This window comes from Schistocerca cancellata, unplaced genomic scaffold (assembly GCF_023864275.1).
Source record: "Schistocerca cancellata isolate TAMUIC-IGC-003103 unplaced genomic scaffold, iqSchCanc2.1 HiC_scaffold_1148, whole genome shotgun sequence".
NCBI classification, from domain to species: Eukaryota; Metazoa; Arthropoda; class Insecta; order Orthoptera; family Acrididae; genus Schistocerca; species Schistocerca cancellata.
Window position 1 is genome coordinate 5643765 of NW_026047147.1, and position 72089 is coordinate 5715853.

General features: G+C 42.1%; 1 protein-coding gene across 1 annotated transcript; it reads left to right on the forward strand.

The window, feature by feature from the left end:
• Positions 1 to 22253: 22253 nt before the first annotated feature.
• Positions 22254 to 59890, forward strand: LOC126159821 (poly [ADP-ribose] polymerase tankyrase-1-like). The gene is made up of 3 exons (XM_049916626.1): positions 22254 to 22827; positions 43993 to 44142; positions 59008 to 59890. The coding sequence occupies exons 1-3, from the start codon at positions 22418 to 22420 to the stop codon at positions 59492 to 59494; spliced, it is 1047 nt and encodes a 348-aa protein (XP_049772583.1). The 5' UTR covers positions 22254 to 22417; the 3' UTR covers positions 59495 to 59890.
• Positions 59891 to 72089: the final 12199 nt, after the last annotated feature.

Sequence of the window (72089 nt, forward strand, 5' to 3'; positions counted from 1 at the left end):
CGGCGAAATTCTGAAATTGTTAAAAATGTAGTGGAATTCAACTTTCTTTGGTGAAATGTAAAACCCTCGTAAATTTTCACTGCCAAGTACAAAACATGTAATATATGAACGGGAATGCAGGTACTTTCTCCATGATGACAGACATTAGAAGTGAAAGACTTACTAAGCTACTCGCAGAAACGTTAAGTGACTTGTTGAAAGCATGACTATACATCCAAAAAAAGAACCGTAATTGATCATTATTATATTTCGTACACAATTACGGAGGAACATTTCCGTAAGTTTGAAAAACGTATCAATTATTATCTGAGAACTGAAGGTGATCAAAATATTGCTGCATCAACAATTTCATACATTTCACTGTGATTTTCATAAACATTGAAACGTTTCACACACACAATGCTAAAAAAAAAAAAAAAAAAAAAAAAACCCTCGTAAATTAACTCGTTACGCCTTAGTCAGTTCAGATTCCATATAAAGTGGAAAATTCCCTGTTCCCTGTCGGATCAAACTACAATTACTATATTAACAGCAACTATTTCAATGAAGCACGATATTCAGGTCCAACACCGGACATTGTCGTCCTAGCTGTCGCTGATCGTTAAATGCCCCAGCTGGAAAGATATGGAATATATTTGTTTATAGCTTAAATTATTTATTTAGCATGTATATCGTCAGCAATTATGTAGACTATGTTATCAATTACATTTGAAACTGTAGTGGAATTTGGATGTGCTCATAACGGAATTAACTTATTTTAGGCTGGCAACATTGAACGGAGCCAATCCAGTGTGTTCTGTAGCTTCCCCTTGGGCAGTCACAATTAGAGTGACGAAGTTTCGGGCGTAGTGTGTTAAGCCAGCTTAAACTGTGCGTGCGTGTGTTTAGTTGTTAAAAGAGTCGCGTTTGTAAAAAAAAAAAAAGACTATGAAACGGACGAGAGAGAAATCCCATCTGTTTTTTTTTTTATAAAAAAGAGACACAGAAATCTGATACACTTGTTTCGAAAGAGAGTGGCATGTCACCGCATGATGCGGGATCTCAGCATGAAGAAGTGGGACCATCCAGAGAAACTGAGGATGAACCAAAGAAGGGTGAGTCTCCTATTTACTATTATAAAAAGGGTTATATGAGTTTGAGCCGCAGTTTTGCAAAAATTAAGAAGAATCTTCTAGTTTAACATTTAATTACAAATGAACAAATGGGCCTATCGCAAAATACGTTATACCAATTTTTTCAAGTTTAATTCTGCGTTAGGCTATTATATGAGAGAATTTAGTTATAATGTTTAATAACTATTTTCTACTTATATTTATAGTAACAATTGCCTGGATTATGGGCGTTTTCCCTAGGAACTACTCACTTCAAAACTCTTGAAACGTGTTAGTCTCATCTTAATGAAATTTCATGCGGTTACAGGCACATGTATTGGCAGAGTAAATCTCAACTTAAGGAATTATTCAATCACTTATTGAAAGTTTCTTATAATTTTTCTAAGGTAAGTTGTCCATGGACAATATAAACATAGAAAGCGTGTGATTGTTTTGGAACTCTCTTTTTGTGGTACCTAATCTTCAAACTACGATCGCTGAGACTGTGCAGTGTGATATAATTTTATGAAGTTTAATAATGAATAGTAGTTGCAACTTTGTCCATGTTGAAGTAGTTTCTTTGCCAGCAAAAATGGTGGACTGTTCATTGGCTGAAAAGTAAATGTGACAAACAGTGGCGGATAAAAAAATTTTGCACCCCTGGTGGTGCAACTAGATTGTGAAGAAATTATTAGTAAGTTAGTAGCAAGACGTAAAAGGCTGAATATAATACTTTAAATTAAAGTAATTAATGTTTATTTTTAAAGTAACTTACTACCTGAAGTTGCAGCAAAATGCCAAAGTGTCACAATTTAAATACAAAGACTAATATAATAATATTATTGGTTAATATAAATGATTAATAATGATATTCAAAAATATATAATTACCTCCAACGTTAGCTTACAATTAGTTGCTTTTTCATAAATAAATACCTCAACAGCTACAATATATATGTTTTATTTAAAGACGCTTGCATCAATTAATGTTTCTCTACAGTTATACCCACATGTAATATGGATGCTAACATATTTATGGGTTTTTAAATTGCTGCTTGATTGACTATTGGCGTTAATAGTAAAATATTTTTATGTGGTGGGGCGAAGACAGGTTTACCTTCCAAAATGATAGTGTTACGACCCCCCCCCCCCCCTCCCCACCCATGCAAAAGCTGTAGGTACGTTCCTGTCTCAGTACATTGTGAGGTGCACCAGGAACAGGGAGCTCGCTACTTGAAATTTACTGAAAGTCCAATGTGACCCACGATTGCAGATAAGGGCTTCTTTTAGTCAGTGTATATTGGATTATTTTGTGGGTTTGAGGCACTTTGTTCCCAGAATGCAGCAGAGTCTCACCGAAAAAGAAATCTGTGAACTGTTATTAGACGAAAAATATTCAGATACAGAATCTTCAAGCGATTTTGAACCTTGAGATTAAGAGAACATAAGTGACGATGACGTAAGTGGCGATGAAAATACACAGCAAGAAATTGCTTCTCATTCAAGTAATTCATAGTCTGCTGATTCAGTAGAGAGTGTTAGTCGGCTCTCAAGTAGTAAAAGTGGTCTACCCATCCACCAGCTAGGTCCAGAGCAGAGGCCACATCATCATCACTCACCTGCCTGGTCTCATCGATACAGTTCCTGAAAAACGCATCATGTCACCAATTCAATCACGGCAGTTGCTGATATCAGATGAAATGATCGCACATATTTGCACTCACACTAATCAGAAAATAACAGAATATTCAGAAAAGTATTAAACTAATGCTGCTTCCACTAACCATGTGAGTGTTATGGAAATGAAAGCGTTCTTTGGGTTGTTACTGTTATCAGGTGTATTGAAATCTGGCCATGAAGACATACAGGGTTTATGGGCAACTGCTAGAATAAGCCGAGATATATTCAGAATAACGATGTCAATGAAGCGATTTATGTTCCTGTTATCTGCTTTGAGATTTCAATATATGAATTCTAGGGAAGGAAGAAGAACTAATGAAAGCGCTACTCTCACTCCGAAATATTTAGAAATTTCATTCAGAACTGTCAAAAAAAAAAATAGCTGCTCAGAGTATTTGACAGTTGATGAACTGTTTTGCTCTTTTAGAGGGAAATGTTTTTTCAGGGTTTATATGAGCTCGAAGTCTGCTAAATATGGCATCAAGCTAAATATGGCATCAAGATTAAGTGCCTTTGCGATGCTAAAACATATTGTTTATACAATGCTTTTATCTATGTGGTTCACGAAAAAGAGGAAAATATTATTTATGTGGTCATAAAACTGACAGCAAACAATCACAAAACTGTGACACATGTTTTAAATTCATCTGTAAATGGCATGCAGGAAAAGAAGTGTTGTGTACCAAATGTCATTCTTCGTTCATGTACTGATATAGATAACATTTGGACAGTTCCATGTTTCGTTTCCATTATATTTGTTTCTGACTGATGGCATGTAGAGTCGTTATTTATGTTAAGGGTATGTTATGAGAAACCCCATAGTGTATCTAGGTTTTTTGACATAAGCCTTTTTTGTTATCATATAGCATTCCAAAGTAACATACTAAAAATCTCATAAAACATGAAACATAGGTCTTAAAGCTAGACAAATAATACAATGTAAAATTTTTACTCAATAAAAGTTTATTTATATTTGAAATAAAATTTATTTTAATACAATCATTATGAATTTTCATATGAATTATATCTTATATGAGGATTATGTTGAATTTTTATTTAAGGGTCCATTTGGACCCACGATTATAGTTATGTTCGATAAAATATCGCTTCCAAGGGTTAACATCCATGCATTCTAATAATCAAAATCCGAACATTCGATTCACGCCAAACCTCTATAATGAGGTATTGGTTTCGATGGTCGACATATGCTTATCAGTCCCTAACAAACTCTTGGGAATGGCTGCCGCAAATCGAGCCTCAAACAACGGTTTCGTTCACAATAATATGACGTTGACTAATTAGCACATTTGTTGAAACGAATGTTCTGGGATTGGTTCCAGAGCAACGTATAGGCTATGACACAACCATGCATACAATTACAAGTCAATGTCATTGATAGTATATCCTACATGCCCCAGGAGGCAAAATCAGAACGTTGCCATTTCATTTATTTTGAAAAACATATGGACGGAATAAAGTCGTGCCCTTGCAGCTGCGTCATCTGGAACTGCAGCAACTCCTTTCGATAGTGGCCAAACATCACATTTAGCAACAAAACTACTGTCGACTGTTCAGTCACTGTGATATCTTGTAAGGGATCTGTGATCCCACGAACATTGATGCTAGTATCCGACGCCCAGGTTGATAGTAGAGAGGAGTCGATTGTCAAGCGCTGCAGGAGGCAGTGAGACTAGTGTCGAGTGTGGAGTAGTACTGGAGAATATCGAGTGAGAAGTGGTGCTGGAAAGATAGACAAGAATGGTGGTCGAGTAAAATTCACCGGAGTATGACGAGTGAGCACATCCCCCTGATCGTTGTGGGGTTGACCCTCACTAACACCGGTTCGCGAGTGATATGGAACAGAAAGTGACAAGTGCCGAATTACGTGTTTCGCGTCAACCACGTTGGCCAGCAACAACCATGGATTGCACTGAGGATTGTTGTGAATGTTAACGATCAGCATTGCGTGTGACAAAGTACTGAAAATTAACAACCAATAAAAAGATATAACTGTGATTAGACGTGTAAGGCGAAGGTAGCAACTGCCTCAGCATTTGTGTGTTAGTAGGAAATATATATATCAGTTTGTACATCGCAACCTTTGTGGTCCTTAATAATAGACAAACTTTCTATCATTTCCACTATTCAATCTCAGAACAGCCGCACTCGGTTGAAATACCCCCGAAACCAACAGAAAACCGGTAGCCGTTCTTCCATTAAGCACACGGTCATATAATTGTAATAATTAACTGTTTGGCGGCTTTGGTAAATTACACAAAATCCAATAAGGAATTTTAATCGGGGGTGTTTCATCTTGGCTCCCGTGAAAAGGACAGTTGCAATCTTCGGATCCGAACAATGATTTATTAAGCACCATTTTTGGTTTCAGTGGAAAGACATTTGCAATTATTGGACGATTTTAGTGCAAGAATAATTCGGTATTGTCGTTACCGTGACAACAATTATAGTATTCCAACTAGAAACAGTGTAATGTAACGTATTTATGGTGAAATTAGAAATCGCGGGAACGAAGCACATTATTTAGACAATACAGTGCAAAAGTGACTGAGAAACAGTAAACAGTTTATTTTTACGAGTTGAAGTGAGAAGTGTTAATTAATAATGTATTGAAGTATGGACACAAAAACCTGCGTGAATTACTATAAAATTTATACTCTAAGAAATGGCGCGTTTGTGCATAATAGCGAGTGAACCAGCCAAAATTCCTTTACAAAAGTACCAGGAACATGTATTCAAGTGACTTTATATCCGAAATTGTTTTTTGATCGGGGTAAATCGCTCAATTTGATGTGGACCCATAAACTGTTACCGCATTCGCGAGTGTTGTTTTTGGCGTAATTGTTGGATGACGTCACCCCGAGTGGGAGCGGCTAACGAAAGCATCTGAAGCAGTGAAGAGATTCCACACGCCTCAACATCAAGGATTTAGACAGCGGAGATGTACCACACTGACCAGTGACTATAGCGGAGCCAAGTGGCTGAAGTAGAAACAACGACGACGTGGAGTTCGACATCTAGTGGCGTACCCCGGAAGTATACGACGCCTGCGCCACCTACCCGCCGATGAACGAAATACGTGACAACAGCTCCATCCCATCGCCAACCACCGAACTACGAGACTGCGTCAGCGCGATTCGCCGCGAGCTTCGCTTTGCACACGGCACCACACCAGCTACAGCGACGCTTCGCCTGACAGCCGCCGCTCCAGAGGAGCCAACGCCAACACGACTAGTAGCGCGACTTCAAACGTCAAGACATCGCGACTTCGACGAGCGTCGAGGGGTGAGTGAGGACGAGATGCTGGCGCGAGACTAATTAATATTGCACTATCTTCAGAGCGCAGAAGGAACTTCAAATTAAATTTGACAATTGCAGAAATTATAAGAACAATATTTTTTAACATTTTTTGCAAATTTTCACTGAAGCCTGGTATGCTAATATGCGCTTGTGTTCATACTGTACAGCGCAGAATTGTGCCTCATTTGCATTATTTATTGTAAACTACGTATTTATATGTCTTCTAAGTTGTGTGTTTGTTACTTCGAGATTTTGTGTATAAATGCAGTCATTGATGTTTGATGTGGATAGGCTTCTGTAATTTATGGTGTTCAATGGAGAGGTCAATTTTGTCAGTCTGCGTTAACCTAATACATTGAAGGATTATTTCGTTATTAGCTCATTAGTAAGTGTTTGGGTTACTTGGAGGTTATTTTAATTTTATTTTATTTCTCTTTCTTGTCTGTGTATAGTGAATAGTTAGAATGGATCCTGAATTGAAGGAAAAGGTTGTGGAGGCGGTAGTTAGAAAAATGGAGATAGGGCAGGAGGACAAGGATGAGTCAGGAATTGGTAGCAGTGGAATGTCAATGGACAGCCCATTGGGTCATTCAACTGGTTACCCTGAGACATCGGTAAAAACAATTAGAAAGGAACTGAGTCTTGAGGATGGACTATCGCAGTAAGTAATACTTAAGATGCTCCAAGGAATCGACAAGCATATGAGAGAGATGCTCTAACAAATCAACAAGCGAATAGAAGGGATGTCCAAAGGAAGTGAAGAAACCAACAAATGTATTGAAGAAATGTCCAAAGGAAATGAAGAAATTAAGAAAGAGAACAAAGAAATCAAGAAAAGTATAGCAGAGATGTCCCAAGAAAACCAGGAAAACTTAAGGAAGCGACTGCAGCAATTCCAGGAACAGATGACGATAACTCTTCAGGAGAGAGATGACAAGCTACAGGTGAAGGTAGATCAACTCCGAGAAGAGATGAACGATATGAGAGAAGAGATAATCGGAAAAGCTGAGGGAAATGTGAAGGATGTCGAAACTGAATTGGAAGGGAGAATGCGAGAAATGGAAGCATACCAGAACCAATGGATTGAAGATGTGATACAAATTCAACAGCAGTGCCAAGTGAATATTGGTAAATTGGGAAATTGGCAAGTGAAATTGGAGGAGGCTGTGGAGCATGTAGTCACAAATGAGATCAAACAGCTGCAGGAGGGAGTCCAACAGCTAGAAACTAAACCCGAAGAGATTGATGGGAAGATAAATAGTGTCACCTAAACAGTAGGAGAGGGCAACTTCGTTACATTGGTAAATGCTGATAATAGGTATACCCAGTCCAACATGGGGCAAAAATATAAACCCAAAGGGGCATTACATCCAATGATATTTACTAAGTGGTTACGAGGAGTTTTCCCAGCACACTTACGAGATTCAGATAAAATTCAGTTCGCAATAGGCCTGGGGAGTTAGGAAGAAAGAAGAAGCTACCAGCTACAGTCAATTTCAGGAAGAATTTTTAAAGAAATACTGGTCCAAAAGTCACCAATGTGCGACACTTGAAGATTTACTGCATTGCAAGTCCCTTAATATTTGGAGAAGTACCTTGAGAGAATTTGCTGAGCATCTATGGGAGTTGAATGAAACATTGGAGCAGCCATTGAATGATGACATAATGATATCAGCAATTAAAAGGAGGTTAAGTCGTAGGATGCAAGAAAACTTATCTGGAAGCCTGATTAAAGATAAAGATACTTTAATGGAAGTATTGGAGCAATTAGAAACTATTCGTGCACAGGAAAACAATCAGATATGTGATCAGAACCAAGGTGGAAATAATTACCATCAAAATCAACTTAATGGCCCACCGAATTACAGAGGTAGAGGTGGAGGTAATGGACATACGAACCATGGCAATGGTCGACAGTTTTACCACAATCATGGGAGAGATGATGATGATAATGACAGGAATTATGAGAGGGAAGAAGATAGACGAAGGGATCATGACGTACGAATTGAAGAAAGTTAGGTGTAGGGAACCAGCAACTCTTTTGCTGGTATACCAAGTGGCGATTGGTACACTCCCAGCCGGGTGAGACTACATTTCTCATTTCAAGTTTCACTTCTCTACCATCTTTCTCTATCGCTAGATTAAGAAAGTTAAAGTATAGTACTTAGAATAGGCAGTGGTCATCCAAATAATACAGTCAGCAACCATATAGCAAATTTATAGTTCACTCATATATGGACAAGTAGTTAAGGTGTAGGGAGCCAGCAACTCCTTTGCCGGTGTAACAAGTGGCGACTGGTACACTCCCAGCTGGGTGAGACTTTATTTCTCATTTCAAGTTTCACTTCTCTACCATCTTTCTCTATCCTTAGGTTAAGAAAGTTAGTGTGTAATAGTTGGGATTGGTAGTGGTCATCCAAGTAATTCAGTCAGGAACCATGTAGCAGATTTATAGTTGACTTAAAATAAGGATAAGTAGTTACTGTTGATGTAGAATATGAGATGTCAAAGAATCAATAAGTAAAAAATCAACTTAGTGTCAGTACATTGCAAAATTATTAGTTCCAGAAGTAATAAAATGAGAACTAGATCAGAAAGCTAATGTTTTTAAAATGTGGTGGGAAGCTAATTGGTCAAACAAGAGTTTGTGTAATCTTACAGAGTTGTTTTATGCGGCATGAAAAGGTCAAGCAATTGTAAGAGAATTGAAGTAATGAATCAGCTTGTAAGTAGATGAACATATAAAGAAACAAATACATGAGGAGATAGTTGTTCGAATAAATGATGTGAAATATTATGTACAGAGAGACTAAGGAGTCTGGAGTAGTATTTTTATGCAGTTATTGCAGCGAATATGGAGGATTGATGCAGGTCGAAGATATATATTTGTTTGCAGTTGAAGTTGCTGTGAATTTGAGGGAGTTATGTGTAATGAAGTGTATTGAGTATGAGATGTTTGAAGTATTGAAGTATATGGAGGATTGATGTAGGTTGAAGATATATATTTATTTGCAGTTGAAGTTGTTATTAAGTTGAGGGAGTTATGTGTAATGAAGTGCCGACACAGTGTTATTTAGAATGGGCCGAATAGGGCACGCGTCAACTCACGCCGTCCTGCGTTAAGTCTGAAACAGGATACTTCATAAATGCTATAAAGAAAAGAACGGAGCGTCTCATATACTTAACTTTAATCCATCCTTTTGGTATACATCGTTTATGGTGAATACAAGTAAGACTCTCTCCAGATATGGTTAACTGCGCCTTGCTAGGTCGTAGCTATGGACTTAGCTGAAGGCTACTCTAACTGTCTCTCAGCAAATGAGAGGAAGGCTTCGTACATCTAGTCGCTAGCAATGTCGTCCGTATAACTGGGGCGAGTGCTAGTCCGTCTTTCTAGACCTGCCATGTGGTGGCGCTAGGTCTGCAAGTACTGACAGTGGCGACACGCGGGTCCGACACGTACTAATGGACCGCGGCCGATTTAAGCTACCACCTAGCAAGTGTGGTGTCTGGCGGTGACACCACAGAAGTGTATTGAGTATGAGATGTTTGAAGTATTGAAGTATGTCATTTAGCACATGAGCAACATCAGTTTGCAAGTTACTTGTAGGTATACATGTTGATCTAAAGTGTGCTGATAAAACAGAAAGTGTAACTCATGAGCGATGATTAATTCATGTATCCAATTAGCTATCAGAGTCAGTTATGGTTGTGCTTAGGTCAAGCTTTAGAAGCAGAATTCTGGCACTGTGTAATGAATAATAAATATCCATATAGCAGATTTGAATTAATGTCAATATAGTAGGAAATATTGTACCTTTCATGTAAGCTTTAGTGATAACAATTCACATATGGCAGTAATGAAATGATCTGTAATTAAAAATGTTTCATTGGGTGACCACATTAGTTATGGCGATGCAAATAGTTATGTAAGACATATTTAGTGGTATAATGGAGCATTTAATATTATTGAATCTGTAGTGGTATGAGGAATTGTAAAATAATTCCATACATCAAGGTGAAAATGCTATATTTTGTTTTGATATTCAATTTTGTTGTGTTAAAGACTCAAATGAATAAGTTGTGAATTTCTTCCCTAAGTTTGATATGTGTTGCCCAAGTGAGTTATAAGTTAGAGTGATAGTAGTATGGACGGCAGGAACCCCACTAAAAAGAACGGCATACCAAAGGGGTACCTGGCATTCAACCAGTTTGTTTTCTTGTCTTTGCTGTAGCTAGTTATAAGAGATTAGCCAGTAACAAATATGTAGTTAATGGCCCAGACAAACCTTTGAAAATGAAGATTTTTGGTAACTGAATGTAAGACAAAGTTTTCTAAAAATATTTACCATGCTATGTTAATTAAGATATATTGATGTTGTATAATGTTTCTGTAGGGGCAGTTTGCTACCGGAGTCAATAGGGTATTAATTGTGATATGATGTAATTTTCAGTGTTTGAACCACAACTTAAATGTTCCTCATTTTCATTTATATGCTATGTGATAATTTTTCCTATTATTCTTTTTCCCCTGTGGCTACAAAGAAAGTTTTTAGGGCGCGGAAGCAAGGGATCCGTGATCCCACGAACATTGATGCTAGTATCCGACGCCCAGGTTGATAGTAGACAGGAGTCGATTGTCAAGCGCGGCAGTAGGCAGTGAGACTAGTGTCGAGTGCGGAGTAGTACTGGAGAATATCGAGTTAGGAGTGGTGCTGAAAAGAAGAGCAAGAATGGTGGTCGAGTAAAATTCACCAGAATATGACGAGTGAGCACGTCCCCCTGATCGTCGTGGGGTTGACCCTCACTAATACCGATTTGCGAGTGATATGAAACAGAAAGTGACAAGTGCCGAATTATGTGTTTCGCGTCAACTGCGTCGGCCAGCAACAACCATGGATTGCACTGAGGATTGTTGTGAATCTTAACCATCAGCATTGCGTGTGACGAAGTACTGAAAATCAACAACCAATAAAAAGATGTAACTGTGATTAGACGTGTAAGGCGAAGGTAGCAACTGCCTCAGCATTTGTGTGTTAGTACGAAATATATATATCAGTTTGTACATCACAACCTTTGTGGTCCTTAATAATAGACAAACTTTCTATCATTTCCACTATTCAATCTCAGAAGAGCTGCACTCAGTTGAAATAACCCCGAAACCAACAGAAAAACCAATAGCCTTTCTTCCATTAAGCACACAGTCATATAATCGTAATAATTAACTGTTTGGCGGCTTCGGTAAATTACACAAAATCCAATAAGGAATTTTAATCATGGGTGTTTCAATCTCCATTGAGGAGGGGTTTAGGTTAGTGGAGGCAGGCCAAGTGTACAATCCTACACCATATGGTGGGTATTGTGGGTCCAGCCATCTTGATTGACATCACGGTCGCCATCTTGGATGACGTCACGGTGGCGATCTCTGGTGGCGACGATATGAACTAAGTCAGTTGGAGTCCAGACTCAGTGGCACATGCACTTGTTTGAAACTGGTTAAATAATAAAGACAAGTACATTTTTCCCACCATTTTAATAGATGTCACGCATTATCTTATTGGAATTTGAGCTCCCCGCCATTTCATGGGGGAGGGGTGGTTGGGTAAGTGGAGGTAGCCCAATTGAACTTCTTCCCGCCAAAATCCGCCATCTTGGATAATGTCATCATGGCGCTCTCAGGTGGCAACGATATCATCTATACCAGTTGTGCTCTAGAGCTCGTGGCACAACACACATGCTTGAAAGTGGTTAAATAATAAAGAGAAGTTCCTTTTTCCCGCCATTTTTCCTGGTAGACGCATTATCCTGCTGGTATTTGAATTTCGTGCCATTTTTTTTTTCTGGAGGGTTAGGTTAGTGGTGGTAGCCAAATTGACCTATCTTCCTGCCAAACTTCAAACTTCCCGCCAAAATCCGCCATCTTGGATGATGTCATGCGCTGTTGCCAAGTCTACAGGCCGCCATCTTGGATGACGTCATGGCCGCCATCCTCAATACATCTGGCACAATGGAAAGTGTGGCCACAGCAGCCTTGGTTCTCTACTGCCCTGATACATTTGGACACGACTCTCGACAGGTGACACGTACATAAGCTTCCTGTCTGATCACCTGCATCCATTCATGTCCATTGTACATTCCAACGGATTTGGGCAATTCCAGAAGGACAATACGACTCCCCATGTGTCCAGAATTGCTACAGAGTGGCAGAATTGCTACAGAGTGACTCCAGGAACACTCTTCTGAGTTTAAACACTTCCACTGGTCACCACACTCCCCAGAAATGAACATTATTGAGCATAAGTGAGATCCTTGCAACGTGCTGCTCAGAAGAAATCTCCACCCCTTCGTACTCCTGCGGATTTATGCACAGCCCTGCAGGATTCATAGTGTCAGTTCCCTCCAGCACTACTTCAGACAGTAGTCGTGTCCACGCCACGTCGTGTTGCGGCACTTCTGCATGCTCACGGGGCCCTACACGAAATTTCTTTGTTTCTTCAGTGTATATAACATTCAAATGCTTACTGTGGGTAATTAGTTATACTTGCAGATCGTTAACCTTCCTACATGTAGACATACATGGTGTAATGGGTATAACTGGAGATATTTCTACAGGTGACTGAGAACAGTGTACTAAACAATATTATATCAGTACTTGCACTATTTGCAGACTAATAATTATGGCTGTTAGTGGTCGTACGTTTTAGATGGGTTATTACTTGCAAGTACACATGGCACAAGCAAGCCACTGAAAGTGTACTTTTCTATGGGCAGCAGATCAGGTATTGAAGGGTGGATGCGTAGAGGCAAAATGAAAGTCTATAGTGACAGGCGTAGTCCATTTTTTCGTACAATTATGACGGTGAAGTACACAAGATATATAAAAAAGCACTGAAAGAAGTGTATATGGTTGCAAAAACCTTAAGTGCCTATACAATTTAAGTTAATCTTATTAAACTTTATTTTGTGTCTCAAATATGTTTAATTTTTGTGTCAGAAAAATCTGATAAAAAAACAGATGTAATATGCATACAGGAGAGACGTCTTTCGTTATTCAGGAATGAGACCAGATATTATAGATAAACCGTAGTGTATTAACAAAATGCACACAACAGTATAATGTTCACGGACGAAAGAAAAACACTGGAGCAATCGCCTGTTCCCTGTTGACCACACAGGGGCAGAAACGAAAGTAGGAGAAGTATTGTGAAAGCATCATGGAGTTTTTGAGCATCGAGGAACAGGGTGTGTAGTCTCCAGACGGACTTGCATTTAGAGCAAAACATCTTTCCAACCCTGATTCCTTGGCCACCAAGTTGTCTTGGCGCGGAATACGACGACCACGGTGAGGTACAGCTATCTGTCCTCAGCAGGGAGCAGCCTCAACGACAACATTTAATGCGTAAGCACTGTAAGTTGTGTATGGATATATGTACAAAGAGACATAACCAACGAAATGTTTGACAGAACACAAAATATAAACGTTTTCCTTGTGGTTACAAGTGTGTGAAAGGAAAAGCCAACAGCCAATGCACAAAAGATGTGTATGTGAGTATGCAGTGATTCTGTATACCTGCTTCAATATTGCCTATATGTGAAAGGGAATTCCATGGTGTAAGCTGTTCTGAATCAGGAGCTTAAATGTTCAAACGCCACCTCTATTAACCCTTTAGCGACAGGTAGACGTCCAAGCTATCCCTTTCCATGATGTTAGACCTGGCGCACGGCTCAGCTCCAGAAACAGGTGTTCCTCCTGCGGCAGTGCGTGTCTGCGGCCAATCACGCACTGAAGACAGTTGACAGTGATCAAGGACAGCGACAGGTCATACATAAAGCACGCCAGGGGCGAGACGCTATCAATACCTCCACTGCACGATTAACAACTGTGAAGTCATTGATGACAGTGCCACTAAAGCAGAGTTATTAAACACGTTTTCCGAAACTAATTCACCAAAGAAGACGAAGTAAATATTTCTGAATTCCGATAAAGAACAACTGACTAGATGAGAAACATAGAAGTAGAGACATCCACGGTGTAGGAAAGCAGGTTAAATCACTTAATAAAGGCAAGGCTTCCGGTCCAGATTGTACCCCACTCAAGTTCCCTTCCGATTATGCTGATCCTATAGCTCCATATTTAGGAATTATATACAACCGCCTGCTCACAGAAAGTTCCGTACCTAAATACTGGAAAGTTGCTCAAGTCTTACCAATACCCAAGAAGGAAAGTAGGAGTAATCCACTGAATTACAGGCCCACACCACTAACGTCGATTTGCAGTAGGGTTTTGGAACATATACTGTGTTCGAACATTATGAATTACCTCGAAGAAAACGATTTATTGACACATAGACATCACGGATGCAAAGCACATCGTTGTTGTGAAACACAACTACCTCTTTATACTCATGAAGTAATGAGTGCTCTCGACCGGGGATGTGAAACTGATTCCATATTTTTAGATTTCCAGAAGACTTTCGACACCGTTCCTGACATGCGTCTTTTAACCAAACTGCATGAATATGGAAAATCGCCTCAGTTGTGCGACTGGCTTCGCGATTTCCTCTCAGTAAGATCACAGTCCGTAGTAATATACGGAAGGTCATCGAGTGAAACAGAAGCAATATCCTGCGTTCCCCAAGGAAGTGTTATGGGCCACCTGTTGTGTCCGAGCGGGGTAGCCGCGCGATCTTGGGCGTCTTGTCACGCTCCGTGTGACTCCCCCCGTCGGAGGTTCGAGTCCTCCAACGGGCATGGGTCCGTGTGTCGTCCTTAGTGTAAGTTACTTTATGTTAGATTAAATAGCGTGTAAGCTTAGGGACGGATGACCTCAGCAGTTTGGTCCCATAAGACCTTATCACAAATTTCCTAATTTTTCCCTCCGTTGTTCCTGAACAATATTAACGACATACGAGACAACCTGAGTGGCCCTCTCAGATTGTTTGCAAATGATGCTGTTATTTACCGTCTTGTTAAGTCATCAGATGACCAAAACGAACAGCAAAATGATTTAGATAAGATATCTGTATGGTGCGAAAAGTGGCAATTGAAGCTGAATAAAGAAAAGAGTGAAGTTATTCACATGAGTGCTAAAAGAAATCCAAAGAAATTTTGATTACGCGATAAGTCACACTTAATATTAAGGCTGTAAATCCAACTAAATACTTGGGGATTACAATTACAAATAACCTAAATTGGAACGATCACATAGATAATTTTTTGCTTAGAGCAAACCAAAGACTGCAGTTCATTGGCAGTTCGCTTAAAAGCTGCAACAGATTTACTAAAGAGACTGCTTACACCAGGCTTGTCCGTCCTATTCTGGAGTATTGCTGTGCGGTGTGCGATCCCCATCGGGAGGGACTGATGGACGACATAACAGTACTGCGCTCCTTTTTCACTCATAATTGACTCTTGTCTTCCAAAGCTGAAAAAAATGTATTTGCCCAAGGTGAAAGACGTAAGAGCAATACACTGGCGTATGTTTACGATTATTTGGTTTATTAAGGAAAGGCAAGCCTACGTTTCTAGCATTTGTAGACTTAGAGAAAGCTTCTGACAGTGTTGACTGGAATACTCTCTTTCAAATTCTGAAGGTGACAGGAGTCAAATACAACAAGTGAATGGCTATTTACAATTTGTACGGAAACCAGATGGCAGTTATAACAGCCGAGGGGCATGAAAGGAAAACAGTGGTCGATAATGGAGTGAGACATGGTTGTAGCCCATCCCCAACGTCATTCAGTCTATGTACTGAGCAAGCAGCTAAGAAAACAAAAGAAAAGTTCAGAGTAGGAATTTAAATCCGAAGAAGAAATAAAAGCTCTGAGGTTTGCCAATGACATTGGAATTCCCTCAGAGAGAGCAAAGGACCTGGAAGAGCAGTCGAATGGAACGGACAGTGTCTTCAAAGGAGGATAAAAGATGAACTTAAACAAAAGCGAAACGATGATAATGGGAAGTAGTCGCATTAAATCAGGTGAGGCTGATGGGATTTGATTAGCAAACGAGGCACTTAAAGTAGTAGATGACTTTTGATTTTTGGGGAGCAAATTAACTGATGATGGTGGAAGTAGAGAGGATGTGAAATGTAGACTGCCAAAGCGTTTCAAAAGAAGAGAAATTTGTTAACATCAAGTATAGTTTTCAATCTCAGGAAGTCGTTTCTGAAAGTATTTTCATGGAGTGTAGCTATGCATGGATGTGAAACATGGATGATAAATAGTTTATACAAGAAGATAATACAATCATTCGAAATGTGGTGCTACAGGAGGATTGTTGTTGTTGTGGTCTTCAGTCCTGAACTGGTTTGATGCAGCTCTCCATGCTACTCTATCCTGTGCAAGCTTTTTCATCTCCCAGTACCTACTGCAACCTACATCCTTCTGAATCTGCTTAGTGTATTCATCTCTTGGTCTCCCTCTACGATTTTTACCCTCCACGCTGCCCTCCAATACTAAATTGGTGATCCCTTGATGCCTCAGGACATGCATGTCCTACCAACCGATCCCTTCTTCTGGTCAAGTTGTGCCACAAACTTCTCTTCTCCCCAATCCTATTCAATACTTCCTCATTAGTTATGTGATCTACCCATCTAATCTTCAGCATTCTTCTATAGCACCACATTTCGAAAGCTTCTATTCTCTTCTTGTCCAAACTATTTATCGTCCATGTTTCACTTCCATACATGGCTACACTCCATACGAATACTTTCAGAAATGACTTCCTGACACTTAAATCAATACTGGATGTTAACAAATTTCTCTTCTTCAGAGACGCTTTCCTTGCCATTGCCAGCCTACATTTTATATCCTCTCTACTTCGACCATCATCAGTTATTTTGCTCCCCAAATAGCAAAACTCCTTTACTACTTTAAGTGCCTCATTTCCTAATCTAATTCCCTCAGCATCACCCGACAGGAGGATGCTGAAGATTAAATGGGTATACCTCGTAACTAATCTGGAGGTACTGAATAGAATTGGGGAGAAGAGAAATTTGTGGCACAAATTGATTAGAAGAAGGGATCTGTTGATCTGCCTTTTTTTTTTTTTGAGGCATCAAGGTATCACCAGTGCAGTATTAGAGAGCAGCGTGGAGGGAGACCAAGATATGAATACATCAAGTAGAGCGCCATAGGTACTTTGAGATGAAGGAACTTACATAGGATAAAGCAGCATCAAACCAGTCTCTGAACTGAAGACCACAGCAACAACAACAACAACAACATGTTTACGATAGAAATCAGGAAGGAAAGTTATTCATACAGGGTGACAATTCGAGATTGAAATTTTCACACTGCAGCAGAGTGTGCGCTGATATCAAACTTCCTGGCATATTAAAAGGGTGTACCGGACCGAGACAAGAACTGAAGACCTTTGCCTTTTGAGGGCAAGTGCTCTACCATCTGAGCTACCCAAGCAGGACTCACGTCCCCTCCTCTGGGCTTCAGCTCTACCAGTACCTCGTCTCCTACCTTCCAAACTTAACATAAGCTCTTCTGCGAATCTTGCAAGGCTAGCACTCCAAAAAAGAAAGGATATTGCGGTGACATAGCTTAGGCACAGACTGGGGGAATGTTTGCAGACTGAAATTTTCACTCTGCAGCGGAGTGTACGCTGATATGAAACTTCCTAGCAGGAGTGCTAGTGAAGTTTGGAAGGTAGGAGACGAGGTACTGGCAGAACTGAAGCCCAGAGGACGGGACGTGAGTCGTGGTTGGGTAGCCCAGTCGACAGAGCAGTTGCCCGCAAAAGGCAAAGGTCCTGAGTTCGAGTCTCGATCCGGCACACAGTTTTATTCTGCCAGGAAGTTTGAGGGTGACAATTATTGACCTACATGAAATGAAATCGTCATAGCTTCTGAACGGTTTGCTTTATGACGTTCAAATTGCACCGTTGGCTGCGGGGGATGATGGGAATTAGTTTGCGTATGCACGTGCGCCTTGTTGTTGTCGGCTATGTGCACGAGAAAACGTCACGGTACAGCGTACCTGAACATATACCACTTGTGAAGGCCTACTACACGAGCAATAACAGCCCAAATGCGGCTCAAAGGAAGTGGTGCGACCGAGATCAAGGTGAAGACAACCGGTCCGTGTGTGCTAATAATCAAGAATATGATTCGCAAGTTTGAGAGAACGGGTAGCTTTCGTGCTGACAGTGTTCGTAATGTCGGTGGACCAAAACGGATGGAAACGCCTGAAAACATGAAGATGACAAGCGCTGTGTTTCAAACCAGCCGCAGGAAATCTATCAGACGAGCTGCACAGCAGCTGGGAATCAACTGGGAGGCACTGCGACGTATAGTTGTTGAAGACCTGCATCTTTTCCCATACAAAATTCAAACTCCTCAGCCATTAAGCCCGAGGGCCATGGAACAGCAGTTTTGTTTCGCCTACACTCTTGTCTCCAGAATTGACGAACAGGACTTTGTAGTGAATATGGTTTCGTTTCGCTCCTAAGCGAAATTGGCACCTGTGGTGGACTAAGACTGCGCATTCGGTGATCGAGAAGTCTCTGCACCCTTAACTGGTGACTGTGTGGTGTGCAGTCTCCAGTCACGGAATAATCAGTGCAATATTCTTTTGGTGACTACCGAATGGTACATAAAAGTTTTGGAAGATGATATCATCACGATTATCCAAAGTTACCCAGGAGGCACAGGCATGGGCCTCGATTGGCCTCCATGTTCTCTGGATCTGAATACATCGACTTCTTTCGGTGGGGCTATATTAAGGTCAAGGTGTACAGCAATAGCCCAGACACTGTTGCTGAGCTGAAAACAGACATTCAGGAGGTCATCGCCAGCATCGAATTTCGGACACTTCAGCGGGTCACGCAGAATTTCGCTATTCATCTGCGCCACCTCATCACCTATGACGGCAGGCACATCGAAGATGTCATAACCTTAATCCGAATATATGTAGTGACGTTTACATTTTGAATAAATTGTAACTCGCCGAACTTTGTAACTAATTAACATTTTTTTTCTTCTTTGTATACAGTCAGCCAGAAAAATGTATGCACACCATAAGGAAAGAAAACTATTACTGATGTGTTTATTTTACAACTAATAATTCATCACATATGTTGTACAACTTTCAGCTTAGCACAGGGTTACTTTAAGTGTTAAAATGTTTGCAGTCGGCGGCTATACACATAGCAGAATGACGAGCGGTCGTTAAAATTCTCTAAGCACTATGGTACTTAACATCTGATGGCATTACTCCCTTAGAACTACTTAAACCTAACTAACCTAAGGACATCCCACACATCCATGCCGGAGGCAGGATTCGAACCTGGGACTGTAGCATGAGCGCGATTCCAGACTGAAGCGCCTAGAACCGCTCAGCCACAGCTTCCGGCTCGTCGCAACTATGTCAGTCAGTGTTACAGTGTAGATCGCTGCACATGTCGCTGTAATCTCCTGGCGAAGTTCTTCCAGCGTGCGTGGCTTACGTCGATTGACGTTATCTTTCACAGTTCCCCACAAGTAAAAGTCCGTAGGTGTTAGATCTGGCGACTGTGGAGGGAACTCAATGGGTCTTCTTCATCCAGTCCAATGCCCCAGCCGCGGGACACGATGGGAATTAGAATGCCCATCGAACACCTCATGTTGTTGTCGGCCACTTTTATTTGTATGGATTCGTTAGTAAGTGAAATTGGCACGGTTGGGGGCTGAGAGTCAGTATTTGGCGATCGAGATGTCACTTTACCCTGAATGGGAGACTGTGTGGTGTGCAATGTCCACTCATGGATTATCCAAATTCACCCTGGAGGTGCACTTTTGGGACCATTCTGGTTCTGATGCACACAGAGGCCACTAGCATGGGCCTAGACTGTATTCACTTTCAGATAAAACAGCTATGCCGTGCATACCTGCTCTATTCTCCTGCATTACTACATGTAACACTTCTCCCCCTCCCAAGTACCTGTTCGTTGAATAGATTAAAGGTAATTGTTTATAGTACACCACCCTGCCGGACTCATTTGTGAACATGCGTAGAACCTGTGTAGAGTGCACTCCAATGGAAGTCTTCTCTTTTATAATACAGCTTCCACATAACATCTCTCTATGCATATTCCTACTCTCTCCTGTACCTCAAACTTTATTTGGCCATTTTACATCATGAGACGTTTCCTGTATACCTACCAAAGCCATGTATTTACAATTTCAAATTAAGTTTAATGATATTACTCCTTCTTGGATTCTTCGCTTCTTCCCGAATCCAAACTGACTTTCTGATAATCCTGTGTCAATTGTTCGAAGACAGTGGAAGCTTTTATTTGATAAGGAATTCTCAACTAAGCTAAGACTTCGGTAATTTTCGTATTTTAAGACATTCCTCCTTTAAGGACAAATATCGTATAATGTTTTTCTAGAATCTGAGGGCAAATTCCCCTTTGTCTATATGTTACGCTATGGAGTATTTAACAGATTTCTAATTCCAATTCTTCTATGTTCGACATAGTCAGCTAGAACTAAGGTCAGTTATCAGTACCATCTGCAACAATTTGGTAGGGAGTCATCAATTATCAAATGATGGAAAAAATGTGTGTTGAAAATATGGCATATTCTCTATGACTGGCCCTCACATATCCCCCTACAGTAATGGCTCCCAACCTTTCTGAGACCATTATCCCAGAGTGCAAACAGACACTAGCTAGAGCTCCACCTCCCCCACCCCACCCCCCTACCCACCCAAACACGCACACTAAGTCATCATCTTTAGCAATTAACTAAACTCCACTAAGAAGAATATTTCCTTCGAACATTTTTATTTTGAAAGTGATGAAAGATAAATGATACTTAGCTTTTGTAGACGTTTTATTAAACCTCAGACTAATGTGTCAATTATACAATTGGTACTTCTGATTTGTAATGATGTAGCCTTTCTCATTGCGTCTAAGACTACTCAAAAATGGAAGTTAACTAACTGTCTGCAGTGAAGTTATGCACTTGTTACAAAACTTGTTTCCTCTACCCCACTTCTCTCTCTATTGACACTTGTGTCACCCTCACCCTGCACCTTTACTTAAAATCAATCAAGTGAAAATTCGTGCACTCTACTTACTGTTTCCGAATCACTTGATTTCTGGACTCCTTACTTCTGCAGTGTCAGAAATCGAAAGATTTTAACTTGCCAACGCTTGTCACTACATAGTAAGTGTTGAGCTGAAGTTTAATATTTTTTCATTTACTATTATGGACTGAGTGATGACGAAATTTCTGGTCATTTGCTACAAATTTTTATGAGATATTGAAGCATATGTGATCTATATGTCTCAATTTCTCCATCATGGTACAAAGTGAAAACTATTGTGTGCAGCAGGACGATTATGTGTGGAAGATGAAGTTCATACATTCGTTTGACAAGCTGTAGCATGCACCACATTGTGTCATTCATTACTTCTATTATTTGAAAATAAAAATTAATTAATGTTAACTTATGTAATAACTATTACATTGTTGTGAAATAGTAATGATAAACATGATCTTTTAGAAATAATTTAGTATTGTGAGCGAAACACAGTTGGACACAGTTGTTTGTACCCCACATAAAATTTAATTTTATCCACTGGGGGAGGGGGGGAGGGGGCCGTTATGACACTACCCTACAAAATATTGGGTGTTGTCATATTGGAATATGTGAGAAGTTGCCATCAAGCTATGCCCGCCACTTCTATATCATGTTTCTAGAAAGCCATTCCAGACTGTGACAGCAGTTAGTTGATCCCCTGTATCAGTTCCTGGAGAGAAACATGCTGGGCTAGCGGTTAAGGGCAGAGGGGTACAGATTTCAGACATAAAATATCATTGTTTCCTTAAATAAGTGCAGAAATTGGGACTGTGTGTTGAATAAAATATGCTCTTAGTTTTGTGCTAGATCTCCATTTTGATACTTTGAGCAAGTAATTGTACAAAGAGACAAATGATAGGAGGCCTGTATTCCTTCCATGGCATTTATTACAAGCAAATAGGGAAGTTTTAAGAGGAGATGTAATAGATTTTTAAAAGTATTATTTCCTTCATCTGCACACTTTAATCTATGTTGTGTGTGAATTTTATCCTGATGGCAGCTTTATAAATGCCTTTAAATTGATAAAATGATTAACTCTGCACTGGCAGCCACTCCCACCTGTCCCTTGGGAAACTGTGTTCCAGAATCCCTCACAGTGGGACGAGTTCAGGAGACTGAGGAGGCCACGGCCGTGGATCTGGGTGCTCTGCTGGACGCTGGGGACGGCGCTGTGGTTACTCTGCTGGCTGGGGACACGCGGCTCGTGGCTCACAGGGCTGTCTTAGCCGCCAGGAGTCCCGTGTTTGCGGACATGGTCCGTCGCGTCACTGTAGAGGGCAGCAGCAGCCAGCTCGTACTCTCGGACACAGAGGGTCCTGTGCTGCGCCAGGTGCTGGCATACCTCTACACCCTGCAGGTGCCCCAGCTGCCCAGCATGGCCCCACAGCTGCTGGTCGCCGCCGACGTATACGGCCTGTCGGTACTGAAAGCGCACTGTGAGCAACAGGTGGTCGCCCAGCTGTCTGTCGAGACTGCGGCAGCTGCAGGTGTTATCGCGATTAGGCATTCCGCCAACAGGCTGAAGCAGGCCGCTGTCGCCTTCATAAAGGCCCACATGCTCCGTGTGATGGCGACGCAGGGCTGGACTGAGGCTGTAGTTAACGACCCACAAACTGTTGTGGAGTTGACTCATCTGATTGCAGAGACACCGACAGACACCAGGTAAGCGTGAGACAAGTCACAATTCCACGTTACACAGCGATAAGTGTGTGTACTGCCAGGCCTACAATGTCCACCACAAAGTTTAATTAGATGTGCATGCGCAGTAAAATACACTACTACTGATATCCATTTTCTTGTATACACTATGTGATCAAATGTATCCAGACACCTGGCTGAATATGAAGCCCTCCATCAGTAATGTTGGACTTCAGTCTGGTGTTGGTCCACCCTTAGCCTTGATCTCAGCTTCCACTCTCGCAGCCATACGTTCAATCAGGTGCTGGATCGTTTTTTGGAGAATCGCAGCTCATTCTACACGGAGTGCTGCACTGAAGAGAGGTATCGATGTTGGTCGGTGAGACCTGGCACGAAGCTGGCGTTTCAATATATCCCAGATGTGTTCTATAGCGTTCAGGTCAGGACTCTGTGCGGGCCAGCCCTTCACAAAGACGTTACTGTCATGCAACCACTCGGCCACAGCCCATGCATTATGAAAAGATGCTCTTTCATGTTGAAAGATGTAATCGCCATCCCCGAACTGCTCTTGAACAGTTGGAAACAAGAAGGCGCTTAAAACATGAATGTAGGTCTGTGCTGTGATAGTGCCACGCAAAACAACAAGGGGTGCAAGCACCTTCCATGACAAATACGGCCATATCATAAAACCACCGCCTCCGAATTTTACTGTTGCCACTACACATGCTGGGCAGAGAGCATTCACAGGGCATTCGCCATACCCACACCTTTCCATCCGATTGGCACATTGTGTACCATGATTAGTCACTCCACACAACGTTTTTCCACTGTTCAATCGTCCAATGCTTACGCTTCTTACACCAGGCGAGGCGTCATTTGACATTTACCATCGTGATGTGTGGCTTAAGAACACCCGCTCGACCATGAAATCCTAGTATTGTCACCTCCCGTCTAACTGTCATTGCACTTGTAGTGGATACCGACGCAGTTTCGATTTCCCGCGTGATGTTCTGGATAGATGTGTGCCTATTACAGATTACGACCCTCTTCAACTGTCGGCAGTCTCTGTCAGTCAACAGACGAGGTCGGCCTGTACGCTTTTGTGCTGTATGTGTCCCTTCACGTTTCCACTTCGCTATCACATCGGACCTACGCATGTTTAGGAGTGTAGAAATCTCGCATACAGACGTATGACAAGTGAGACATCAATAACCTGACCACATTCGAAGTCCGTCAGTTCCGTGGAGTGCCCCATTCTGCTGTATCACGGTGTGTAATGTCCACTGAGGGCGCCAATATGGACTACCTCGCAGTAGGTATCAGCACAATGTAACTAATATGAAAAATGAATGTTTCTGGGGGTGTCCAGATACCTTTGGTCACATAATGTATGTCATACAAATACCGGCGTTGTCTGCATTGGATTGTCACACACTACTGAATAGCTTGTCTAAATGCTCTCAAGGAACATGCATGCTCGAAGTAAGCAAACATAAAGACATTGTACTTCGCAACTAAGCAGGTTGAATGCCACAAACAAGTGCCGATGTCGAACATTTCAAATACGGTATCTCGTAAACGACTCGTACTTGGATCCTGCAACAAACACCACTGACATTCTGAACTACGCTACTCTTCGTTTGTTAATGTCAATAGGAGTAGGTCTATTTAGAAAAGTGTATCTTGTCACAACAAATACACCTCCTAGGTATTAGTACAATCTATGGATTGACTAACAATACGAGCTCCAGACTACCAATCCACTGTATGAAAACAGCAGATGAATAGCACTTTCAATACCCGCAATATTTCTGGAGGAAGCATTAGGTGATTTACCCTATATGTTGGCAAAATAGTAAAATTTCTACCATACTGACACTCTAACCTGGATCCAGGAAGTTGTTAAGGCCACTGCTCGCATAAAATGGGAAATCCAGGTTCGGGTCCCAGTCTGGCACAAATCTTCTAATGTCATGAGTAAATTGTAGAGTGAGAATCTCATCGTATTTTAAACTGCAAACACATTTCTTATGTTAAATACAGGTGTGATCTGCAGCAGGGTCTGTTGCTTCAGACATGCATCCTTGTCTGAAGGACATGCCATAGGAGGTTTTTAAACACAGGCACTGTAAGTAGTATTCATATGCCCAGGCAAAGGTCGTGACAACAATAAGTGAGTTTCTTCCTGTGTGAGTTACAGTGATTGTTCTACAGCAAGACATGGAAACTCACGTTGATATGTGGAGTTTTAGGTCGGTCATTGAAGCATCCTCGCATAGACGAAGTTGTTCGGCGATCATACTTGCACATTGGGAAATTCAGATTCCAGTCCAGGTCTGACATCAAGCTTTTGACATCACCAGTAAACTGTACAGTTGGAGTCTCATCGTATTCACGATTGTGAATACGTTTCTTGTTCTTCACGCAGCTGTAGCTCAAGCAGTACTTGTTTCTTCAAACATGCAATGATGTCTGAAGGCCATTTTACAGTAGAGCCATAAACACAGACACTGGAAATAGAAATAGCACTTTCTGATGGCTCACAATGCTTTCGTTGAATTCTAATAACATTTTCATCAAATCTTTTGTTGGCAGATAAGTTAGCAGGAAGAGAATCATGCAATAGCCAAGATTTCCATAGCTACATGGATTATTTAGGTCTTATTTGCAGTCAACATTTCTATTGAATTGCATGTGTACAACAAGCTGTTATTTACGTTAGCTCCTGAAATGTTTGAAGAAAAAGGAAAATTAGGTGTGACCACTGCAGGTTCCGTTCTAGTGATGGATACAATGATGGACTGCTCAGATCACAGACAGACACCACAGTGACATGTGCTGTTGGCAGCTAGGGAAAGCCCGCTCTGTTCTCTGTGCTGTACATGCTACCTTAAACCTCTTCCTTCAAAGTACCCTCGGTTCTCGTTTGTTATCTCCCCTGCTTCTGGGAATGAGATACCTATAAATGGCGTTATACTGTGTAAAGTGAAGGTGAAGAAGCGGAGCAAGTCTGTCGCTCCTTACCAGTACCAGGGAAACATCTACACTATGTGGTGAAAAGTATCCGGACTCCCCATAAAACATACGCTTTTCATATGAGGTGCACTGCGCTACCACCCTCTGCCAGGTACTCCATATCAGTGACCTCAGTAGTCATTAGACATCGTGAGAGAGCACAATGGGGCGCTTCGCGGAACTCATGGACTTCGAACGTGGTCAGGTGATTGGGTGTCACTTGTGTCATACATGTGTACGCGAGATTTCCATACTCCTGCACATCCCTAGGTCACTGTCTCCGATGTGATAGTGAAGTGGGAACGTGACGGGACACGTACAGCACCGAAGCATATAGGCCGACCTCATCTGTTGACCGACAGAGACCGCAGACAGTTGAAGAGGGTCTTAATGTGTGATAGGCAGACATCTATCCATATGATCACATAGGAATTCCAAACTGCATCACGATCCACTGCAAGTAGTATGGCAGTTAGGCGGGAGGTGACAGAACTCGGATTTCATGGTCGTGTGGCTGCTAATAGGCCACACATCATACCAGTAAATGCAAACAATGTCTCGCATTGTACGACAGAACCGTGGAAAAACGTTGTGTGGAGTGACGAATCACGGTACACAATGTTGCCATCCGATGGCAGGGAGTGGGTGTGACGAATGCTTAGTGAACGTCATCTGCCAGTGTGTTTAGTGCCAACAGTAAACTTCGGAGGCAGTTATGATGAAGAGCAATTCGTGGGTGGTGATTGCATCTTTCAACCCGATCAAACACCTGTTCTGAATGCATGGCTTGGGGCGGAGTGGTTACACCTCAGTAATATTCCTGTAATGGACTGGCCTGCACAGAGTGCTGACCTGAATCCTAAAGAACTTCTCGTGATGTCTTGGAACACCAACATCGTGCCAGGCCTTGCCGACTGACAAAGATACCTCTCCTCAGTGCTCCACTCCATGAAGTATGGGCTGGCATTCCCCAAGAAACCTTCCAGCACCTGATTCAACGTATGCCTGTGAGAGTAGGAGCTGTCATCAAGGCTAATGGTCGGCCGACACCATATTGTATTCTAGCATTACCTATAGAGGGCGCCACAAACTTGTAATTCAATATCAGCCAGGTGTTTGGATACTTTTGATCACATAGTGTATCTTAGAATGCTGCAGCACAGTTCAAGGTATTTTAAATTCCCCATTCGTGATGTTTCCATTCTGTAAAACCTGAAATCTTCGTTGTAGTGGTCAGTCACATTAGTCGCTACACCCATATCAGTACAACAGTTTTGTGTGTTGTGTATCTCCCTTTTACTTTCTAGGTATATATGTGGGATTCGCTGACAATTTCTGTAACAGAATTCATTAACTCTAAAGAACTATTCGAGGGGAATTAGAAAAACTTTTTGGAAGTTTACTAATCTCTAAGGAATATGTTGTCATTCTCAATCGTAGCATATTTGGAACATCTCCCTTGAAGAAGATGATATAAAAACATAATTCTTAAACACCACATGACCACCTCACAAGAAAGGCGACCGGGTTTCACCACAGCTCTGCCGCTTCAGGCAGCTCCACATAATGCTCTGTCTTCCTTCACATTTCCTTCCTGATTCTAGTCTGTTCTTTCCCATGACATTGCCATACTTCAGTGCACTCCCTTGTGCAACACACAAAGGAAGGCGCTTTTTTGTGTGAAAACTCCGTACTTGGCTCTTAGAGGAGGGTCTGTCAAATATCTACTGACCAGTCTTTGCTTAATTTTCCCTGTGGTTTTTGTAAATATTAGTCCTGCAGTGTTTTCTTCTGGTAGAACTTAGTGTTTTCCTTTTCTGACCTGTTCCAGTTATTGGTCCATCCCCAACCACGTCAAAATGAAAGAGATCTTTAGGTACTTCTGTTCTTTTTTATGAACATATCACATTATAAATACTCACTACAATGCTAGTGCTAGTAATTATCATAAATTACTTTTATTTTTAGATGTATCTGAATATTTATGCACCACTTACTGAGCTGCTTCAAAAACTGGAATTCATATCCTTCACATAATAATCCTTACACTCAATGATTCATTTCTCATTTATTTTTATTGTTACAGAAGTGTATTCCATAATTTTAAACGAAATTCAATGTTTGAATGAAAATGCTTATCGACACAGCCATGTTTTCAAGATGCCTATTATTTATACATTAACTTTAAATATATAATTCTATCTGAATTATTTAGAAGTAACGTTGGGAAATCCACTTCTTAACTCAAATAGCGTGCATGTCACAAGACCCAACCAGTATCTTCTTCATTGACTCAAGCTATGTACACTACTGCATTGTAGCTATTCATCTGCTTACCATGACAACCAGTTCACACACAAGTATCCATCCACATTACGTGCATATACATGAAGCCTCTCTTCTTACGTCAATCGTAAATCCATCGCCCTGTTTCTTCGTGAGAAATCACAAACGTTAACCAACACACACACATTCACAACTACAAGTGACAAAAGTAGAAGCAGCCACATCTTCAGTAACATAGTTCTCATTTGATACACGTATCTCCAAACAGTTACTGCCATTGAACACCGCTCCTACATGTAGCATTGTTTGCAGAGCTCTGGAAATGCTTGTATTTTTCCATGACAACACTTGCTTCATAAGCACCACTTGTAAATTGCACGTCGTCCAGACACCAGCCACAACTTTTTCACTCGTTATCACACTATATACAAATTTCCATCAACTGGCATATGTAGCATAGTTCCTTTGTCTGTGCATTTCACTTATATTTAAATTATATGCACTAATATAAAAAACACACACACACATACACACTCAAACACTTCAGTGACTATCTTGCAGTCTCCAGATATTTGCCTGTATCTTCTTCTAACTTGAAGAAGGCACAATGGACTTTCTCTACTTTCTATGTGTAAGCATGATTTCATGAATCTTTACTGAGATATATTTGGTGCATTGCCTTATGTAACCTATTTCTCATGGTTTTCAATCATACTCAATCATTCTTGTATCCATGACATATACTAATACAGTATCATTACACTGAACCCATTAACCAAACCAAATTCTTGATTTCAGTGGGAGTCAACCTGTAATCAGCCCTTAGGCATATATATATATATATATATATATATATATATATATATAAAATTACTGTGTCTTCTTATTTTGCTGATCATACTCATAGACTCGTTCAGCCTCCCAGTCAGGTACTATTCAATGTTCACCTGTTTCGTGTGAGTGCTCATTGGCCAGTGTGAATCAAATAAATCTATTGGCCGAAGTTTCAATTCTGTGATAAAGGTTTTAATGGAAGTGAAATTTTTACTGCAGTAGCTTCGTAATATGATAAATAATGTGCTCCATTTTTCTCTGAATTTCCTTCCCCAGTCATTTCAGAAGTATCTGTCACCATATTTACTCTATGTTGCCCCTACCGCCCAGTCTGTAGCATATGACCTACAAACACCATCTGATGGACATAGTAGCAAATTAAGTAAATTTAAACGTTATGCCAATCTAATTTCTGAGTGATTGTAACTTGGTATGTTAAACTGCTAGTATGAGGAACTCATGAGAGGCAATGTGTAAACTGATTGTCTCACTAGGTAAGTCATCTATCTTAGTGGATTAGTCGACCCACTGTTGCCTTTGGCTGTATGGTCCCATTATCTGTGGATGGATAGCTGCCCAGTGGTCCCTGTGTGAATACATGTATCGGAACAGTCTACCTCTGCACTGTGGGCCAGCCACTGGACACAGCAGGACCAACCCCCAATATACAGCCACACAGTGAGCACAGCGGCTGTGGCCGGACCCTCGTCACAGCTGTGCAGACCACAGGTCCCCACTCAGCCCCCGTCTGTGGCATGTCGTGAGTTCTGTCACTACATAAGCATATCTTTAAACAAATTAGAGGAGAGTGGCGTTAGCGAAGTGTTATGGTGAAAAAATCGAATTTTAGTTTCTAAAAAGCAGAGATGGCAATGGTTAACAGTAAACGTATTGTTTTAATCGATGTCAACATCTTTCTTTGCATTATGTTCATTCAGTGTGGTAGTATGGGGATTGTTTCCTAAGCTAAAATTCTTTTCCAAAGTGTCTGTATTTATTAATGTAGTGGATGGAGTTTCTAGTTTCATTGTTGGTTATATATCTCCCAAATTAATCTTGAAGGGAATGGATGTGGAAGTAGGTTGCTGGTGCATTGCTATATGAGATGAACATAAATTTATGGACTTCACCAGCTGTAAAAGTGAAAGGTAGAGTCTGCAGAAAGTGAAGCATGTAAGACTGGAAAGATAACCTCCACATAAGACTATGAACATCACTTCATGTGGAATTCATGTTTGAATATACATTACATCAACAAGAACTGAAGTATCTGGAAGGGCAAACGAAACTAAATGATAATTCACAGGTTGAGACAGTATGTGACATTATATCAGTCATTGAAAAATCCAATGAAATTTACACAGAACTTAGTGGCATGAACCGATTTATAATTTGGCATTGCAACCACACTTACCTGGACACGTGCACTGGTTCTGTTGGGAAGAACATCCTAAAGTCATTATACCCTCTCTTGAGGCAAAGTGGCCCATAACCATTGCAATTCGTCCTTGATATCACGGTTACTACGACTGCAATGGATTGACACCTGACATGATCCTACTTGTTAGATCTGGATGTCTTTCGGGACATGGGGGTATTTCAACGTCATGCAGACAATTCATGCAGATACATCCCATGTGTGGGTCAGCATTTTCCTGTTGATTGTTGATGTCACAACACTGTTGCAAGAGAGGCAGCAAATAGGGACACGGGATGTCAGTGGCGTACCATTGTGCTGACAGTGTCCTCAGTCAGTATGAGTCTTGAGCTGACGTCATACCCAGTGGTTCCACACACCATGACACCAGAAGTAACACTGCTGCACGTCTCCAGAAAACAGGAAGAATGCGACCTCTACCAAGGTCGCCGCCATAGTGCCTAAAGATGCTCAACTGGGCCAGTAAAAAATGTGATTCATTGCTGTAATGCCAGTAGTCTATGCATTATATTCTGTGTTGCTAGTAATGACAGCTACACATGACTCAATAATTCCATAGTCCATCTGCTAGTAGTCTCTGACACCAATGCAGCGAAGAGGAAGACATGCTCATGGCCTTAGGGACTGTGAACAAAACAATACATTACTGCGATTGGCTGGTCCAATAACAAAAGTGTTAAGGGAGGTGACCACGAGTGTATCTAAGAAGATTAGAAAAATGAGTGAAATATAAGTGATACACTTTGATCGGTTGCAATGCTGTCTCGAGGCAGTAAAATATTGCCGGACATGATAGCGTGGCCAATTTGGCTGCAAACCTAGAGAGACCTTAGATACTTCTGTTAGTACAGGGTGGAGCAAATTAAAGTGGCTTGGGAGGTTGGATAGGTTTGCACTTGAATATATGCATGTAGCTACACCCTGTGACATGCACGCCATGTGATCCACCACGTGATCCACATCAGTTCAGATTGTAGTGCGGGCTGTGCCAGTGTGAGTGGAGCAGAGCAAAGGGGGCGATGGTACTCTCATTGGAGCAGCAGGCGTTCGTTGTGAAAAGTTATGTGAGAACGAAGTAATGGAAACGGTGTGGTCAGTTGTTTTCTGCAAAATTTGGTGGTGTTAAAGTGTGAGCAAAGAGTCCCATGCAAAGCTTAATCTGAAAGTGCTGTCAAACAGGATCTGTTTTGAATCAGTAAAAAAAGATGCCTAAACTCCCCTGCACACCACAAAACATGGCTGCAGTGCGCCAGAAAATGTTTCAGAGACCTACCAAATCAATCCAACACCTGTCACAAGAGACCATGATATCACACTGATTATGCAGACCTGCATATTCAGGGTGGTCCATTGACTGACTGGGCCAAATATCTCACAAAATAAGCGTCAAATGAAAAAACTTGTCTAGCTTGAAGGGGGAAACCAGATGGCGCAATGGTTGGTCCGCTAGATGGCTCTGCCATAGGTCAAACGGATATCAACTGCGGTTTTTAAAATAGGAACCCCCATTTTTTATTACATATTCGTGTAGTACGTAAAGCAATATGAAGGTTTTAGTTAGGCCTCTTTTCTCGCTTTGTAATAGATGGCGCTGTAATGGTCACAGACATATGGCTCACAATTTTAGACGAACAGTTCACAACAGGTAGTATTTTAAATTAAAATACAGAAAGTAAGTACGTTTAAACATTTTATTGCGGTTGCTCCAATGCGATACATATACGTTTGTGAACTTATCATTTCTGAAAACATATGCTGTTACAGCATGATTACCTGTAAATACCACATTAATGCAATAAATACTCAAAATGATTTCCGTCAACCTCAATGCATTTGACAATACGTGTAACGACATTCCTCTCAACAGCGAGTAGTTCGCCTTCCTTAATGTTTGCATATGCATTGACAATGCGCTGACGCATGTTGTCAGGCGTTGTCGGTGGATCAAGATGGCAAACATCCGTCAACTTTCCCCACAAGGAAATCCGGGGACGTCAGATCCGGTGAACGTGCGGGCCATGGTATGGTGCTTCGACGAACAATCCACCTGTCATGAAATATGCTATTCAATACCGCTTCAACCGTACGCGAGCTATGTGCCGGACATTCATAATGTTGGAAGTACATCGCCATTCTGTCATGCAGTGAAACATCTTGTAGTATCATCCCGTAATTTCTCTTGTGCCCAATGTCAGAACTATACACGACGTTCAAAGTTGTCGCCATGCAATTCCTGGTGGACAGAAATATGGAACGGGTGCAATCGATGTTGATGTAGCATTCTCAACACCGACGTTTTTGAGATTCCCGATTCCCGCGCAATTGGCCTGCTACTGATTTGCCGATAAGCCGCGACAGCAGCTAAAACATCTACTTGGGCATCATCATTTCTTGCAGGTCGTGGTTGACGTTTCACATGTGGCTGAACACTTTCCTTAAATAACGTATGCTAACTATCCGGCGAACGGTCCGGACACTTGGATAATTTCGTCCAGGACACCGAGCAGCATTCATAGCACACGCCGTTTGGCATTTTGATCACAATAGCCATATGTCAACAAGATATCGACCATTTCCGCAATTCGTAAACGGTCCATTTTAACATGGGTAATGCGTGACGAAGCAAATACCGTCCGCACTGGCGGAATGTTACGTGACACCACGTACTTGTACGTTTGTGACTATTACAGCGCCATCTATCACAAAACGAAAAAAGTGGTCCACCTAAAACATTGATATTTCTTTACGTACTACACTAATATGTCATAAAAAATGTGGGTTACTATTTAAAAATACGCAGTTGATATCCGTTTGACCTATGGCAGTGCCATCTAACGGGCCAACCATAGCGCCATCTGGATTCCCCAGTTCAAGTTAGACGAGTATCTCTCTCTGTAGTGTTTTCGTTTGATGCTTATTTCGTGAGATATTTGGCCTGGTCACTATCAATGGACCACCCTGTATATCCCTACCGCATGTCTGTTGGTCATGCATTAAAACCAGCAGATGTTCCTAAGCACCTCCACATTTGTGAATGTCCATTCACTGGGATAACGATGAATGGCTTGGACATGTATCTTTTCTTTATGTCTGATGGAGACTAATTTCAGCTGAGTTGTTACATCAAGTAACACAATCACAGGTCCTGGGTAGCAGAGAGTCAGCAGAACTTCCACGAAACACCTTTGCACGATCATAAGGTTGGATTTTGGTGTGCAATGTCTGTACACAGCATTACTGGTTTCACATTCTTCAATCAGCTGCTGACTTTGGCCCATCACATTGCCAACATTTTGGAGCTATTTGTGGCAGCATTAATGGAGGAGGGAAACGCGTTCATTTACTTCCAAGAAGATGGAGCAACTGGTCATACAGCAAGCCGAACCTTTGAGACAGATACACAATTTCATGATTCACAGTTGTTAACAGAGGGCAGCCTAGTTGGGGCCCTAACTGGCCATCTTTGTCACCTGATCTGTCAGTGTGTTATTACACTGCACGAGAGCCCTCAAGAGCAGAGTCAATCACAACAACCCTCACAGTTATCAAGAACTGCAGCAGAACACTCCAGATGAGACTGCAGCAGTTCAAGCATCCAACCTTCGATCCGTCTTCAGCAACCTACCGACCAGGGCCCAAAAGCATCAAGAGATGAATGGTGGTCATTTTCAACAGCTACTATAGTCATCTTAGTGCTGTATTTACTTTCCTCTGTTGTATTGCTTTGTACTATAGAACTCTAATCTCTGGTGCTTTTATTTGACCCCACCTTCTAATAAATTGCGTGTGTGTGTGCGTCCACCTTAGACTACTGTATATGGAAAGAGCAAAGCTATTCAAGGCAGTAAGATATAACGTTATCTTTTGTGACTGCAGTATAAGCATTTCTATTAGTGTTAATATTAGTCCCGGCGGGGTCAGGGATTTTCACCTGCCTCGAGATGACTGGGTGTTTGTGTTGTCCTCATCATTTCATCATCATCCAGGAAAGTGGCGAAATTGGACTGAGCAAAGATTGGGTAATTGTAAGGGCGCTGATAACCACGCAGTTGAGCGCCCCACAAACCAAACATCATCATCCATCATCATTAATATTAGTAACAACTGTCAGTAGTAACATAGTAGTAACAGTAGTAGTTGTAGCTTCTAGAGAAAATTCATGGTGATGTAGTATTAATAGGGGCTTTCAATAGTTGTAAGAGTTATATTGTTTATTACTACAATTACAGTATCAGTTCTCATTGTAGTGTTAATAGCAATATGTAAAATGAAATAGTAAAATTAGGCAAGATGATTTGAAATAACGAATGCCTCTATGTAGAGCACCACATCGATATCCATATAAATGTTGGAGCATACTGGTAGACAGAAAAAGGACAGAGAAAATCTTTTATTTCAGACATACCATATTATAATGTTCAAAATAAGAAAGAAATAGAAGAAAAACAAGCTTGACATATTTGAGGTACCTAGTAGTTTCCCGAGAGCATGGCAGAGGATGTCCTGAGGTGGTATTGTGTACCAAAACCAGTAACCAGTAGGCTAAATGAAAACAGTTACTAAGGACTAAAACATAAACACTCATCAGCCAGAACATTATAATCACCTACGTAATACTTGATATGTCCACCTTTGCAATGGATAGCAGTAGTGACGCATCATGGTCTGGAAGGGAACTGGCACCACACTGCCCACACAAGGCACCTAATTCCCAATAATTCCTCACGGGGGGAATGAGCTCTTATGCCACGTCGAGGCACATTCCAGATGTGTTCAATCAGATTCCCATCTGGTGAGTTGTAGGGCGAGCACATTAATTGAAACTCGCCACTCTGTTCCTCGAAATACTTCATCACTTCCATTCCTTGTGGTATGGTGCATTACCTTGTTGAAAAACGCCACTGCCATTGTGAAACATGATCCTCATGAAGAGGAGTATGTGGTCTGAAACAAGAGTATATTATTTGTTGGCCATCATGGTGCCTTGAACAATCTCTACTGGACCTATGAATGTCAAGGTGAATTTCCCTAGAGCACAAAGGAACCAGCGCCAATTTCTCTCTGTCCCACAGCATAGGTTCCCAGGAGCTGCTAATGTGCCCATTTCAGTCATAGTTGCTGATGTCATGGTGTTAACATTGACAAATGTATGGGTTGTCAGCTGCAGCGGAACACTGTTAGGAGTCTTGAGGGTACTGTGTGTTCAGACACACTTGTAGCCTGCACTGTCTGTCGCGTTCTACCAGTGTGCCCAGCCTACAACATTCGAGAATGTAATGAGGAATGGCCACCCAACCCCATGACGTCTGGACATAGTTTCACCTTGGTTTCGCCACATGTCGAAGGCACTCACTACAGTGGTCCTCGAACACTCAACAAATCGTGCATTCCGAAATGATCGTGATGAGCGTTCAGGTCATCATAAAATTCCCTCCTTCAAACTGAGACATATAGCATACCTTCCGCATCTACAGATGGACAGCACATTTGCTGATCCTACATCGACTGTGCATGCGTCTGACTAGCAGTCATTCCTCATAAAGTGATGCTGCTATTGCCCGTACATGTTTAATCGATGATAGGCAGGTGATCATAATGTTCTGGCTAATGAGTCTGTTATTTATAAATTGCAATGATCGCTGTTCCACCCAAGAGGGTATAGCGAAAATGACATAAATAAATAAATGAAGCAATAAATGAATCCCTGAACCATGGTGCAGGATAACACATTGGTGATAAAAGACCGTTATTTGGTCTCAGATGGTAGGTACAGTTGCAAAGGGGTCACTGTGAGCCTGGTATGCAATATGGCATTCTTCCCTTGTCCTGACCAGACGTGTTAGACTGTAACCTTGACAACGATAATGCCTGCCCTCGTGGTCATGTGCAACTCAACACTGCTACATTGTAACATCTAAATGCCCCAAAATCTTATTGCTGCACAATTAAACCAGCCACGCAACTGGAGATCAAAAGTGGAGCAGCTTCCAAATTATGTCAGTTGCAGATAACACATGCGTAGAAAGTGTCTCTGTATCCTTCACAAGTATCACACAACATCTGACACTGTTCACGGGCGTTATATAAACGTGCTGTGGTGTCCGGTCTGCCTGTTATGGAGATTTGAAACCCTGATCAGTTACACTGCAGCTGATGGTGTGTTTGTGTAAGAAGCCAGAATGACATCTCACCACTTTTTCGGTATGCTTCAATTTTATCTGTCACACATCGCATTATTAATTCTACACCAGTGACTTGTAACAGTAAACTTGTTTCAATCGGTATCTTCACTCTTCTTTGGATTCACAGACTGAATAGCGTTCAGTTTTGAATTTGAATGTGACACCTTTTATTTCACAGATAAGAGAGACATCAGCAACTACCGACCTGTTTCACTGTTTATATAATTTACCGACATTTTTGAGAAGGTGATGTATTGTAGAAGATTATCACACCTTGGCAACAATAATATTGTCACCAAATCACAGTTGGCCTTTCAGAAGGGGTGCTCTACTGAGAATGCCATTTAAATGTTCACACACCAGATAGTACAAGCATTAAATAACAAAACAGCACCGGTGGGTATTTTCTCTGACCTATCCGAGGCATTTGATGGTGTAAATAATAATATACTGCTAGATAAATTTTGTAGGGTTGATGGTGTTGTCAAGCAATGCATCTTATCACATCTAACCAAAAGGTTTCAAAAAGCTGTATTTAGTAGTAATTCAACCAACAGAATTCAGGGACATAATTCTGACTGGGTGGAAATCACATATGGGGTTCCCCAAGGCTCGATCGTAGGTCTACTACTGTTTTTCATATATGTTAATGATCTACCATCTAATGTACAGCAAGCAGAATTAGTTCTTTTTGCAGATGACAACAGTATTGTTATCACTCTCAGTATTAATACTGAACTGGAAGATATGGTAAACAAAGTTCTCAAAAGTATCATTTTTTGGTTTCTGCAAATTGTCTCACCCTGAATTTCACAAAGACACATTATATACAGTTCTGCACTTCTGGGGGTACTGCATCAGTGATAAGTGTAACACATGGTGGTGAAGTAATACATAAGGTGGAAAATTTTCAAATTCTTCGGTGTCCATATTGATGAGAATTTTAATTGGAAAAACATAAATTTGGGAACTCCTAAAAAAACTTAGCTTCGCTACATTTGCACTCAGTATCATAGCAAATTTTGAAAAGAGATAAATCAGTAAGTTGACATATTTTGCTTCTTTTTATTCAGCAATGTCATATGGTATAATGTTCTGGGGTAATTCATCTTTAAGAAAGAAGGTCTTCATTTCCCAAAAACGAGTTGTAACAATAATATGTGGCGCTAACGCGCGATCGTCTTGTAGCCATCTGATTAAGGAGTTGGGCCTACTGACTACCGTTTCACAGTATAGTTATTCCCTCATGAAGCTTGTTGTAAACAATCTACTACAGTTCAAAAGGAACCATGAGGTACATGATTACAATAATAGAAGACAAAATTACATTCATTACTGAACATTACGGTTTTCTTTAGGTTACCATTAAGGTTTGAACAAAAACTTTTGACCACTTACCCTGTGATATAAAATGTCTAACAGACAGTATGGTAAAATTTGGAAATAAATTGAAAAAGTTTCTGCTTGAGAACTCCTTCTACTCTGTAGAAGACTTTCTATGTTTGTAATGTGTAAAAAGGTATGGGTGGGAACTGATAAGTCAATCTGTGTTTCTTGTTACCATTTTGGGAAAAAAGAATAGTAATTTTATGGTGATGTTTAGAGTACAAATAGACGTATAAATTGTGGTACGGCAGCACCAGGACGAAGTTTTTGAGAACGTCGTCAGGTAAAGAACTCTTCTTCTCAAAAAACTTCGTCCTGGTGCTGCCGTGCCACCGAGACTATACAGCCTACCCAAGATTCATAAGAAAGTGAGTAACTTGGGTGCTCCTACCTACAATCTAGCCAAGTATTTAGCATCTGTTCTTGGCCCTCACGTCGGTAAATGCGAACATCACATTCCCAATTCTATGGTGTTTATTCAGAGATTGAAGTCCTTGTCTCTTAGTCCCTGCGATTTGCTTGTGAGCTTTGATGTCGTGCGACCCGGTTCCTCTGGAAGAATCCTTGCAATTAATTGGTGAGAAACTGGATGAGGACACAACCAGGCTTTGTCGCCACGTGCTGACGTCGACGTACTTTTTATTCAATGACAAATATTTTGAACAGACTGACGGAGTGGCTATGGGGAGCCCACTGTCCCCAATAGTCGCCAACCTTTTTATGGAAGATTTGGAGGACATGGCGCTGAAGACGGCGTCCTTAAAACCAACCTGTTTCTGGAGGTACGTTGACGACACGTGTATGGTGTGGCCTCATGGGAGAGAGGCTCTTGACCGCCTCCTAGATCATTTTAATTCCCTGCATCCTAGTATCAAGTTTACCATGGAGGTGGAAAGTGATGGAAAGCTTCCGTTTCTGGATGTTCTGGTGTACAGAAAGGATGATGGGACAGTGGGACACAGTGTTTATCGTAAGCCTACGCACACGGACCGTTACCTGCATGCTTCCAGCTGTCATCCATCGTTCCAGCGTACAGGGGTCCTGCGAACGTTGGCGAGAAGAGCTTATGCCATTTCAGATGGAGAAAGCTTGACACAAGAATTGGACCACCTTAAGGTTGTGTTCAAGCAGAATGGCTATACAGATACAGATAAACAGTTTGGACCATCGCCTGAACCACCAGAAGATACCTGCAAATCGGTGGCTTTTCTGCCTTTTGCTGGGAGCATTTCCTCGAAGATAGGAAGAATTCTAAAAAGATATCAGATCAAAAGTATTTTTCGTCCGCCGGCCAAGCTTAGAGCGTTTCTTGGCTCTGTTAAGGATGACCTTGGTTTGAGGAAGCCCGGTGTGTATAAGATCCCTTGCCACTGTGGGAAGGCTTATATTGGTCAGACGATCCGGACCATTCAGGACCGATGTGTTGAGCATCAGCGGCACACACGGCTGCTTCAACCCGAGAAATCCGCAGTGGCGGAGCACTGTCTCACCGAGGGACACAGAATGCAATATGATGCGACACAAATGGTTGCCCCTGCATCTCGCTATTGGGACTGTGTTTTAAAAGAATCCATAGAGATTCGTTTATCTGACAATCTTATTAATAGAGACAAGGGTTATCTTTTAAGTAAGACTTGGGACCCGGTGTTACCTGACATTAAAAAAAACGGTCTGCGTCTCATTCGTCGGAATAGAATTTTTTAAAATTTGTTTTATTTTTGACAGCGATATCTCGATTTCGCCTCTTTCCACCACTGGCGGCGCGGCATGTTTACTGCACTAGAGGGCAGCTACGGCACCTTCTCGCGCACGCGTTGTGGGTCTTCTGCGGCCTATATATGGGCTGCCCCTTGCGCTGGGAAGTCAGTTCCGGCGAGATTGTGCACCAGCGCTCTCACCTGATGATGGCAGCCAGTTGGACCGCGGAAATATTGTGTCTTGAAGACGTCATGATCCGGCTGCATACCCGAGAAGAATATTATCAGACGTATAAATTAACTGGCAATTTGCATCTAAAATGACTCATTCGACCACATGACGATCTATCGTGCAATTTCACGCAAGGAACGTGAAAGTAAGCAACAAGCGTTTCTTTCTATTCCCCATGAGTGGGCGATATTCACTTAAACATCTGAAAATTCAGTAACTGTTTTCTATCGTACCTCATTCGTTTCATATTATGCAACATTTATCAACGACATTATGCCTTGTAGACATACTGTATTTGGCTATTTTGTCACCTCCTTGCGAGGCATTAAAATACCAACATACAGAAAAAAACTCGCAGTGCAGCTATTACTCGGCAATGGCGTACGAGCACTCTGTCTAAGACTCGTGGAAGTCTAACGACTTGATGGAACAGTAAAGTGATAAGAATTAATCCCTACATGTTATATGTCTACTTCTAGTACTCATAGATCAACTTTGTCATTATACCATAAATACCTTACGCCTCAGTTGTCTTTGATAGCGAGTAGTGAGCGGCGAGACCGAAATGACGCCCCTTGTGAGGGTAGTCTGCTTGGCAAAGGAGCAGTTCGACGCTGTCGAGTTTCTCTCGCAGTACACAGACATGCAGGTCGACCCCAGTTTTCGGCGCGGCATTCGCCTCACCCAGTGGTGACCCCCGGTGCAGCCGCCAGGCTGTCTGCCGTTCACCCAGGGGGCGACGCGTTGCCTGGGGCGGTAGACGACTTAGACTGTCGTAATCGTGGCCCCAGGGCGTAACAGGAGCCATTCCCCATGTGCTATCACGTCACGAGAGCGTTGCGGTCCCTGTGTTGTTTTGGGCCATCAATAATGTTCGGAAGCGACGTCCCACAAACCAACAACCTTGCACAACATCATATCACTGGCATAATTGATCCCCTTCTTGATTTATATCCCATTTCTTCGTGTTCTGTGTTTATTTTCGCATCATTCTGACAGACAACAGCGACGAAAGAGCCCAAAGAGATTTTTAGATACCTGTCTCCAATTTCTTCCCCCTATAGTCCGATTCCTGTCTCCTAAGCGGCAGGATGTCAAAAATTTAAAAAAAATCGACTTTTCGAAAATATATCTGTTTTGTAGGGTACATCTTTCTGAATAGTTTGATGTATAAAACATACACTCCTGGAAATGGAAAAAAGAACACATTGACACCGGTGTGTCAGACCCACCATACTTGCTCCGGACACTGCGAGAGGGCTGTACAAGCAATGATCACACGCACGGCACAGCGGACACACCAGGAACCGCGGTGTTGGCCGTCGAATGGCGCTAGCTGCGCAGCATTTGTGCACCGCCGCCGTCAGTGTCAGCCAGTTTGCCGTGGCATACGGAGCTCCATCGCAGTCTTTAACACTGGTAGCATGCCGCGACAGCGTGGACGTGAACCGTATGTGCAGTTGACGGACATTGAGCGAGGGCGTATAGTGGGCATGCGGGAGGCCGGGTGGACGTACCGCCGAATTGCTCAACACGTGGGGCGTGAGGTCTCCACAGTACATCAATGTTGTCGCCAGTGGTCGGCGGAAGGTGCACGTGCCCGTCGACCTGGGACCGGACCGCAGCGACGCACGGATGCACGCCAAGACCGTAGGATCCTACGCAGTGCCGTAGGGGACCGCACCGCCACTTCCCAGCAAATTAGAGACACTGTTGCTCCTGGGGTATCGGCGAGGACCATTCGCAACCGTCTCCATGAAGCTGGGCTACGGTCCCGCACACCGTTAGGCCGTCTTCCGCTCACGCCGCAACATCGTGCAGCCCGCCTCCAGTGGTGTCGCGACAGGCGTGAATGGAGGGACGAATGGAGACGTGTCGTCTTCAGCGATGAGAGTCGCTTCTGCCTTGGTGCCAATGATGGTCGTATGCGTGTTTGGCGCCGTGCAGGTGAGCGCCACAATCAGGACTGCATATGACCGAGGCACACAGGGCCACCACCCGGCATCATGGTGTGGGGAGCGATCTCCTACACTGGCCGTACACCACTGGTGATCGTCGAGGGGACACTGAATAGTGCATGGTACATCCAAACCGTCATCGAACCCATCGTTCTACCATTCCTAGACCGGCAAGGGAACTTGCTGTTCCAACAGGACAATGCACGTCCGCATGTATCCCGTGCCATCCAACGTGCTCTAGAAGGTGTAAGTCAACTACCCTGGCCAGCAAGATCTCCGGATCTGTCCCCCATTGAGCATGTTTGGGACTGGATGAAGCGTCGTCTCACGCGGTCTGCACGTCCAGCACGAACGGTGGTCCAACTGAGGCGCCAGGTGGAAATGGCATGGCAAGCCGTTCCACAGGACTACATCCAGCATCTCTACGATCGTCTCCATGGGAGAATAGCAGCCTGCATTGCTGCGAAAGGTGGATATACACTGTACTAGTGCCGACATTGTGCATGCTCTGTTGCCTGTGTCTATGTGCCTGTGGTTCTGTCAGTGTGATCATGTGATGTATCTGACCCCAGGAATGTGTCAATAAAGTTTCCCCTTCCTGGGACAATGAATTCACGGTGTTCTTATTTCAATTTCCAGGAGTGTATATATTTCAGTGATTTTAAGGCACGCTATTTGGTCCTACGTGTACCAAGATGAAGCGCTAGACCACAGACGTCTGCTGTCATACATACGTGTATGTCGCTGTGTAGAATTCGAATGTTTATATTTGCGCCAGAGATGGTCATACGTCTAGCAAAGGACTATTGACACAGAAGATATGTCTTGATGGCGGCACTCAAACCCCAATGAAAGCTTTAATGAATGTGCATGGAAAATATTGCCAAAAACCAATTTTTGTGTGGAAGAGATGCACTTGCTGTTGGTGTTTATGATGCAGTTACATATTTAATGATGGTGTGCAAAGCCGGATATATATTTTAAAGAAAATGGGAATCAAGGGCAAAGTGAACTGCATCAAAGCTTTGTATGCGATAAACAGAGAGCGTGTAGTGAAAGCACGTAAATCGTTTTTGGAAGTGATAAATTCGGAAAGAGTGAATGATAAGAATGTGGAAAAGACGAAAACTGATTTACAAAATGGAAAAAAAACTCTTTATGGTGCTGGACAGTTCTAAAAGATGCCAAATGCAGCCAGAAACTTTAATGGCCATTTTCTGCAAAACACAAATTTCTGTTCTCAGGTACATGTAACATCCAAAATAAATATCCCATTCCTTTTCCAACGTGGTATCATTAAACACAAACTCCTTAATGCAAAACTCTAGAATTTTCCATCTCTATTAAAAACTGTGGTAAAGTTTGAGAAAATTAACTACAAAATTTGAGTTTTTTCTAAACATGAAGTTTAAAATGTAACAGGTCATTCATTTTCTTGAAAATTAAATAAATTCTAGAATTTCATACACCTTTATGTATGGATTGTATGCTGTGCAAAATTCATCGAAGAATCTCTCTTACTTATGAAGAAAAGTGTACCTACAGCAAAAAATGCAGCCAATAGTAAGTGAAAAAATTATAAAATTTCACATGTAAAAAAAATTATTTCGTTATGTTTTTGAACTTCCACTGCTATGATTGTGACTCCTGGTCATGCTGACAAAAATTCTATGAATTTATTTGTAAAAATATAGACAGTAGAATTTAGTATCTCGTGGTGCCTCTTCTGCTCCAAGTCGGTCCGTTTGACGTCCAACCCCCTTAATATACGAGCTACAAACTCCATCTCATGACGGTAGTACCACATTAAGTGCATTTAAGGGTTACTGTCATTCAAATTACTTTGTGATTTACGCTGTTGTCTATTGAAATTATGTTGACCAATGGGCGTTGTAACCACAGTTGTTGAGCTTTGTACACATCTTATATTCATTTTGTACCAAATATTGTGTAATATTCTAGGCTACAGGTATGAGAAAATGAGGAGAAGGAAGATGTATGATTATCTAAATGCTGTCATTCATCTTACGTGGGCCACTACTGCCGTTGGCAGTGTGTGTTCTATTATCTGTGTGTGGACACTCAGCCATACAGTCTGTGGTAATCTGCCCACTGGACTCGATGTGACAACCGTTTTTGAGGCAGTGTTCCTTCTGCGCAGCACGCCAGGCGCTGGAGAGAGCAGGACCGGCCCCTCCTCGCAGCAGCACAGTGGCCACAGTGACAACGGCCAGAGGCCAGCCACAGCTGTGCCTCCCACCTCTTCGCAGACGACTCCCCAGCCTGATGACGTCGCCATCTCTCTCCTGCGGTGAGTTCAGTCACTTTACGTGTAGCCTGTCCACAATCACAGGGCGACATGTTGGGCAGTTAGCCAAGTGATAAAGTCAAGAAATCGAATGTCGCTATTTTACGTTTTTGACGAAGCAGAAGTTGTAGTTCTCGTATAAAGTTTTTCTTTTCATGAATTGTTACGTTCGATGAGGCAAAGATATAAGGGGATCCCTACACCATTCTACAAGTTTTTAGCATGACTTGTTTTCAGTTCCTGACACAGCTCACTTGTGTAAGATAACACTGAAGACTAAAACATAAACTCTCATCAGCCAGAACATTATAACCACCTATGTAACAGCTGATACCTTTGGAATGGATAGCAGCAGTGACATGTCATAGTCTGGAAGGAAATTGGCACCACACTGCCCACACAAGGCATCTAATTCCCAATAATTCCTGGCTGGGGAATGAGTTCTTACGACAAGTCGAGGCACATCCCAGAATTGTTTGAACGCATTCCCATCTGGTGAGTTGTGGGGCGAGCACATTAAATGAAACTCGCCACTCTGTTCCTCGAAATACTCCATCACTTTCATTCCTTGAGATATGGCGCATTTCCTTGTTGAAAAATGTCACTGCCATCTTGAAACATGATCCTCATGAAGGGGAGTATGTGGTCTGGAACTAGTGTATAATACTTGTTGGCCATCATGGTGCCTTGCACAATCTCTACTGGACCTATGAATGTCAAGGTGAATTTCCCTAGAGCACAATGGAATAAGCGCCAGTTTGTCTCTGTCCCACAGCATAGGTGCCCAGCAGCTGCTAATGGTCAAGTGCCCATTTCAGTCATAGTTGCTGATGTCATGGTGTTAACATTGGCAAATGTATGGGTTGTCAGCTGCAGGGGAACACTGTTAGGAGTCTTGAGGGCACTGTGTGTTCAGACACACTTGTAGCCTGCACCGTCTGTCGTGTTCTACCAATCTGCTCAGCCTACAACATTCGAGATATGTAATGAGGGACAGCCACCCAACCCCATGACGTCTGGACATAGTTTCACCTTGGTTTCGCCACATGTCGAAGGCACTCACCACAGCGTTCCTAGAACACTCAGGAAGTCATGCATTCCGAAATGCTCATAATGTGCGTCCAGGTCATCACAGACTTCCCTAATTCAACGTCAGACATATAGCTTAGCTTCCCCGTATATAAATGGACAGCACTTTCACTGATTCTACATCGACACTACATGTATCTAACTAGTGGTCATTCCTCATGAAGTGACGCTGCTATTCCCAGTACACGTTTAATCGATGATATTTCATACACCTTTAAGTATGTATTGTATGCTGTGCAAAATTTAACGAGGAATCTCTCTTACTTATGAAGAAAAGTGTACCTATAGCAAAAAATGCAGGCAATAGTAAGTGAAATAATTATGAAATTTCACATGTAAAAAATTTTTTTTTGTTATGTTGTCTATTGAAACTATGTTGACCAATGGTTGTTGTAAGCACAATTGTTGAGCTTTGTACAAATCTTATATTTATACTTTATTTTGTACCAAATATCGTGTAATATTCTAGGCTACAGGTAAAAAAAATGAGGAGAAGGAAGATGTATGATTACCTGAATGCTGTCATTCATCTTACGTGGGCCACTACTGTCGTTGGCAGTGTGTGTTCTATTATCTGTGTGTGGACAGTACCTCAGCTGTACAGTCTGTGGTAATCTGACCACTGGATTCGATGAGAAAACCCTTTTTGAGGCAGTGTTCCTCCTGTGCAGCACGCCAAGCGCTGGAGAGAGCAGGACCGTCCCCTCCTCGCAGCCACACAGTGGCCCCAGCGACGACGGCCAGAGGCCAGCCACAGCTGTGCCTCCCACCTCTCCGCAGACGACTCCCCAGCCTGATGACGTCGCCATCTCTCTCCTGCGGTGAGTTCAGTCACTTTACGTGTAGCCTGTCCACAATCACAGCGCGACATGTTGGGCAGTTAGCCAAGTGATAAAGTCAAGAAATCGAATGTCGCTATTTTACGTTTTTGACAAAGCAGAAGTTGTAGGTCTCGTATAAAGTTTTTTCTTTCATTAATTGTGACGTTCGACGAGGCAAGGATATAAGGGGATCTATACACCATTCTACAGGTTTGTTGCATGACTCGTTTTCAGCTCCTAACACAGCTGACTTGTGTAAGATAACACTAAATATTTCCCCAAAAATAACGACTGTGCTGGTGTGTTGGGAGCAATTTCAGTTTTCAGCGAAAACTCTGTCTAGTAATCTCTCAGAAAGCCCTACGATATTCTGGTAATACATTAAGCACACTAGTGGAAAGAAGGAGTCAATAACCTTCACTGTGTCATAACGATGGTGAAGTCACTGGTGACAGTGCCACTGAAGCAGAGTTATTATACATAGTTTTCCGAAACGCCTTGACCAAATAAGAGGAAATAAATATTCCTGAATTCCTATCAAGAATAACTTCATAGTGAGAAACATGGAAGCAGATATCCTCGGTGTAGCGAAGAAGGCTTAAATCACTTAATGAAGGCAGGGCCTACGATCCAGATTGTATGACTGTCAGGTTCCTATCAGAATATGCTATCACAAAAGTTCCATATTTAGCAATTACATACATAAGCTCGCTCACAGAAAGATCCGCACCTAAAGACTGGAAAATTGTTCTTTTCACACCAATACACAAAAAGGGAAATATGAGTAATCTGCTGAATTACACCCGACAACCGAAGATAAATTATTGTTGTTGAATAAGAGACAAGACATGGAAATTGAAAAATATTTCTGCATAAAAAGACTAATATAAAAAGAGGAGACAGCTGGCTAAAAAGCGACAGAGAAACATCAGCATGAGAAAATAAACTATTAAGAGCAGGAAATGAAACATATTAAGTCAATACTCGATAATGGAGTGAAAAGTTTGTTGAGAGTGAGTTAAGAAAACCAGCCTGGAGAGCAGATCGTTTGTAACATGGTAGTCATGTGAATAACAATGTACGGGGCGAAGAGAGCCAAGGCTTCGTTTTTTCCTCGGCATCAGACGGCTGTGGTGACTAGTAAGAGGTCCTACATAAATATAGGCTTTGGAAGACTAAAGGCGAGAACAGCTTTAAACAAAAATAGTTTACAGTCATAAATATACGGATTTAAAAGAATAACAAAACCAAAAACTTGTTAATATAGAACAGTGACACGTAAGGAATACATTTGCCAGGGTAACATATTTAACTGATTAACATTTCAGGATCGCAAGTTAATATTTGTGCGAGATAAGCCACTGGAAACGTGAAATGCTGGTGCACTGCCAAAAGGTCGAATGCAGGCATGCAAACATGTATGGATTGTGTTGCTCAAGTATCAGATATCGGTATTTGAAATGGAGTTCGATGCCTGATGCAGTTGGTTGGTCAGTACAGGGACGGTTAATGCTGTTGATGAATGATGCTGGAGTTACTGTATGATGATGTCCCATATCTGCTCGACTGGAAACAGACCTGATGATTGAGAATGCCAAGAGACTTATCAACACTCTATAGAGCATGTTGGGTTACAAGAGCGGTAAGTGATCGAGCGTTATCCTGTTGAAAAACTCCCCCTGGAATGCTGTTCGTTAATGGCAGCAGAAAGGGTTGAATCACCAGATTGAAACAGACACGGTGTGTGGGATAACCATGAGAATGTTCCTGCTGTCATACGAAATCGCACCACAGACCATAACTCAAGGTGTAGGTCCAGTGTGTTAACACACAGAAAGGCTGGATGTAGGCCCCCAACTGGCCTAATCAAAACATGACCAATACCGGCAGCGAGGCTGGTGGTTTGGGATCAGTGAAACGCATGCTACAGGGCACCTGGTTCGGAGCTGTCTTTAAAGTAACCGATTTGTAATACTTCATTGTGTTACTTGGTGACACCTGCTGCTCAAACTGCTGCTGGAGATGTATTGCAATGCGCCAGAGTAATACGCAGAACACGATGGTATTCCCTCTCAGTAGTTCCACGTAGCCGTATGGAACCCAGTCTTCTTGCAACCGAATATTCTTGTATTCACCTCTCCCAGCAGGCATGTATAGTGGCTGCTCTACTGTGAAATATTTCTGCATCACGGAAGGAACAACCAGCATCTCGTAGCCCCATTACAGACTTCGTTTAATCCTTATGAGATGTTGATAAATGCGTCTTTGCCCTCTCAAAGACATTTTTGTCCTACATCAACTAACTGCGTCCAATCTCAAAATGTAAGTAACGCTCGAGCCCGTTACAGTGTATAATTAAAGCAGGATTCATTTGCTCCCTCACTGTGATGCTACTAGCGCCACTCTTAAGCGACGTGACTGCCGCGAAAAGTCATCATCATTCAGATGCAGAAACACGCCTACCAACTTTCGTTTATGTCGCACTGCTTCTTCTTGGTGCTGCAATCCTTCATAGTATGTACTATTTCGAAAGTAAAAGACGTTGTTAACAATGATACCAAAATCTCAAAAAGTTCTTGAACGACTTACTTCACATTTTTATACGATACTCTAATAAACGTTGGGACAGTGCTTGCTTTTATATACCAATGGCTTAGGAGTGCGTCATTGACTAGTGATCAAAATTTTTAGTGTCCCAGTTTTCAACACAGGCACTGCTTAACCTCTGAACAAAAATTAACAGCAGTGTCAGCAGAAGACGTCCAGCATAAGAAGTCGCCATTTTCCTGACAAAGGCTTTGTCAAATAGGGTGGAGGAATGACAGAGCTTCAGGGCATTCCCTTGCCCTTGGGGTCTGAAACTGACCTTAAAAGGGAGAAGAGTCAGTAATGATCAATGACGCGAGGATGCAGAAGATAATGCAATCGAATAAATTAAAACCATATAACGTGTATCCATAGGACATACGTCGTTAACAGAGAAACTGTCTTGAAGCAATCTGCATTGAGAAAAGATTCCGGACAAGTTACCCTTTTGGATCTCTGGGAGTGGACTACCAATGTCGAAGTGACCATGAAAACGAGACGGAATAATTTACAATGGGATAACCTTCTACGACTTGGAGCTTTGAATTCAAAGGTTTGATCGTAATTGGAAAGCTAGGGGGTCTAAATACGGAGGTGCAAAGGCCCCAGTCTAGATACGGTGGGGGTCATTGATGTGAAACAGAAGAAGGCTAAGGATTTGTCATAAGACACATTGGGGTAATATTAACAGCAACAGAACATTGTGTCATGGGTGTAGGAATCGTTATGTATAAGAAGTAGGAGAGAGAGAGTGGGCTACTGGGAACAGCTCTATGCCAGAGTTTTTCTCACCAGATTCGAAATCAAACGAACGCCGACAACGATAGTCAGATACACATGGCAACGACACAAGGAAAAGGAGAAATGAGATGAAATATGGAACTGAAATGCAGTTGCAGGGGAAAGAAAAGAAGAAAGGGTCATGGGGTATACGGGCTTGGCATAGGGATGAGACAGGTGAAAGTCTAATTGATATTTGCAATCAAATTCAGATGGTAATAACGAATACTCTGTTCAGTAATCATGTGAGGAAAAAATAAACTTGGAATTGACCCAGAGACACTGGAAGATTCCAGCTGGATTACATCATAGTCAGACAGAGATTCCGAAATCAGATATTGGAATGTAAGGCGTTCCCAGATGTAAACATAGATTTAATAATTATGAAGAGCAGAGTGAGGTTTAAGAGAGCCGATCAGAAGAATCAGTGTAGAAGGATGTAGCATACTGCAGTACTGAGAAATGAAACTTAAAGTTTACCAACGATATGGATATTGCGGTAAGGAATGTCACAGTGGGCTGTTCAGTTGAAGAGGAGAGGACATCTCTAGAAAGTAAAATCCCAGACGGTGTACAGACGAACACAGATAGGGAAGCTAACTTCGAAGAAATATTCAGTAAGAAAATAAAATACAACTGATCGATGAAAGAAGAAAGTATAAAAATATTCAGAGAAAGACAGGAAGACAGCTACATTCACTAAGGTGGCAACAGTCGTGGGATACCTGCTGATATCATGTCAGACCTCCTTGTGCCCAGCCTACTGCAACAACTCGACATGGCGGCGAACCAAGAAGTTGTTGGAAGTCCCCTGTACAAATAATATGCCATGTTGCCCCTATAGCCACCCACAACTGCTAAAGTGTTGCTGGTCCAGGATTTTGTACAGGAACTGACCTGTCGATTATATCCCACAAATGATCGATGAAATTCATATTGAACGATCCAGGTGGCCAAATCATTTACTCGAGTGGTCTACAATCTTCCCCAGGCGGGTGGTGAACAGTTTTGGCCCACTTACATGATGTCGTTATTTGAGAGCATGAAGTCCACAAATGGCTGAAAATGGTCTCCAAGTAGCTAAACAAAACCGTCTGCATTCAATGATAGGCTCAGGTGTACCAGAGGACCCTGCCCATTCCATGTTAACAAAGCCCACGCCGTTATGGAGCCAACACCATTTTGCACAGTGCCTTGTTGGCAACTTGGGTCTGTAGCTTCGTGCGGTCAACGCCACACTCTAACACTACCATCAGCTCTCACCAACTCAATCCGAGACTTACCTCACCAAGCCACGCTTTTTCACTCGTGTAGGATTCAACCAATATGGTCATGAGACCAGGAGCTGCAGGTGACAACATACTGTTAGTAAATGCACTTGCATTGGTCATCTTTTGCCGCAGCCCACTGACGCCAAATTTTGCCGCACTTCCGAACAGATACGCTGGTAGTACATTCTACATTGATTTCTGCGGTTATTTGACGCAGTGTTGCTTGTCTCTTGCACTGACCAACCTATGTACAAGCCGCTGCTTTAGATCGTTATCTGAAGGCTGTCAGCCACAGCATTGACCGTGGTGACAGGTAATGCCTGAAATTTTGTATTCTAGGCACACTCTTGACACTGTGGATCTTGGAATACTGGATTCCCTAACGATTTCCGAAATGTACGGTCTCATGCGTCTAGCTTCAACTACCTTTCGGTGTGAAAAATCTGTTAATTCTCGCTGTGTGGGCACATGGCCACAATCACGTCGGAAACTTTTCACATGAATCACCTGATTACATACGATAGCTCCGCCAATGCACTGCCCTTTAATATCTTGTGTACACGATACTACCGCTATCTTCGTATGTGCACATCACTTTTGCACAACTTGTCACCTCGATGTAAGTCATTTAGGAATAACATAAGTACCATGTTCTAGGTATCCAAGGCTAAATAACTGCAGAAAAAGTAAGACAAAACTTTAAACAAACAGTCGTAGTAAGGACTGACACACAATATAGAAAAGTCAAAACAATAATTACCATGGGAATTCCATTCCCAACGTCAGAAGAGAGAGCAGATAAATGGAAAGATTACATTGACAGCCTCTATGAAGGAGGAACTTTTCTGATGACATGGAAGAGGAAGCAATCTGTGTTGGCGTGGAAGATATAGAGGATGTACTGTTAGAGGCAATATTTAAAAGAACTCTGGTCGATTTGATAACAAATAAAGCTAAAAGGATACATAAAATTTAATCATGACTACTGAGTTCATAGGGGAAAGTGGCACCCCAACGACTATCCAAGTTCGAGTGTAGAATCTATGAGACTGGCAATGTACCATCACACTTTCAGAAAAAATCATCCACGTATTTCCAAAGGTAACAAGGGCAGATAATTGTGAAAACAACAGCACAATCGTCTTTGGAACTCATACATCCGAGCTGCTGATGAGAATGATATAAATAAGAATGGAACAGAAAATTGAGAAACTGTCAGATGACGGTCAGTTTGGCTTTAGGAGAGGTAAAGGCACCAGAGAGGCAGTTCGAAAGTTGTACTTGATAATGGAAGCAAGTCTGACGAAAAGTCAAAATACAGTCAAAAGTATTTTTCCCTAGAAAAAGCATTAGATAATATAAAATTCTGCAGGATCTTCGAAAGTCTTACATAAATATAAGTAAGTTACAGGGAAATACAGGTAGGTTACAATATGTACAAGAACGAAGAGGGAAGACTACGGGAAAATAAAGAACAAAGTGCTCAGATTAAAAGGGTGTAAGACAGGATTCAGTCGTTTCCCCTACTATTCAATCTATTCATCGAAGAAGCTATGATGGAAATATAATAAAGGTTCAAGTGTGGGATTCAGATTAACAGTGAAAGGATGCCAAAGAAAAAATTTGTTGATGGCATTGCTGTTATCAGAGAAAGTGAAGAATTACGGGATCTGTTGAATTGAATGGAGAGTCTGATGAGTAAGGAATATTAATTGAGAATGAACCACTGAAATAAATATCTAATGAGAAGTAGCAGATATTGGAATTTTTTACATTTAAATTGGTGGTCATGATGTAGACGATATCAAGGAATTCTAGAAGCAAAATAACCCATGGTATACAAAACAAGAAGGACATAAAAAGCATACTAGCAAAGGCAAAATTGGTACAACTAGCCAACATAAATCTACTACTATGAAACAGAGGTCATAATTTGAGGACGAAATTTATGAGAATCTATGTTTAGAGAACTACTTTGTATGATACTGAATCGTAGACAGTGGCTGAACACCGCGACTGAGGAGACTACGAGCGTCTGAGATGTGGTGCTAGAGAAAAGTGTTGAAATTTAGGTGTACATGTTGGATATGGAATGAGGGGATACTTTGCAGAATTAGTGACATGGGGAAAGACTGACAAGACGAAGGGGATGTAAAAACTGAAGAGAAAGACAGATTGGCCTACATCCAGCAGTTAATTGAGCATGTAGTGTGTAACTGCTATTTTGAGATGAAGGTTGGTGCAAGAGAGGAATTCATGGCAGGCCACATCAAACCAATTAGATAACTTCTGGCTAAAACAATTTCATTTGACAGATTAATAGAATTAATTTGTACTTAATTGTCTTTAGTTCTCAAAGAAAGTTTTACATGTTATTCCTGAGGCTACAACACACAGTTTGTAACATCAAAATGTACGTGTTGCTGTCACTTGCAAATAACATGGCCCATTACTCAGTAGACATTCAGTTACGTTGTGAGTTTCTGGACACTCATTAGTGAACATTAATAAGGGATGTGTCAAAGTTCATCTCTATGAAGGCTTTGACTCTGCAGAGGAAACTTTCAGTAATGGGTCTGAACTTCAGTGGAAAAATTAGAACCCATCCTTCCTCAACGTTGGACTCTTCAATCTGCAGCGAAGTCATCTTCTACTCATCCCAAAGCAGTTACATTGGATTCAGCTCGGAATTCATGGCAGAATAGTACATTCATGGAATGTTGTTGTCCACAAACTCTCACGTGACAGATAATGATTTATTACAAGGAGCACTGTCTTGCTAATACACACAATGATACTGTATTGTACGCAGTACATTAAGCTGGAAAACGTGATTCATATACTGTCGAATTTAGTGTTCTCTTAAGCTCAATAGGGAAATAATGACATAGCCATGGATATACCCCATAATGTAACCCCATCTCCTCTCTCCTTCACTTTTGGCATTACACAAAATGGCAGGTAATAGTCATCAACCAAAGACAGAACCTTCCATTGGACTGCCACAGGTGGTTCATCTGTCTGGACCATTCGTTTCCACTCATCCATCGTCCAGAGGCGTCACGCTTTACACCAACGTAAGTGTTGCTTAGCACTGACTGCAGATATGTGTGGCTCATTGGGGGTGGGGACTACTCGACCATTTTACCCCCTTCTTTTTACCTCCCTGTGCACAGTCGTTGTTCTGGCTGCAGTGCTTCATGCGATTTTTTACAACGACCCTCCATGAAGCTCCATGGTACCTATTGGTCGGTACATGGATCCGCCTCTTCTACCTTTTGCTATAGTTGTTCGTTTGCATTTCAACTTCACAAGGGCTACTGTGTAAGGGTCAAAATATTACTGGTACATTTGTTACTCAGGCCCACATTCGAAATTACTGAACCTCCCTGATGGACCCATTCTGCTAATTCTGGTTCTCTGCTGACAACACATGTGTCTCTGCCACCTTTTATACTGGCGGATCGTCCTTTAATCACATTTTTTGGTCAGTCACACATTAGATAGAGGTGTTTAGATAGTTTTGATCCTATTTTGTAGCTTGTCCCCAATGTTATTCAACCTGTATATTGAGCAAGTGGTACAGGAAACAAAAGAAATATTTGGAGTAGGAATTAAAAGAAATAAAAAGATTGACATTTGCTGATGACATTGTAATTCTGTCAGGGATGGAAAATGACCTACAAGAGCAGTTGAACAGAATGGACAGTGTCTTGAAAAGAGGATATAAGATGAACATCAACAAAAGCAAAACGAGGATAATGGAATATAGCCAAGGTAAATTAAGTGATGCTGAGGGAATTAGATTACGAAATGAAACGATTAAAGTAGTAAATGAGTTTTGCTATATGGGGAGCAAAATAACTGATGATGGTCGAAACAGATATGATATAAACTGTAGACTGGCAATCGCAAGGAAAGAGTTTCTGAAGAAGAGAAATCTGGTAATGGCAAGTATAGATTTAAATGTCAGGAAGTCGTTTCTGAAAGTATTTGTATGACGTGTAGCTATGAATGGAAGTGAAACTTGGACGATAAACAGTCTACACAAGAAGGGAATAGAAGCTTTCGAAATGTGGTGCTACAGAAGAATGCAGTGGATTAGGTGGGTATATAATATAACTGATGAGAAGGTACTGAACAGAATTGGGGAGAAGAGGAATTTGTGACACAAATTGAAGCAGGGATTGGTTGCTAGGACATGTTCTGAGGCATCAAGGGATAACAAATTTAGTACTGGAAGGCAGTGTGGAGGCTAAAAATCTTAATCAGAGTCCAAGAAATGAATACACAAAACAGATTCAGAAGGATGTAGGTTGCAGTTGTTACTTGGAGATCAACAAGCTTGCACCTGGTAGAGTAGCATGGAGAGTTGCATCAAAGCTGTGTCTGGACTGAAGACCGCAAGAACCTCAAAAGTTTATGTAAATGCTGTCAGGTCTTTAGTGTGTTCACGCAGACAAGATCCAGATTGCCTAGTGAAAAGCGCATGAAGTTCGATGTACACTGGTGTCCAAAATTAAAGCAACAAACTGAAATTTTGCGAGGTTGCGTTTATTTTGCCATAAAAAGTACAAACAGATGATAGTGAAGTAGGAAAAAATGTTAAGAGCAAAGAACATAAACAACTACAATATTCAAAAAGGTAGAAAAAAATGTTCTTCGTTTTTTCCAACTTAACAGATTTGCAGACACAATCCAACAACTGGATAATGTGCTCAGCATAGGCTGTGACCACCTCTGGCTCATACAACCCTGACATCGACAGGGCAAGCTGTGAATGATGTCATCAATCTCACGTGGAGGCAATAACTCTATTCCTCCTGCAGAGCTACTCTCAAGTCTTATGGAATTGTTGGTGGATGCTTGTGTGATGCAACCCATCTCACTACTACATATATTTCGTATGTGTACTACAAACAATTTACAGTATGACAACGCTAATTTATAAAATAAAATTCATGGAAAACTATATACAGTATAATAAAATTTTATACAGTCTTTGTTTCACATGTCATTCTTCCAGAAGTCCACATATGCCCTCGCTAATTTTCTGCACGCCATCAGGTCTTGGGCCGTGCACGTTCTTGGATGGTTTAGTAACGGACACTGAAGCAGGTGGTTCATCGTCTGGATGTTCCCACACGGACACAAAGCACTTTCACTAATTCCCCACTTGTGCAGAATTCTGTTACATCTGTCCATTCCTGAACATAGCCTGTTCAGGGTTTTCCATCTCTCCCACACAAGTTCCACACCTGAGGGCAGCACTTGCTCAGAATCGTGTGCATATTTTTGTTGTTCCTGCCACAGTCTTTTTCTAAAAGTTATTGGTGAACCTGTGAGCGGTTCAGGTCAGTGGAGAAAACTACTTCTTGACGTAAGGCGGTTTGGTACCATTTGGTACCCATGGAGCAGATGACGTTGATTTTGAACCTGTTCTGTTCGTTCAATTCTGCTCTGTATTGTACGTCGGACATTTGGCGGAGCAATTCCTGACATGCAGTATAGGTGTTTTACTCTTGTTGGCTTAAGACATTCAGTAATATGTCTACACATCTGGTTCAGGACAGTGTCCAGCTTGCAAACTCAGCAGCAGAGTAACAGAGCGTCATGGGGGTGGTGCAGAAAACTTTTGGATTAGGTCGACATTTTGATGTTGTTAGCTTGCCAAGTAAGTTATTCCGTGATTGGATTTCTGCCCTGCTCTTTTCAATGTGCCACTTGAATGACAGTGTCCTATCAAGAGTAACTCCCAAGTACACTGGGAGAGGGCAGTGTGTTAATCTTGTGCCATTCCATCAAACATTCAGTCCTTGTTTCGCCTCTCTGTTGTTAAGATGGAATAGGCAAGTCTGGGTGCTACTCGGATTGGATTTCAACTGATTTTCATTGTAATAGTTGGTGAGATTTTCCAGGTTCTCAGTTAGTATTTCCTCAATATCCTTGTAGTTTTATGCCTGAGCTGCTATTGCCCTATCATCAGCATAAATGAATGATCTTGACCAGGGACTAATAGGCTGCTCATTTGTATAAATATTGAATAACATGGGGGCAAGAACACTGCACTGGGGGAGCCCATCTTTTTGTAGTCTCCATCTGCGCTTGTTACCTTGGAACTCAACAAAATATCTTCTGTGAAATAGAACTGATTTGAGTGCAGCAGTCAATTGAGGGCTTTTTCTTGTTTTTTGCACTTTTGCAATGAGATTTCTGAAGTTGATGATACCATATGCTTCCATAAAATCTGTAAACACCATCCCCGTAGTAAGTCTTTTCTCAAACCCATCTCCAATTTAGTGGGTTAGGCTGAGAGCTTGACTGGTACAATATTTGCCAGGCCGAAATCCTGCTTGCTCTTTTATTAGGGTGCCCTCAGTAAGCTCTTTGAATATGCTTAGTATCAAACAGTTTGTGTGTTGTGCACAACAGAGAGATTGACCGATAACTCTTAGGATCTTCTGCGTCCTTACCAGGCTTAAGAATTGTAGTTATTTTTGCCTGTCTCTATATTTCAGGAATTCGTCCAGTTGCCTGATAGCAGTTCATAAACTCCAACAGTCACAATTTAGAGCGAACACCAAGACGTATCATCTGTTCATTTTCAATATCATCTAGGCCTGCGGCCTTACCAGTCTTTAAACTTTTGATTGCTTCTTTCAGTTCTGGTATTGTAAATGTATGATCGAGTGTATCATTATTTTCTTCTTGGAAAGCATTTAGTCTACTCGTATGCCCTTTCTTCAGTCTGTGTTTCGCTTTACCGTTTTTCTGCAGTTGGGAGGCTATTTGGTTTGCAGTACTGCCAGCAAAGCCTGGTGTACCTGCAGGTATACCATCTAATTTTTGAGCAGTCTCTACGCTTTCCGACTACTGTGAGTCATGTTAATGCTTTCTACAGTGTGTTACCACTTCTGTCTTCTATTTTCAATCATTGTTGTTATGACTTCTTCGCCTGCCTCTATTGTTTATGGGGAGAATGGGTTGGCGTCATAAAGACCACAATACGTTTCGTATTTCTCTTTTGTCTCTTCGCTGTAGCCTTGCATGTACGATTTTCTACATCCTCTCGTGTTCTCTGCTGTGCACAGTATTTTAAAGCTTTAACAAACTCACTGAAGTTTTCTGGTAGAGGTGTGTGTCCGCGATATGCTCTATGGGATTCAAATTGGGAGATCGAGCTTAGCATCCCAGGTGTGCAATATCTTCCATTTCCAAGAAAACGTCAATCAGCTGATCTCTATGGGGCATACCTCTATCGTCCATCAATACGAAGCGATAGGCCACAGCACCTCGCAACGACGGCATATGAGGTTCCAGGATCTCGTCACGATACCTGACCGGAGTTAAGCCTTGCCTATTCACCCATACAATGTCATGAAGAGGTGTTCAGGTAGTCCACGTAATCGCTGAGGATACCATTAAAGAACCTCCATGATATCAGTCTCTTTTGCACGACATTTGGGTCACGAAATCCTGATACACGTTCCCTCCATATGAAAATCCGCTGACAATCACTCTCCAGACCATTTTGGGACTTACGTGTGAAGATAACATTGGCCCACTGTTGACGACTTCACTCTACACATTTCTTTCTGTGAAGTGTCAGAGGTACATAAACCACGGGCCCCTGACAATAAGTGGCACTCTGGTGAGATCTTCTGTATAACGTTTGCCTAGATACAACACATCCACAGCATCCTGCGAGGTGAGGTGCTAGTTGCCGTGCAGTAGTAAGGCAGTACCGTGATGCCCTTTCAACGAAATAACGGTCCTCCCTTTCTCGTATCACATGTGGTCTGCCCTCATCTTCGAGATACAGTTTCTGTCTCTACGAACAGTCGCCACATCTGAGAAACAACAGTGCGATTCACATTAAGCCATCGGGCCACATCAAGTTGTGACTGTCCTCCTCCCATTCTTCCTATGGCCCTCCACTGCGGAGAGTCTGGAATGCGTCTTCTCTGTACCATACGGCACCATTTCTGTCTACAGCGATTGCAGATGTGGAAGTACCCAGCAACCACTACCCCAACGCTAGCTGCACTGACTTCGTCGTGGGCGTGGTTGTCCATTGACTGGAATGCTTACTTCCGTGTAGAACACGGTTGTGCAGACATCTGTTGACAGTTTGCATGATTACATCGTGAATTGGACACAGGACGGGAAATCGCAGTTAGAAGCTTTAATTTTGGACAGCAGTGCATTGCGGTAACCTTCTTGACTTTTAGGGACTCATCACAGTTCTGCTTCTGCCATAGTGTTTCGTCCTCGGGCGTGTGTGTTTGGAGCAATTTGTAATTATTCTCCTTTTGTTGCAGGGATTTTTCTGGAGAAGAGAAGGGCAAGATGCTGATTGCAGCAGCTAAGGAGGGGTCAGTGAGCAAGGTGCGAACGTTGCTGGTAGTGGGGGCGGACGTGGAGGCGATGGACGAGAACCAGCAGAACTCACTGCACTGGGCAGCAGCCAAGGGACATGTGGAGGTGGCGAGGCGTCTACTGGAGGATGGAGCTAATGTCAACGCCAGGGACCGCTGGCAGAACACACCTCTGCATCAGGCTGCATGGAAAGGCCACGCACCCGTGGTGCGGCTGCTGGCAGCATCCTCTGCCGACCGCAACGCCAGGGATCACAGAGGGAACACGCCACTGCACGATGCGGCACGGCGTGGCCACCCAGACGCGGCGACTGCACTACTTGAGGCAGGGGCCGACAGAGAAGTCAGGAATGACAATGGGGACACGCCGCTGGACCTAGCCAAGCGGAACAACCACCAGCGCCTCGTAGACATCCTAGGATCAAGCTAAATATAGTGCAAACGACTCTGGAGTAAAATAAAAAAGGCTTTCTATGTGACCTTTGTTACTTATAAAATAAATTATACAGAAAAGTTTATCCCGCAGCCTTGGTTTGCACCCATATTTACATAGTACATACAACGACTCAAGTACCATTACACCAAGAGTGCTTATAGACTACTATAAGTTCAAAGAGGGACTCTCCTTTTGCTGAAAATTCAAAACAAACTGAATAATTCTCGATTACTAACTAACACGTTTTCTACAATATTTTTTTAATGAAAAATACTTTTTAGGTGCATGTTTGGTGCTATGTGGAACTTATATAAAACTTTTATGTATTTCCTTGTATCCAGATTGCTGACACATAAGCTCTGTACTTAAAATACATCTTCATTTCAGATCTTTCACTGAATTTACTTCTGTACCTATTGAGAGTCCAGAAACTTGTGTCTGCAGTTAAAAAGTGGTATTATTACCAGTACTTACAACACATTTGTTCCGATTCCAGACTGAATTTTGTTGTATCCTGTCTAGTTGTTGAGTATGGGGTGCCTAGGAAATCTCCTTCTCGGATCGCTAGACAACAGTTCAAGCAAATCGTATTAGAGAGTTTTATCACGAAATGAATCAATGACAATACTTAACTCTGACAATAACACAGAAGTGTTGCAAACAAAGGGCGACATGCAAGAAAGAAATCTCTTCAGTATACACCATTCCTAAGTCACTGGTCTTGATGTGACTAATCTCTGCTGTAGAAATGGCCGTGACAAGTTGTGAGTGGCGCTCATGTTCTCTTCCCCTGAAGGCCACAGTTGTCACGTTGTCGTCCTAGACAGGGGTCGGTCAGCGTGCTATTGGGTGACGTCTTCTCCACAGCCCTGTCTGCTCTATCGTTCCAGACCGGCGTGCCGGCTCTCGACTTTACGCCATAACATTCCTCCCCCCAAAACGACGGACCGTCGTCGTATAAGGAGCGCGACAACGGCAGGGAAGGCAGGAGCGTGGATGCAGCGATGGACTGGAAACTGTGGCTGCAGCGGACGTCAGGCTTCCAGTTGCAGCCCGCCATCTGGCCTGCGCTCAGGTGCAAACGTCCCCTGGAAAACGCACAGAAGGGCACGCATCCAACTCCTGAGACCCATAACCAGATGGAGAAGCCGCAAGCTGCTGCGGCGTTGGCGGGTCCAGCTCCATGGGTAGGACGAGAGGAGGAGGCGACGCCTCCGTCTCCACGGGGTCGTCCCGCGGTGTCGTGACGACACCCTTTGACAGCTGTTGTGGCCACACCGTCCTTGGGATCTGTGAATCTGGGCGAAGAGGTACACAAGTATCACTGTGCACATTACAGTGGCGAATTTTATCCTGATGCCAGAGCTGCAATCCGTCTGGGCCTGAAATGAGATACACGCAAGTACCAAGTCGACGAACGATCTCGCCTCGCACCCACTGTCTGCGTCCATACTTCGACGCCGGATATTGAGGATGGTGGAGCCGGTGGAGCAGGGTCCGCCAGCGATGGTCCATGTTGTGGATGCGAACGATAGGAGGTGAGAAACCGTTGCTATAAGCGCATACCACAAGCAACCAAAAAGATCCACAAAATTGCGACTTAGGCCAAGAAGAGAATTTTTATGGTGGAGCGGACCGAATTTCCCCACATGCGTGACGCTGTTCTATTTGGCTGTCCATACCCTCCCAAGTACAGTCTCGTCGCGCTGTTTCGCAATTATCCCCCAGTGTCAGTCCACTATCATTTTGAACAAGAATTACCCCTCGCTTTATAGCGAGGCTATGCCGACGTGCAAAGTATTGGCGCGCTACGGAGTTCTTAATGCTATACTATGAGCGAGGCAAAATGTAGTTTAGCAGAATCTCGAAATCTGAATCAGCTTCCGTGGCCTGTGCAATGTTCCTGTTGTTCAGAGGCAAAGGTTGAAGCAAATCTGAATCCTGACCATAGATGTGACAACAAAATGCTGCAGAAGCGTCAAAGTCTGTGTCAGGGTCAATCGTAAGATGTGAAAGTACGTCCGCATTACCATGTTGATCTGTCATAAGATTTACAATCTCGTACTGATATTGAGACAACAACAAAGCCCATCATTGCAATTTTTGGCCAGTGGGTACAATGACTGAAAAGGCTTGTGATACGTTACTAAGTAGAATTTCATGCCATACAAATAGTAGTGGAATTTGGTGACACCATGCACAATAGCCGGTGCCCCTCTCTCTATTTGTGAAAAATTACACTGAGCCTTGGAAAACACTTTCGATGCGAATGCAACAGGCCTGTCTTTATCACCAAATCTATGTGAAAGAACTGCACCAAGTCCATAAGAGAAGCGTCAACTGGCAATACAGTTGATTTGTCAGGATCAAAGTCAACAGAGCAACGCCTCTTAAAGTTCTCGAAAAGCTACTTGGCACTTATCTGTTCAAACAAAGGGGACATTCTTGCGACGCAAGCGGTCGAATAGAGCTCCAATTTCTGTAGCATTCGGTATTAAGCGAGAATAATAGTTCATTTTCCCTAAACTGACTGCAATTCTGTGGCATTGCGAGGAACTGGCAGGTCTCGTATGACTAACAAATGCTACTGAAGAGGATGTAAACCTTGACTGTTTATGACATGACCAACATACTGTAACTCATGTTTAAAAAAGAATCACACTTGTCCAGTCTACACTTTAGTCCTGCATCAGGTAACACACAAAGCACGCATATTTGCAGTGTGTTCTTCAGGTGTACGACCTGCTACAACAATATCGTCTAAATAGTTTGAACAGTTTGGCACTTGAGCAGTCAGCTGTTCCTAATAACATTGGAAAACATCATGTGTGGAAGCACTGCCATTAGGCAAACGCAAATATTTAAATAAGCCCAAATGAGTATTCACTATACACAGTTTTCGAGATTATTCATCGAGCGTTATTTGAAGACGCGCATCACACGAATAAATTTTTGAAGAGTAACGACCAGCGCCTAATCTATCAAATAGATCCTCTGAGCGAGGTAAGGAGTAAGTATGAATCACAGTTTGTGGGTTGACTATGCACTTGAAGTCGAAGCAGAGGCGAATGCGACATGAAAGTTTGGAAGAAAAACCAATGGGAACAATAGCACCGCTAGCTTGCCATTCTTTATTTCCGGCGGCTATTTCGTCCAGTAATGCAATAGGAACAGTTCTAGCCTGGTAAAATTTCGGTTGGCCATAGAAATTCATAGTAGACCAATATGTGGAACAAAACTGTTAGCCTTGCCTAACCGTTCAGAAAAGAGTTAAGGGAATTCTTTTAGCAAACTAGCTACACTGTCTTTAGCATTGAATGCATTGACTGCCAACACATTGTACTGAATTTGAAAGCCAAACAAATCAAGCCACAGTTGCAAAATACTAACACGAATTCTTTACAGACGAATGGAAAGACTAGTAGAAGTCGATCTCGGGGAAGATCAGTTTGGATTCCGTAGAAATACTGGAACACGTGAGGCAATACTGACCTTACGACTTATCTTAGAAGAAAGATTAAGGAAAGACAATCCTACGTTTCTAGCATTTTTAGACTTAGAGAAAGCTTTTGACAATGTTGACTGGAATACTCTCTTTCAAATTCTAAAGGTGGCAGGCGTAAAATACAGGGAGCGAAAGGCTATTTACAATTTGTACAGAAACCAGATGGCAGTTATAAGAGTCGAGGGACATGAAAGGGAAGCAGTGGTTGGGAAGGGAGTAAGACAGGGTTGTAGCCTCTCCCCGATGTTATTCAATCTGTATATTGAGCAAGCAGTAAAGGAAACAAAAGAAAATTTCGGAGTAGGTATTAAAATCCATGGAGAAGAAATAAAAACTTTGAGGTTCGCCGATGACATTGTAATTCTGTCAGAGACAGCAAAGGACTTGGAAGAACAGTTGAATGGAATGGACAGTGTCTTGAAAGGAGGATATAAGATGAACATCAACAAAAGCAAAACAAGGATAATGGAATGTAGTCGAATTAAGTCAGGTGATGCTGAGGGAATTAGGTTAGGAAATGAGACACTTAAAGTAGTAAAGGAGTTTTGCTATTTGGGGAGCAAAATAACTGATGATGGTCGAAGTAGAGAGGATATAAAATGTAGACTGGCAATGGCAAGGAAAGCGTTTCTGAAGAAGAGAAATTTGTTAACATCGAGTATAGATTTAAGTGTCAGGAAGTCATTTCTGAAAGTATTTGTATGGAGTGTAGCCATGTTTGGAAGTGAAACATGGACGGTAAATAGTTTGGACAAGAAGAGAATAGAAGCTTTCGAAATGTGGTGCTCCAGAATAATGCTGAAGATTAGATGGGTAGATCACATAACTAATGAGGAAGTATTGAATAGGATTGGGGAGAAGAGAAGTTTGTGGCACAACTTGACCAGAAGAAGGGATCGGTTGGTAGGACATGTTCTGAGGCATCAAGGGATCACCAATTTAGTATTGGAGGGCAGAGTGGAGGGTAAAAATCGTAGGGGGAGACCAAGAGATGAATACACTAAGCAGATTCAGAAGGATGTAGGTTGCAGTAGGTACTGGGAGATGAAGAAGCTTGCACAGGATAGAGTAGCATGGAGAGCTGCATCAAACCAGTCTCAGGACTGAAGACCACAACAACAACAACAAACAAATCAAATTAATCAAGGCCAATTAAGTTCTCATAATCGCATGATTGTAACACACTGAAAGTTAAAGTTCACTAATGTGAGCGATACATGACAGGCAGAGTACATTTTCTGAGAACAGGAAGTCTTGTCTGTTATAAGCCATCAGGTACATGCTAGGTTTATACAGGCATCGGGAACCTAAAAGTTACGATTCAGGGATGTTACTGAGACACTTGTGTACAACTGAAATTTCACATGTTTTCCACTAATGTGCAAATGAACAATAAGTTTTCCCACAAACTTTTTGTGCCCACTGAAGAAACTGCACTGAAGAAAATGTTCGCTTGCTAGTTATGCTGATGCCTCCAGCAGGCTTTGACTAGACTGCATTGATTACATGGGCCTTGTGACTACAATTTCTTTTATGTTTGTTCTGTTGCATACATACGGATTGTACATGACCTTTCTTTCCCAAGCATAACACTGTGCTTGTCTAGACAGGCAGTCTTGGCGTTTGTGAGTAGCACCAAGGGCATGACTTCACTCTGTTTGCCTGTGTAGAGGGCTGGTTGGGCTGCATAGAGAACTGTTAACATGGCGTGGCGCTCGCAAGTGGATGATGCCTAATGTGCCTGTCGGGAGCAAGGGAATCAACCTGACAGATTGGCGGCTGCTTACATTTATCAGCCGACATGGCACCCGAATTGTGCTGTTCTAGTATTTGCATTACTTGCTGAAATGATGGATCAGACAGTTTCAAAGTCTGTTCTCTAAGTGAGACATCAGTTACATTGTACACGATCGCATCACGTGACATAACATCTGAATATAAAGCACCACAAGCACTTTTGAATTAGCATTTACTCGTCACACCATGCAAATCTGTTACCCACTCACAGTAAGTTTGTTCTGGCCGTTTCTTGCAACGAAAGAATTGATATCTAGCTGTTACCACATTTACTTGTTGCTCTTAATAGTTAATTAGTGAATCTACAACCTTATCATAGGAAAGTTCACTCAGAGTTGCGGTAGGGAATAATCTCTGAATGAGACAAAACACAGCGCTTCCTACTGTTAATAAGAAGTAATGAAGTTCCACAGTACCTGGTATGTAGTGACCAATTATGTGGACTTCAAACTGTTAGAACCCATCTAGCCATTCGTCTTGTTGTTAATTAAACTGGCAAAAAGGCAGTATGGCACTCGCAGCTAGAGGTATGGTATTTTGCGTTTCATTAGTGGCTTGAGTGGTGAGTAGCTGCTGTACTGTACTCAGTAGAATTGCGATTTGCTGACTCTGAAACTGAAACATCTGTGTCAGCTGCGTTTCATATATCGCTAGCAGCTGTGCTGCTGGACCAAGGGGAGAGAGTAGTGGGTTGTTCGATTTCGAAGAGAGAACTGCAATAAACAGACAAGGCAGGCAATAAAAATAAGTACAGAAGCAAAGAAAATCTCCGCAACGCCCACCTGGAAACACTGATTAGCGAAAACAATATGAGAAACTATTAACCCTGTGGTGCGTGAATTTCACTGCTGTGGACAACTTATAATGGTCAATTTTCTGGAATTTTCAATCAGTCATGCGGTTGCAAATGCATGCAGGACACAACACCAGTAGGGACTGCCGACTGCACTCAACCGTGTGCGTTGGCAGCCTCAGGACTGATTGAAAATGCCGGAGAAGCGACCATTAAAAGCTGTCCACTGTAGTGGACGCTATGCGCCACAGGGTTAAAGCAAGTAAACACACCCCTGCAAAGAAAAGCCAAAGCAGAATTAAAGCGCCAGTAAAATAGAAAACGAAATCCGTGGTCGTCAGGGACTGAGTTCCTCTTAATACTCATCGCCAATGTTGTATCATGCCTAGATGCCCAATATATTGTGCCTGGGGAACCTCCTTCTCGGATCGCTAGACAGCAATTCAAGCAAATAGTATTAGTTTTATTACTAAATGAACCAATGGCAATACTTAACTTTGACAATAACACAGAAGTATTGCAAGGAAAGGGCGACACGCAAACAAAAAAATCTCTTCAGTATATACAATTCCTAAGTCGGTGGTCTTGAAGTGCCTAATCTTGACGCTGTGGCCGCGACCCGTCAGGACCTACCCTTACGTTCTCTTCGCCCAGAGGCCGCCGCTGTCGCGTTGTCGTCTTAGAGAGGTGTCAGTCAGCGTACTATTTGGAGACGTCTTCTTCACAGCCCTCTCTGCTCTAACGTTCCCGACTGGCGTGCCAGCTCTTGACTTTATCACTGGAACTAATTGACTCATGTATGTGCGTAACTCAGTGACTAATATGTATAACTGCAGTGTGCCATCTGTAGCAATAATCAAACGAAGTTATGTGCTAATCATTTGAAAAGTTAGCAGTTTATCTTAAAGAAGAAAGAATTGTAGAATGACATATAATCACAAATACAACACACAGCTGTGACACTCCACTTACAAGACGTATTACCATGTATCACGTAACATTGACCTGCACTATCACATTACAGAAAGTTACAGAAATTTTTCCCTTTTTCCCACACTTTGCTTCTTCCCATCTTCAGTGCATTTTCCTCTGTCAGGCATCACGTCTACAACGCGTCTGCAGGGGCCGCCATGCTACCAGCTGCACAGCAGCCCTGGCCAGACAGGTGTCCTTAGGAGGGAAGGCGACTACTCCATGTTGGAATTTGAACTTCCCGCGTCTCCACTGCCTTAGGCATCGGTCTGCCCAACTATGGCCTGCGGGAAGTGTACAACTGAATGAGGAATTGGTATAGGGAATTCTGTCAGAAAATTTAACATGTCAGATAGTGCGTGAATGCCACTCCACTCTCAAGGGGTAAAACCCGAAACCGCTCATAATATTTAAAAAATGGCTGCAAAGATAAAGAGGTATTTGTTTACCTTCTGCCGAAACAGACAGTAGAAGATTACAGTCAACAGACTCAGTTCTCAAACAGAGGACTGCCAGTGACTGCCAGGTAATATCTAACAAGCTCTGATACAATGGCAATGTAATATAATACTCTTTGAGACTATCGGAAACCACGTTATATTCAATAAAATATGAACAACAGATCAATTTGGTTTAGAGTAAAGGAAGATGAAGGAGTGACCAGATGCACTAATACAGTCGTGAATGAATGACGGCGTATGCGGAAAATAAAATGAGTGTTTTCTTGATATTATCCTGTCAATTTTGCGACATCAAAGTACAACCGTCAAAAGAACTGAGGTTGCACTTCAGACAGAAGGCAGACTGCCAACAGTGAACACAAAAGAGCAACACATGGTCCACAATGCTGGACGCACACATCAACCAGAAGGGTGCAATTACGGTCGTAATTAAAGTAATTGAAATAAAATTCTATACTTTGGCCCATAAATCAAGTACATAATTCAAATGAATTTATTGTTTCATTAATTAATTGAAAGGTCAATAGATTTACTAATCACAGTTATAGACTTGCCCTGCTAAAGCAGTATGGTGTAAAGTATGGTGTCGAATGCAGCTCCAAGCATAATCAACTGCAGACAATGAGTGCCTCATACTTCAGTATCTAGATCGTGTATAACTTATTTCTTTCATATAATCACCTGTCCGATGTTCAACAGTGAATAAGGAGATTTCATTGCAAACATATTTCAGAGTTATCTGCAGATAATTTAGGTTTTGTATATATTATGTGCTGTTGGAATGTCACTAGGACTGCTAATATAGATTTATCTTGGTTTAATGTATTAATCGGCTGAGTATCTCCAAACATCTGACCTCATCCATGCCAATCTGTACAAACCTTGAAAACATTGATCATACAAATTCCAACTTACAGTTTCCTTACAAGTACAGTTATCCAAGATAGGGGCGATTACATCATCCAAGATTATGGCGATGACGTCATCCTAGATGGCGGATTTTGGCGTGAAGTTTGAATTTTGGCGCGAAAGTGCCAAGCCCCCCTCCCCCAGAAAAATGGCGGGAAGTTCAAATTCCAACATGGAGTAGTCGCCTTCCCTCCTAAGGACACCTTGCGACAAAATAGCGCAATTGGGCTAGAGTCTAAGCAGAGCGTATGACCGGAAATCGTGTGACTGGAAGTGCCATCATCTCGGATTTGTAGGGTATGAAAGGATGCATGACATCCGCATCTAATCAGTCTTCTGTGGTAGTTGAAAGTGTCAACATGGATTCCTCCAAAGTGCTTAACATGCTTCAACTATTAGGGAGGAGGACGAGACCAACTGACGAACACTTTGGTTTATGGTTACTACTGGGGAACCTCGACAATCTGGTTTCTGACATTGGTAACATAAATTACACCGAAAATGGTACGCTCCTCAGCAAGAAGAACTTAAATGTGCTTACTCCTATTACAGAACCCTTTTGCGATAACATTGTGGTACTTCAAATCTGTGATCAAGAGGACTGTCAGGAGCAGTTAGAGAAGGGACGATCTGTAATGTTAAAATAGGAGATGTGTGGCTCATTTAACTATTATCTACGTAGTAAATTCTCCAAGTACGTCACTGCAAGACACGGTGTCAAGGCGAGGCTACCATTTCTCCTACATGGAAGCGACAGTGTGATAGCTAGAGGAATTTTTGACAAAATCGGCAAGGAAGCACTGGAGACGATTTCGAACAAATATAAAAATCTTGGGGCTGTACCATATAAAGTGGAATTAGCGGACGTTAAATTGGATGTTCTAATAGAGGAGTTGCCCAGAATATTGTAGCAGCTACTTGTGGACGATTATTACCTTTTGGATTTAGACATAACGCTAGACTTTGCCGGAATTTTCAATGAAATGGAGATGTGCGAGTACCTAATATCAACCCACGACTTCTGCATGGAAGGAGACCATCAGGGAAGCAGCAGTGTGATTGTGGACAACGATATAACAGCTGGAAGAGACTGTCCAACGTGGATGAGGTCCAATTGTAGGGTAAAAGTATATAACAAATTTATATGTCAAATCACAAGTCCAGGAGTAAAAAAAGTTATAAGTGACCATCTTATAGATGTTACAGTGTCCAGACACACGACGACAGGAAAATTTTACTTCTTCTTTGGCTAAGCAGCATGGCATTACCAGGCTGGAGGCCACAATATACATCTACAGAATGGATCGTGTGTTCGACCCAGTGCTAAGTTGTTTAAATGTATTGGACACCAACAAGCAGTATTTATGATGTGCCCCACTATATTCTATGCCAATTGCATCCATGTTGGAGTCCAGACCCAGTGGCGAACACACATGCTTGAAATTGGTTAGATAATAAAGACAAGTCCATTTTTCCCGCCATTTTCGTAGATGTGACGCATTATCATGTTGGAATTTGAACTTCCCACCATTTTTCTGGGGAAGGGGGTTGTGGCACATTCTTGTAAAAGTCAATTCATAATTTACAGAACAGTTGCTGTGTGATGTTTAACAACGTTCTACAATTTGTCTACTAGAGTAATAAGAACACCCGAAAATTGACAGGTATGCAAGTAAGTCTGCCGGACCCTCAAGACCGATAAAAGCTTATAAATTATGCTCTGTCTGCATACAGTTTTAATTATCTACCTGTAAACTACGTGGAGATTTTTAACTTTGACTCCAACAAAGACAATATAAGACATCTTGGATAACAGTACTCGCGTTATCAGTTGACATCAAGACAGCGTCCTCTGTGTCCCAAGCCAGGTGGTGGATACACTGGGTGCAGCCATCTTGAATAACGCTACTTGCATCATGATCTGACATCACAGTGGTGTTCTCTGGTGGCAACGATATGAACTAAGCCAGTTGGAGTCCAGACCTAGTGGCGAACACACATGCTTGAAATTGGTTAGATAATAAAGACAAGTCCATTTTTCCTGCCATTTTCCTAGATGTGACGCATTATCATGCTGGAATTTGAACTTCCCACCATTTTTCTGGGGAAGGGGGTTGTGGTACATACTTGTAAAATTCAAACTTCCACCAAAATCCGCCTTCTTGGATGACGTCATCGCCACCATTTGGATTACGTCATCGCCCCCATCTCGGATAACGGTAGTTTGTCCCAGTACCACTGTTGTTCCAATACTCACCGGTGTTGATGTAGAAATGTTGAGCTTCCCAGCAGAGCAATGTATGGTAAATGGTAGACTGGAGTAACGTTATCAGACACTAACGACCTAGATTTGCTAGCTAATTTAAGCAAAAGGCTTCAAAAATAGCTATGTGTAAGCTTTAAATATAGTAACAAATACTGTCACCAAGTTATTACTGAACAATAGGCACCCATTTCTAAAGCCGCTGCTGGGACTCCCTGCTCTGCCGAGCTCTCGTCTGCTGCTGCTCTTTCTCGCTGTATTTTAATTTCATCTGGTTGTAAACTATTAAGGCTATAGTGGTGACAAATATGAAAGAAAGCCTTTTTAGCTTTCCGTATGGTAAAATGGCAAACAGGCAGAAGACATCGATTTTAAGGCAAATTGAAATAAGTTAGTTCAAGGTATGAATCTCCCAGAATTTTTTTCGATAAGGCTTCTCAAAACTGTCCGTTACTAAAGTTTTGGTTCTTCAATGGAAACAGACTTTTATATCTTACGTGCTCACACTTGGAATAGGAAGCGCAGATATTTAGGAGCACAAAGCTGGTACTGAGATTTACTCTGACATTTGCATGTTAAAATATCGGCAAATAATCTAACATCTCTGAAAATTTTTCTTATTTTTCTGGAACACGAACAGCATCTTTCCTCCTGTCCTGATACACTGCTCTAGGTTGTTCCCTTAGTCTGCAGTGTGGCGAGCATGTTACACAATGGCCCATTCTGCACAACAAATTCTCTCAGAGACAATAAGCTCAATCTTGCTACTAAAGTAGGAGGCATATATCCTCACTCTCCTCAACAACGCAAAAGTAATATCCGCAGCTGGTGGTCTAGTGGCTAGCATTGCTGCCTCTGGATCATGGGGTCCCAGGTTCGATTCCCAGCCCGGTTGGGGACTTGCTCTGCACCGGGACTGGGTGTTTGTGATATCCATTTCATCATCATCATCATCATCATTCGTGACAGTGGCTAGATTGAACTGCCAAAAAAATTTTACTGTGTAAAAATTGGGATTTTGTATGGGCGCTGATGACCATGCACTTGAGTGCCTCGAAACCAAACATCATCATCAACACCAAAAGTAATTTTGGCAGCACTGTCAGCGAACATCAGTCCAGGCAAACTTCACGCTATGGCAGGTCCAGCTGTCAGGCCATTACAGTGCTGGACTGGGTGGGCAGCAGCCCGCTGCTCTCCCCTCACCAGACGGCCTCTGGCTGTGGACCACTCCCTGATGCTGCTGTGGGCTTCAGTCCCAGCTCTAGTCTGATGCTGTCCACCACACTACTCTACCCTCAGTAGGTCCCTCCATTTCTGCATAACTCTGAAACCTACATCGATTCGAGCCTGTTTCCTGTATCCAAGCCCTGGTCTCCCACTGCAGTGTCCATCACATCTCCCAGACCATCACAACTTTCCTCCATTACCAAACTGATGATTCTTGATCCGGATCCAATTTATTACATCCTCACTAGTTACCCAGTCTAGACACTGTAATAGTACTACAGTAATTGTTTATATGTCTGGAACAGTTTTAAGGATTACTAACACAGCCATTTTGTCGGGTATTCTACATCTATAGACTTATTTTTCCTAAATGGATTCTTTATTGGTCCCATTTTCTGTGACTTTTCATAAATATTTCTTAGGTAGACGTCTGCAAAGAATTTACCCAATGGGACCATTCTGAAAAGTGTCCCAAACAATAGCTTTCGGACATGTCCCAAACTATTGGTTTTTATCTCCATAATTTGATTATTGTGTTCTGCAGATTCATTGTCGAGGAGCAACGAAGCTTTGTTGCTCAAGTGGCGCAGTTTTTGTGGCTGACATTTCAGTTGTTTCGTAATGGTGGTTCAAAGTGACGGTTTGTCTGATGAACAAAT

What these genes read in the sequence shown, in the direction of transcription:
- LOC126159821 (XM_049916626.1), top strand. Translation starts at nt 22,418, where the DNA reads ATGGTCCGTCGCGTCACTGTAGAGGGCAGCAGCAGCCAGCTCGTACTC. An exon ending in GAGACACCGACAGACACCAG is followed by an intron (nt 22,828 to 43,992) that starts GTAAGCGTGAGA and finishes CCTTCTGCGCAG; the next exon opens with CACGCCAGGCGCTGGAGAGA. An exon ending in GTCGCCATCTCTCTCCTGCG is followed by an intron (nt 44,143 to 59,007) that starts GTGAGTTCAGTC and finishes CTTTTGTTGCAG; the next exon opens with GGATTTTTCTGGAGAAGAGA.